Source organism: Lissotriton helveticus, chromosome 1_1 (assembly GCF_964261635.1).
Source record: "Lissotriton helveticus chromosome 1_1, aLisHel1.1, whole genome shotgun sequence".
NCBI classification, from domain to species: domain Eukaryota; kingdom Metazoa; phylum Chordata; class Amphibia; order Caudata; family Salamandridae; genus Lissotriton; species Lissotriton helveticus.
This window is the reverse complement of record NC_136057.1, coordinates 1,632,493,390-1,632,565,478: the sequence shown is the minus strand read 5'-3', so window position 1 is coordinate 1,632,565,478 and position 72,089 is coordinate 1,632,493,390. Positions and strand designations below refer to the sequence as shown.

General features: G+C 43.9%; 1 protein-coding gene across 2 annotated transcripts; it reads left to right on the top strand.

Moving 5' to 3' along the window:
• The first annotated feature begins 36,365 nt into the window (after nucleotides 1-36,365).
• NEUROD4 (neuronal differentiation 4) lies at nucleotides 36,366-66,758 on the top strand. Of its 2 annotated transcripts, none has more exons than XM_078688566.1 (2): nucleotides 36,366-36,624; nucleotides 62,567-66,758. In XM_078688566.1, exon 2 carries the CDS (start codon nucleotides 62,576-62,578, stop codon nucleotides 63,587-63,589), a length of 1,014 nt encoding a protein of 337 aa, XP_078544692.1. In that variant the 5' UTR covers nucleotides 36,366-36,624; nucleotides 62,567-62,575; the 3' UTR covers nucleotides 63,590-66,758. The 2 variants fall into 2 exon arrangements, with proteins under 2 accessions (XP_078544692.1, XP_078544696.1); XM_078688570.1 differs by lacking the exon at nucleotides 36,366-36,624 and adding an exon at nucleotides 60,223-60,310.
• Nucleotides 66,759-72,089: the final 5,331 nt, after the last annotated feature.

The following is a 72,089-nucleotide window of genomic DNA, read 5'->3' as shown; positions in this document are numbered from 1 at the left end:
ATAGTCCCTAATTTCTGAACAGTTCTTCCTGAGCCTCTTTCATGTGTCTCGGGTGAAAACTGTTGTATAGGAGAAGACAGTTCTTAGCAGTAGGTTTGAATTGTGTTGTTGTCTTGAATCCCCTTCTGCAGCATAGATATTTAGGTCTAAGAAAACCAGTTCTGATCTGCTCATGGTGTGAGTGTATGGGTCCTGTCGATTTAGCCACTCAATGAAGTCATTGGCTTCTCATTCCTTGCAGTTCCAAATTAGGAGGACATCATGGAGAAGTGTGGCTCAATGGTTAGAGCGGCAGACCTTAATGCAGAGGTCTAGCCCGGGACCAGGGTTCAATTCCCCGCCTCGGCGGGTCTTGGGCTCAAAATTCCACGAACCTGATAATTCTCGCCTCGGTGCCTATTCCAATCATGGAGTCCCACTCTGCAACTCTGGGCAATAGCTTGCTTAGTCTCCACAACGGCCCCCACAACGCTAAGGATGCCTGGCCTCCACCTTGGGGGTGCCCAGGAGTGGACACCTCACAGGGAAAGCCAGGATGGGTTCCACAGCGGTATTCGTACAAGCGCCTTGAGACCCTTGCGGGTGAGTAGTGCGCTATACAAGTATCAATTTACATTTACATTTTTACCTTTTCCATTCAATAATTTTTTGGCTGTGTGGGTTGTTGTCGGACAAGATTTTGAGTTCTTCCGAGTGGTGAACATATAGTCCCGCCACACTTAGCCTCAGAGCAGCACCTCACAATTTTTGAACTCCTCTTCAGCACTCTTTCTGACCAACCGTCATTACCTACTCCTCCCCCAACACCCTCTGAGTCCCAAAACCCCTCCGGACTCCCCACAGCCACCCCAACTCCTAACCCTCTCCCTCTCCCTAACGACAATCCCTATACAACAACTCCTACTCTGTCACCCTCACTTGAACTCTCCCCTGTCGCAATCCTATCCCCCCTCCCCTCACCAGGCCCCTCCCACACCCCCTCCCAACCCTCCTCCACCTCCCAGAGACAAACTCCACACCCCCATGACACTTCTACCCGTAATGACACATGCCTCTCCTTAACTCCTATACTACCCACCTCCCTGGAAACAGGCCCCCTACTCCTCTAATACACTCCTCCAAACCCCCATGTCCCCTAATGACCGTCCACCTCCTACTCCCTATCACCTCCCTAGTACCCCTCCTCCCGCGCTAAACCGTCCCATAACGACCATAACCCCTTATTTCCCTGCCCTTTCCTTCACAAACTACACTTCCACTAATTATGCTGTCACCACATCCCCTCTCACCCCTCACATTCTCACCCCACCTCTCCCTCTTTCCCCCCTCCCCACCAGACCATCACACATCACACCCATCCCTCCCCCCCAACACTGGCCCATACACCCCCCCTCCCCTGGCCTTCCCTACTCCACCTTCAAACACGGAATCACACACATTATCCCCCCTGACGAGCCGCCCACTCCAAGCTACCAACCTTCTCTCCCTAGCCACTCCGTCCCTAACTCCTCCTCCACCCCAGCCACTTCCACTTCCCCCCTCTCCAACCTCAGCCAGATACTGTGTAACTTAGACTACAATATCTCTACCCTGGCTACTGAATGTACCCTACTCAGAAAAGATTTAAATCGGTTCAAATCCTACAAAGCCATTGCCCGCCCCTCTTGGCCCTTTGCCCCTCCAATACGACTTCATAACATCTACCCCTTCCCTTTGCGAAGAACTATCAGACCTCTAACTAAATCGCTACTTTCCAACTCCAAAAATCTCTTCCTAGGAGATCTTAACCTGCACTGGAATGAACCTGATGACCCTGCAATCAACCTTCTTAATAACCTTCTTGAGATTAGCGAGCTCAAGCAACTTTGCCCTTCCCCTACCCACGCCAAAGGAGCTATTCTAGACGCCATCATCTCTAACCCTGATATGAAATCCTTATCCAACATCATCCCTATCGACTGATCAGACCACCATCTTATTCTGTTCAGGATCTTCCCTCCAGCCCCACCTGCCCCTATAAAAAAACAATAAAACTATAATTTTGACCAGAAATCTTAAGCAAACCCCCCCCCCCCCCCGGCGCACTGGAACATAAACTCCAATCCCAACTCAGTCTCACCCCCCCTCTTCAAATTCAAATGAACTTACTGAGCACTTTAACAAAACTGCCTCTGAGGTTTTAGACCAACTTGCCCCTCTGAAAAGTAAAATGCTAAAAAATGCCCCCTCTAAATCATGGTTCACCCTAGACCTTAACAAAGAAAGACGCTCTCTGAGACTGGCTGAAAGAATTTGGAGAAAACACCCTTCCCCATCCCATCTTGCTCTCCTCAGAATTGCAAGATCCTCTTACAAAAACACATCTTTTTAGAAAAAGCATCATTCTTTCGTCTACAACTCTCTGGTGCCAAAAACAGACCTAGGGAACTGTTCAACATTATTAGAAATCAAACCTCACCTGCACCTCTTGACCTGGTGGCCTCCACTAACTAATGTGAAGAAATTGCCAACTTTTTCTGTGAAAAAATTACAAAAATTGACCGTGCCTTCCTCGATACCCAACCCTCGCTCAGCCCACAACACCCCCTGGATACTACACCCTATCCACCTCTCCCTTTGAAAACACCACTGACTCCCTCACTCCTCCTCCCATCGCACACCCCTCCTGAACCCCTCCCCACTATCCTACCGCTTAAAAATAATGCCTCATGGCATAATTTCCACTCCGTTTCAGAACGGGAAGTCTTTAACATCCTAGCCAAACTCAAACCATCCTCCCACACTAAAGATCCTCTCACCTCCGCACTCGTCCAAGATCTCAAACACATCATTGTCCCCTTCTGGACCAACATCATTAACGCCTCCCTCTTAACAGGGAGTGTTCCCATCTCCCTTCAATTCAGAAAAATCACTTCCATCCCCAAAAATGCCAAGGCTGACCCCAACGAACCTAACAACCTCCGCCCTATCTCCAACCTCTCCCTCCTCTCCAAAGCCCTCGAAAAATGCACCCTTCTCCAACTGGACACTCACATTGACACATTCAACCTTCTAGACCCCCTTCAATCTGGCTTCTGCAAAGGTTGCAGCACTGAAACTGCACTGCTAAACATAGTCGAGACCTACCAACTCATCCTCCTTGACCTCATCGCTGCATTTGATGCAGTTTACCACCCAACCTTACTCAATACACTCAAAGATCGCTTCGGTCTGAATGGCACTGTCCTTAACTGGTTCACCTCCTACTTCCAACATAGAAGGCAACAAGTTAAAATTCAAAACTGCCTCTCTCTACTCTTTTCTACCTCTTTATGGAGCCCCTTACCCTTATACTTAAACAAGCAAAAATCAACTATCACCTGTACGCTGATGACACCCAGCTGTACTATAAAATAAAATCCCATGCCGATATCCTGCACATTAACTCTGCACTAACCAAGATCCAAACCTGGTTCCACAACATCCATCTTAAACTCAACCCTAACTAAACTGAGATCATCCTCTTCTCTCCCAAAAACAACCCTCTCCCCATTCAAACATGGATCGCTGACCTTAACGCCCTAAACTGCTCTCTCCCCCTTGCAGAATCTGTCAAATCACTCGGCATCACCATCACCAATAATCTCACACTTAACTCCCATGTAAAGAACTCAGCAAAAAGTGCACTTTTCACACTCCGGCATCTAAAAAAAATCACACCTTTTTATTCCAGCTGAAGACTTCAAATTAATTATCCAATCTCTGGTCCTATCCAAAATCGACTACGGAAATGCCCTTCTCTTTGGTACTCCCAAAATCCACCTTGCCCGCATTAATTCCATCCTCAACCTCGCAGCTAGACTAACAACTAACTGTAAACGTTTTGACCACATCTCCCCTGCCCTCAAGATCCTCAAATGGCTCCCCATTGAAGGCAGATATTCCTATAAAATTGGCTGTATTACACACAAAACCCTCTATCAGAAGACCCCAACCTACCTCACGACTAAACTCAAAAAAACTGGTTGTCCCTGAACGTTGAGAAGCACCACCCCTCTTCTTCTCATACCCCCCCCTTCTAAAAAAAACATCCTCGAAATCCCGCTCCTTCTCTGGCAAGGCCCCAACCATCTGGAACACCCTCCCCAAAGATATTTGATGCAACCCCTCCTATGCCAGCTTCAAAGGAAACCTTAAAATTCACTTTCTCACTACATTTTTGGGAAATTAAATCCCTGATCTCCTTTCTGACTATTTTTCCCCATCCTCCATTAGGTGACTCCGCCTACCCCTCGCACTCTCTCACCCCCCTTCTGACACCCTCCACACCTCCTCCCCCTCACTATACCCACCGACACCCTACTATGTCCACTGAACCCTCCTTGGCATACTGTAAAATTACTAATTATAACAACATACTGGTTCTTTCAATTGGTTTTCTGTTTATCTTATATGCACCCTTCTCCCTATGTACTCTTAATGGTTCCTTGTATTTTTGTCTGACCGCCTGTATAATTTGTTTTGTTTATTGCTATTGAGGTTTTCTTGCTTATAACCATTGCTGATGTAAAGCGCTCTGATACCCTTGGGTGGAGCTAGCTCTATATAAAACCTTCAAAAATAAAGGTGCTGCCCATGCTGGTCCTGTGCTGTTGTTGGAACAGTAGTTCCTTAAATCGAAATCAATTTTCCGTCTAAGCCCACTTGCTGCATCCAAGGACTTAGGGCCAGATGTAGGTAGGGTTTTACCGGTCGGTAACGGCCGAATTCGGCCGTTACCGACCGGTAAAAGGATTTTGACATGTAGGGGGCAGAATCGGTAAATTTACCGTTCGGTAAATTTACCGATCGGTAATTTTACCGAATCTGTAAATATACCGGTCGGTAAATTTACCGACCGGTATTTTTACAGATTCGGTAAAATTGATATGTAGGTGGGACTCTTATGAGTCCCACAAGGCCTAAGAAATCGGTATTTTACCATCAAATTCAATTTGATGGTGAAATACCGATTCAGGTGTGCATGCACATGTGTGCATGCACACCTGTGCCATATGACAGGCAGACCTGCCCTTAGGGCAGGTATGCCTGCCATATGGCCCCCGACCCTTTTTTGGGGGTGCTAGAGGGTGTCAAAGTGACACCCCCTGCACCCTTGTCAAAATCGGTATTTACCGATTCGGTAAATACCGACCGCTAATGCCCCATTCATTCCTATGGGCTTCAAAGCCCATAGGAATGAATGGAGCATTACCGGTCGGTATTTACCGATTCGGTAAATACCGACCGCTAATGCCCCATTCATTCCTATGGGCTTCAAAGCCCATAGGAATGAATGGAGCATTACCGGTCGGTATTTACCGATTCGGTAAACACCGATTTTTACCGAATCGGTAAAATACACATCTGGATGGACCTACATGTCCACCCTTCATATTTACCTATTCTTAATTACCGAATCGGTAAAATTCGGTAATTAAGAATCGGTAAATATTTTTTACCTACATCTGGGCCTAGGTGTTTTGGTGTATGGTAGGTCCATTCTGCTTCATTGAGGACCTCTTCTATGATGTCAAGGGTTTATTTGTGGGGTAAGCTTGTGTACAGGCACTCCACATCTAAGCCAATAAGGACATTGCATGTTGGGTTAAACTGTAAGTCTTGAAGGAGGCCACGTACTCCCTTTGTGTCCTTCAAGTAGGTGCTGTTTTTTTGTATCAGAGGGTGCAAGAAAGTGTCTTCAAATGTTAAAAGTGGCTCCAAAATTGATCTGATCCCAGAAACGATTGCGCATCTTGGGGGGTTTTCCAGTGATTTACTGATTTTTGGGATTGTGTAAAAATAGGGTATGACTCGGTGTGTATTCACTATGAATACTCCTTCCTTCTAGGTAATCCAGTCATGTGCTAACGCTTCTTCCACCATAGTAGTAATTCCAATCTGTAAGCATTCTGTAGGGTCTTCCTTGATCCGCTTGTAGTTACTTTCATCTGCGAGGAGTCTCAGGCATTCCTTTTAGTATGCCTCTGTGGTTTGTAGGACAATTCCACCGCCGTTATCTGCCGGTTTTATTGTGATATTCGTGTTGTTGGCCAATTCTCTGATCATTTCTTGTTCCATCCTAGTGGTGGAATGTTTTTATAGTTCTAGGATCCAAATCGCTTACTTCCTTCAGAACTGTCTGCTCAAAAGCAAGGAGTTGTACCTTTAGGGTAACTGATGGGGGTGTGAAGATTGATTTCTGATGTAAACAAGTATCACCTCTGTGGTTTTCTATTGCTGTTTTGTTTTCAAAGAATATTATCAGCTTGATCTTTCGTATAAACTCATTTAGCTCGCAGCTAAGTAGAAACTTGTCAAAATTCAGTGTAGGTACAAAGCCTAATCCTTTTTTCAAAGCCGTCAGTTGTGTTGTTGACAGGGTAGTTCCTGACTAGTTGACAACTAAACTGGATGGTTGCTGGTTGTCGGGTTGTTCGGTAGGACCATACTACTCGTGTTCATCCTTGTTGACTCCAGCGGGTGTGACCATTGTACCTGTGGTCCTCTCTCCATTCTTCCCCTTTGTGTCCCTTTTCCTCTTCCTAAAAAAGGAACTGATGATCCAGATTATTCCGGTTGTGGGGCTGACAACCAGTAGGTATATGGTTGTGGTTGGTAATGTGGGGGGCCATAATAGAAAGAAGGAGCAGGGAACGGTGGTGGTTGGTATGGTTGCCATCCATAACCCTGTCCTCTATTCCCCATCCTTCCGCCAAGATTAAGGCGGCTCCCTGTGTTATTTCTACGGCCCACTCTATTGTCAGAGTTAATGGAGCCTGTGTCAGATCCTTCGGTGTCGGTGTTATACCCTGGATTTCTTCCTGACAAATGGTAGTCATCTCTGGTGTACAGATACACCTTGTCATGGTTAAAGTTTTTGGATTTTTCCTTACATTTCTGAAACTTCGTATCTTTCAGGGTTACCTCTAATTCTGTCATTGTTTAGTTGAGTTCTTCGAGTCTTTTCTTCAGCTCTGTTACTGTTTGGAAAGTTTTCAGACAAACCTCTAGTGTGTGTATTTTGTCTTTCATCTCTTGGGATATACTTGCTGCAGTTTTTATAATGAGCACTAACCAATCAATGCCAAGAGATTAGTGACCAGTCCTTTTAAAAAGATGTATCCGGTTGGAAGATGAATGGCTCATTGCATACTATAAATCCTCTTGGGGCTGCGTTCACCCTCAAATATTCAGTCATCATGACCCCATGGATCAGATTCTTGATCTGATTTCTCTTAAGCTCAGTCAGTACGTCCCAACACTGGGCTGCCTCACTACTGTCCCTATTCAGTGTTTCTGCGAAAGGGGTCATGGAGGATAATATTCTCTCCACTTCCTCCTCCATGAACGTAAGGCCAGTTATCTCCACCAAGGTGGTGGTGGAGTAGTGTGTGGTGTCAAGTAACACAAGCTACATTCCTTAAAAGACAAATGGGCTCAGGCCTTGGAGTGATATACAACTGATAAAGAATGTGAATCAGCACTAGAACACCCCACCCATGTCCACAAAAACACTAGGTTCCGATTGCAGCAATTCCATTTTCTCCACAGAACCTACTTTGTTCACAGGAGGCTGGGCCTAATTTACAACCATACAAGTGTCCATTGCCACAGATGGGGTGAGGATGTTACAGGCTTTCACCAAATGGTATGATCCTGCCAACAGGTGGCAATTTACTGGTTAATGGTAATATCCTATCCAGAGAGCGATACAGGCCCATCTAATCTATCAGGCCCCAGGAGTTAACTGCTGGGGCAGGTCCTGCCTGTAAAGTCTGGGCCTCATTTTTTTTGTCAAATCTGTTTATTAGCATTTTTTATAATTTTCAAAGTACATTACAAAGATTAATCAGTATAACACGGCAGTCCAGGCACTCCGGTTCATCATTCAGACACCATATATCAAGACAGGATATAAGCACGGAGGCACACTGACAGTGTCTCATAAGTAAAGGGTATGTGCTCAGAGCTGACTGGTGCGTGGAGGGCCTAGCCCGGTAGCCTCCAGGTTAGTGCATGACTATCCTTTGATTCAGTCTTCACAGTAACATGCTTGTAGGGTGGATCCCCCCATTATGGACCTTCATATAGAAATGACATTTATCTAACAATTGTAGAAACTTACACAACAGCGGCAAAAACACAGGCACATGTTTATGCTGATCCTCCTCGCCCCCCCTCCCTGCCCGCCCCCCAGCACGCACACCCCCCGTCTGTAAGCGGGCATGCATCGCAAGCCTGCATGCCCAGACGCTGGCGGACTGCATGACAGATTGCCTGGACAGAAGAACAGTCCGCGGTACGCTCCAACCCCCAAGAGAATCCACCTAAGTCGCTGCAGCATCCGAATCGCCAGCCCCCCTGGCAGTTGTAAGGCATTGAGCATGCGTTCCCACTGTTCTGCCATAGGTTCTTTTCGGAGCCCTGTCGTTTCCTCCCTCCGTAAGGCTATCCATTCCACCCGGGCCCACGCCTGAAGGGAAGAGACCCACGCCTGCGCCGCAGGTGGCTCACGCGCCTTCCACCACCTCGTGAGGAGGCGCTTCGCCACCACCAACCCCAAATCTAAAAAACGGGAAGATGCCTTATCTTTGGGCGTTCTCTTGAAGTGATGTAAGATGTCCTCAGGCCAGTTGAAGGGAATGGTGCGACCCGTACATACCCCAAGCATCCCACTTATTGCATTCCAGTAAGCACCCAGTCCTGGGCAGCTCCATAGGAGATGAAGAAGTCCCGCGTCCAGTTCATCGCACCTGGGGCAGGCCGCATGAGAACGGTGGAAGTACCGATTGATGAGTTTAGGTGTGAGGTAGGCTCTATGAACGAAGAAGAGTTGTAGCTGGCGAAAGCGCATATTTCGGGGGATGCGTACCGGGCTTTTAAGGATTCTCTCCCACTCCTTATCAGCCAGCGCCCGTCCCATGTCTTGCTCCCATTTGGCTCTGAGGGGGGCCAAACCGGTCACTGTGTGGACCCTTAGTGACGCGGCAAACCAACGGACCTGATGTCTATCCCTCCCCATAACGTGAAGGTACTGCATGGTTAAATACTGTTCAGGCTCTGTCGCCATGTGTCCCCATGTAACCGTCATCTTTGCTACGAGTGAGCGATGCAGTAGGAACCCCCCAGGAGGTAATCCGTCCTCAGATCCCAGCGTCTCATAGGCGACTAGCACTCTAAAGTCTGGGCCTCATGCTGGTCAAAATATGTATAGCCACAAGCTGGAAATTTCAGAGAAGCCCCTGCATTCATCAATGGTTGGGGCTAGTGAAACACTGGGCTGACACTGAGTAGGAGTCCCTTCATAGAGACAATAACAAAGGGTTGGGTAAAAGTTGGAGCAAGCACAGAAGTGGGTGGAATATCTGATCGTTTTCTGGAAATCCAGAGTCTCCAATAATGCACCACTCTGGCGATAACAATGTAAGGTCCCTGATGTGAGGATCCTAGATGAACAGATGCAACTCATATTCTCCATCACCTGGCACTTCCAGTGGGGCACACAATGAACAGGGGTGCTGCACTGTACTGTATTATTCTGCACTGTATTGGACATGATTTCTTAATGGAACTATTCATAATGTCAACACACCCCTGAGCAGATATGGGGATCTTCGTACCCGTAGTCCTGTACTTGATCTTTCCACCTCTATGCCCAGACTCAGACTCAGAGTTAATGCCTCCATGGTCATGCCATATTGGGGAATGACCCTCTTCTGTTTTGGCTCGCTTATATAATAAATATTCATTTGATGAGAGATATATAGAACAAGTGAAGAATGCACATAGTATAAGTAGTTGCACTGCACAGCAACAGAAATTGCATTTGTGGAAAACAAACGTGTTCTGTGTCGCTTATGATGTTGTTTGAGAGTAAATGACTAGTGAGAATTCAAAATAATTTTAGTAGCATTCCTAGTAAAGCAATTGCAGTAAGTTACATATACCACCACTCTTCCTTTGTGTACCTAAAATAAACATCTGCTAATATTGGTTTTAATGCTCAACCACATTTTTTAAAATAGGTTCGTCATCCCCTTCCTGATGAAGGTCTGCTCAGTAGTCTAGCTGGCTAAAACACTTTGATCGCAAGAACCAAGCACACACCAGAAAGATGCAAACAATAAATATTAGTACACTGGAACTGATTACGCTGGTTTTCTTAAATTGGCTTTCAAAGTAATATTCAAACCCAACGTTTCAAAAGGCAATTATTTAGGTATTCCATCCTACACAAATTGTTAGTGAGCCAAAGATGAATCCTTGTCAAATAAATTAAATTTTTCACAAATTGATGATCTTTTTGTAAAGACGTGAGTGTACAAAGTCACCTTAACATCCAAATGATTTCTGCACGAGGATAAAATTCTGAAACTAATCGGGCAACATTTGTCTATCATTGATGAACGTTGTACATAAACAATGTATAAAGATTAAATGCTGAAAAACAAATATTAGCAATAAGGACAAAACCCATATCTTTCTGAAACTGAGTAATAATTGCTTCCTCTCCGGGTACCTTACAAAATACACATTTCCTGTAATATTATGGTGACCTCTGTTCTAGATACGTCTAACCAGACTTAGTGCATTATACACAACCAAGGTCAACTGTGCAGCCTTGTGTGAGGCCCTCTGGTGTGGAAATTTACCCCCTACACCGTGAATATTTTTCATTTCCCTTTCATATTTCATATGTGTATTGTTGATATTATGTGAAGCATGTTGCCAAAAACTAGTTTGAGTGAGGGCCATATCTCAAGACTTTCCATCTTAAAACAGAATGACTGCAGAAGTTCTAGATGCTCCATGGCTAAGAGATGTTTGGACAGCTGCACTGCAATCTTGGCTGAGTGACGTGCTGTCCACGTGAATACAGGTGTAGATGCAGTATGGTTGGCATGGTCATTGTAAGACAAAGGGGCATATTTACAAGGAAGTGAGGGAGCGTGTCATTAGCCTCCTTGGCTTAATGTTGCGCGCTGCCATTTCTAAAACGCTGGGCTGCACGTATTTACGTGAATACGGTTCAGCCTTGCATTTCCCCCTATGCTGGTGCTAATTTAGCTGCTTAGCGCCAGCACAGGCACCCTTGCGCCATAGTGCAAGGGTGCCTGCATTTAGAGGAACGATTGTTGATGTGCAGGAAGTTATCTCTTCCTGCACATAAACAATCTGAACTGGCGTTTTGAAACCTCCATGTGTACTGCTTAATACAGCACACATAAAAATTGCAAAATGTCATTTTAAAACGATAGTTTGGCCACAGAAGGGACAACTTCCTGCACATAAACAATCAATGGTGTTTTGCTGGAAACAGCAAAAATGAGGAGAAATTAAACATTACTCCTCGTTGCGCCAGGGTAAGACCAGGTTTTCCCTGATCTTAATTTTGTCGCTGCCCCAAATTTACAACACCCTTGTAAATATGGGGCAGCGTCAAATTCAATGGGTGTTACGGTGGAAAGCCCACCACAACACTCTCTGCCTGCCCCTTTCATGCTAAGTATAGTAAGAAAGGGTGCGTTAATCACGAGGCGGCGTTAAGCCATGTTAAGTTGCTTAACACTGTCTTGTCCATGAGGCGAACCACAACGCCGAGAAGAGAAAAGTGATGTTGTGTTGGCGATAGGGGCTTGTAAATATACCCCAAAGTTTTAAAGGAGAACATTTACAAGGACCACCCAAGTGAGCTTAATTCACTGCTTACTTTACACAAAGACCAAATGTAGTCTGCAGTTTCCCTTTGTTTTCCTGCTGAGCACTAGAGTCCCCAAGAATAGATTTGGTTATACATAGCATCCATACCAGGTGACGGTCAGTGGAGAACAAGCACCGTTTTTTATTTTGCCTTGGTGGACTACACTATTTGAGGAGAACTTTCGAAAAAAAAAAATGTTGCTTATTCCTCAATGAATGAGTACAATGGCCATTCGCCAAATAACAATCACAGAGAATCTTGATTTTATTAAACACAACAGAGGCTAACATTATGCTTTAACTTATTATTGCTGCTCCAACATGCAGCCCTTTAAAGACATCATAAAGCACTTAAAATGTTCATGAAAAAACATGAATATCCAGCGCATGCAGACATCCTGCTCTTTAGTCTGCAACAAAACAGGTAACAAGCTACTTTATCATCTTCTGGTGTATTTTATGAAGCATTGTCTAAAAGAATTGTGAAAATCTCACAATAAACCTAAGGAAATATTCAAGAGATGAATGCAAAGGACCTTAACTCCTAACTGTAAACCTTTGAGCTATAGGCCAAATGCTAACGAGAGATCAATTTTCTTTAAACATTTAATCCAAATCATTAACGATACTCACCGTACCTTGATACTTACCATCCTAGTACCTCTCTTTAAGGGTGAGGAGGGTGTGATAAAGTTATCCTCTGTTGTCTTTCATGAAATCAAGATTATTTCTGCATGCCAATTGGAGTACGCCATTTCATTACAAGACCATAGGCTACCATTATGCATGTTTAAGGAAATCCAAAGCTACACAACTAACATGCTCTACTGGTCTCAAATAAAACTTTGCAAAAGTATTTGCTTGTGACATATCTACTTTCTTAAGGATTTCAGGTAGCGAACCACATGCCCAAAAAACCTTACTAGCCATCACACTTTTTGAAGAATGGGCACCAAACCTGGAAAGATCCACACCATCTTCATTCATAACCATACATACCCATCTGACCAATGTGTTTGTAGATACTGGATTCTAAGGTTTTATGTAGGATAAAAGCAGCTGATCAACACCGTGTGCCCTGATTTCCAGGACCTTGCTCTCATATATTCTCATACAATTTACCATGCATACTTTTTCACAATCATGGAATAAAGGATAAACGACTGAGTCTGACATTGTTTTAGTTCTTTTCAATTTGATATAGTGCACCCCTTCTGGTTATTAGAACCTGTTCGTCAACTGTAGTGCTTTGATGTCTGAGACTCTCCTAAAGGAAATCAAACATAACAAGCTTGCTTAATCCATGGCTATTTGTTTAAGAGAATGGTAAATATTGGCTAGCCAAGAAACAAACAGCTTGAAAATCAAACTGACACAATCCCAGAGGCACTCAATCTCACACCTTTCATCACTCTTCTTATTAAAGCATTACTCCCAATTGCCAAATTTGTTATCAGTGCATGACCTGAGGAAATGGCAAGTCTATGGAAATTAATCATCTGATATGAAAGCCCTGAGTTAAAAACATCCACTAGATAATTGGCTACTTGGGGTACAGGGCCTTCCATAGGATCCACATTTCTTTCCATGCACCAACTACACCTTTTCTACCAAACACCTTTTTCTAGTTCCCGGGGCCCATGACTCATTCAGTAAACCCTTAGCTTTTCATAAAAGGCCTGAATATCTGCTTGTACCCCTGAATACTTCAATACAAGAAGGTACATTTTCCCCTCTAAAACCAAAGGATGATCTTCTCCCTCTGAACCCATGGAACACGCAAGTATACAGCAACCAGTTGTGGAATGGCTCCTACAAGTTCCATCACCCCTGGGAACCAAACTTGAAACCTCCAAAAGGGAGTCGCTAGGATAATGTTGTAGGTCTCCGTTGTGATTTATGTACCTTTATAGTTGTCACGCCGCATTTCGTGACTGTCTCATGTGCTATTGTTATAGGACACATGGAATTCCAGCTTGGCATTCAATGTGAGCTCAGGATGATGGGCAGAGGACGGTTGATGGATTAAGCACGCGGGGGAACCTTTGGTTGTGATGAGAGAATAAACAATCATTTTATGTCATGTTCAGAGCTTGTATCTTTGTTACTACTGTCTCCAACCTCACTTTCCACAATAAATAAAGAAAGAAAGGTGGAAAGGTGGAACCCCTCATCCTGCCCCAGGGCTTCAGAAAGTGTCCACATGTGCTGCCTCTGAGTCCAGCCTCCAACTGAAATACCTCGGTAATTGGTAGGTCAACCTGCTTTCAAATAACCTGAATCAAACCCCATAAATCTTGTATCAGGGCAAAATCCTCTGGGTCTAACTTCCAATCTGTGGAGTCCCAGAGATGCCTGAAATTTAAATCCGCTCTTGCATTCTGAAGGCCTGAAATATACTCCACTCTTAAAACAATCTTGTGTTCGAATAGGACACTTTACTCCGCACGCATTTACAACGCGTGCCATTACCCCGCGTTTTTTACTCCGCAAAATCTTTTACGACGTAGGGCTTTACAATGCAATCCATTACAACGTACTGTCCATTACAACACAATTTAATATTCTAACTCCACTGGGGCGTTGTAATGGGGAATGCGTTGTAATGGTCTGTGGCATAAACCCCTGCATTGTAAATGTTTTTGCGGAGTAAAAAATGTGGGGTAATGACATCAGTTGTAACGTATGTGGAGTAAAGGATGTTTCCCCTTGTGTTCCAACAAAAATACCAAAATTGGCTCACTAAATCTGCCAAAGCTTTTGACCTTGCACCTCTCAAGTGGTTTACATAAGAAACTGCTGTGAAATTGTCTAATCGAATCATTGTGACAGAATTTTTCAATAATTCCCTGAAACTCATTAAAGCATTCAGACCAACCAACCTTTCTAAACAGTTTATGTGAAGTGACTGTTTCTCCTTTAACCATGTTCCACCTGTCTATAAATCATTCAGCTGAACTCCCTAGCCCCAATTGCTGGCATCTGATTCCATGACCACGTTGGAAACATTCCTGAAGCTGTCCTTGCCATTCCAAGGTTCAAGATTCTTAAACCACTACTACAGACCCTCTTGTGCGTCTCTTGATAGGGGAAGAGAATCCCCGTACCATAGGCCTTTCCTTATTCCCCAAGCTTCCAGTCTCTAGTGGTCCATGTAATGTATTGGACCAGAAGAAATGGCCTGACTGGAGGACAACAAAAGTTTCAGAACTGTTGCCAGGTCCCGTAGGAAAATTGACTCTTAGGACAAAACTGTTCCCACTTCCTTCTTTATCTTTGTTGCTTTCTTCTGTGGGAGAATCAACTGAGTTAAAATAGTATCTACCTGGAAAACCAAACATTTTATGTTTTGAGTGGGAACCATGACAGACTTCTCTGTACTCACTATGAAACCCAGGCTCTCTAGAAGCTCTATTGTCTATGCCTCATGATCCAGAAGTTCTAACGTGTCCTGAGATATAAGCAGGATATTGTGCATGTAAATATTTAGGTGAACTCCTCTCTGTCTGAGGAAAGTTATGACAGGAAGAAGCACCTTAGTAAAATACCATGGAGCTGAGGACACCCCAAAGGGAAGGCCGAGGAACTTATAAAGAACATCCCTCCGTTGTGGAGCACAGATACTTCTGGCTGTCCCCATCCATGGGTATCGTGAAGTAAGTGTCCTTGAGGTCTAACTTCACCAACCAATCCCTGACCTCTAAGATCCCATAAAATATGGATATCCTCCATCTTGAAGTGTCTGAAGTATAGAAATCTGTTCAACTCTCTTAAATTTATGACAGGATGCCAACATTTGTCTTTCCTGTTTGATAGAAAACTGTGCTCTCAAAGCCCTGATGATTCCTGATCTTGGACACAAATTAGCGCCCCCATTGTCCAACATCTGGCCAATCTCCTGATCTATCAGAGGCATCTTCTCTACATCCAACACCAACTGTCTGGTTCTTTTCACTTGGACTGGTAACTCTCAAAAATCTAACCTGAAGCTACCAACAGTTTCTAAAACCCAGGTGTCTTTTGTGATTGTCTACCAATTGTGAATACAAAAATTCAACCTTCCCCCTATCTTTACCAGGGAAGAAGCTATACTGCTCACCATGAGATCCTGAACTTGAAGTCTTAGACATTCCACCACAGCTTCTTCAACCTCTCCCCCTCTGGTGATAGAAGTTTGAATTGGGACAGTAATCCCTGCAGAGTTTCCAAAGCTTCTCTGCTCCTGCGGGTAAGAGTGGGACCTGAAACAACTGCTGCTGTCAGTCCCCTCCTGTCAGCCTATCCAAAAATAGCCTACGTACCAAAGATCCTGTGCATGCTACTTTGAGCCTTAATGAAGGCTGTAAAGGTAAGAAACATATTTCCCACAGACGTAACAAAATTCTCCCCAAAAGGAGTCATTTTTGTTGCCATTGCGTTCCGGTTGTTTCCTTCTTGAAGTTGTAAGGTCCCAATTCCCCCACGAAACAACCAGCCCAACAAGGTAGTGAACACTTGATGAACCGACTGATCCTCAAGGGAAAGGGGAAGTGGAGAGAGAAACAAACAAACACTGGATCTTCGTCTCAGGAGAACCAAATGGTTTCTCTTGGTGAAGTATTCTGGACCTTCCTTGATCAATATATCAGCGAAGCGAATCTTGACCTTAAAACCCATATGCAATCAGTATATTAATGACTTATCAATTGCAAATAACATTTGTTTGTTATTTCTCATTTCTCTATAACATACCTAATGTCTGAAGGTCCATGCAAACACTTCTACAGTTTTTCTGGTGATTCGAAAGGACTTTACCTCAAAAGGACTTTACCACCTTAAATAACACAAAACACTTTCAGTTTCTGTAAACACCCTCAAGTGCTGAACTGGTTAATAAGTGTTAGTAAAGAAATAGTTGAACATCCATGCTAACATTGTACCTTCTCAAACTGTATGTAGGGTCTTCAATAACGGGGTTCTGTAAAGACAATGAAAAGAAGAAAAAGCAACAATACTCCAAAATGTACTGGAATTGAGGCAAATTCTACTTTGGCCTAATACCCCACTCACAATTGTCAGTTCCTCTTAACTTAAATACCTTCAGCGTTTGAACTGTAATTATAAACCTAACAGTGATGTAATGATCACCAAAACATTGTGTACTGAAGTTATTTCCATGCTGCAACTATACCTACCAACACGATGTTTTAGTTGCAGTATTGTCTTCAGTAAAAATTATTGTCCAAAAAATATCAAGGTCTCTGCGCGTTAATGCCTCAAATGTTCAAAGTCTCTTCAGATTGCTGGTTAAATGTATTTACAACAAAGTTCAAGAAGTCTTACCAGTCTTTTATCGCTTCGTTTTAGCGTCCTGTTCCCAACAGGAACCTCCCGAAGAAGAAACACAGGAAGGAAGCTCCGAATCTCCCAGTATCGAGATCGAGAACCGATGTCCGAAGTCTACTGGAAACAGGTAAGAGGGAGCGGGAGAAGGGAGGAGGGAGCGGAGAAGAGAGGAAGGAAAATGCGAGGCTTGCCGGTCTCTGTGTAGTTGGAGGAAGCGGGTCTCGCTGGTGAAGGTCGCAAGCCGGCTGTCAGCTGGTTTCAGTAGTCGGGTCCGAAGCACTCGTGGTGATGCGTATCAATGGGAAGCGAAGCGCCGTCTCATTCCAAGGCACACCTTTTATACCGGCACTACAGCGTGTCTTGGAGAATTTGCATGCGCCTCACTTGGGATTTTGTCAAGCTGTTAGGCGGTTTACTCACGTGAGGCTGGTAGCAGAATTTCAAGAAGGCAACAAGCAATGCTACCCACCAGTATTCTCAAAGAATACAACAAGTATTGCTAACCACGAATATTCTTAGTCTTGAAACAACCTCTGTATTTACAAGTGTCATGATTAAAAACAAATACTGATGTCCAGGGATATATTATAACATCTTAAGGAGGGATCACACTCAGGTGATTGCGGCAAATGAACCCTTAACAGTTCCTCCCCCCAAAGGCTGTCTCACATGGCGAGGTTTTTCCGGGTAAAGAGCATGAAATGACTTCACTAATCTTGGAGCGTGCACATTACCTTCTGGTTCCCAAGGTCTTTTAGATGGATCATACCCTTTCCAATCAAGTAAGTAAAAAAGACGACCACCAATACCCTTTGCATCTAGAACCTTTTTGACTTCGTATTCAAGGTGATCTCCAACCACAATTGGTGGAAGAGGATTATCAGGTTGTGTGACCAGGTCATAGGGTTTAAGGAGGGAGACATGGAACACTGGGTGGATAGAATAATTTTTGGGAAGAACCAATTTGACAGAGGCTGGGTTCAAAATGTTTTCAAAAGGGAATGGTCCTATGTATCTTGGTTTTAGCTTTTTAGGACCTTTAATTTGAATGTTTCTTGTTGACAACCAGACCAAATCCCCCTCCTTATATGGTGGGGTTGGTAACCTATGCCTGTCTGCTGAGTCTTTCATTTTCAATTTGTTTTTGGCTAAGTTCTTTTTCACTTGTTCCTGGAACATTTGTCATTTAGACAACCTTTCAGTAACTGCTGGCATAATTTGCCCGTTTTCAGGAAATGTTACTGGGCTAGAACGTGGATGCTGACAAGTTAAGAAATAGAAGGGTGAAAAACACAGGGCTGCATGTGTGGTATTATTGTATGAAAACTCAGCCCAGGGTAGTACTTCATCCCAAATAGTGGACATGGTAGAAACCAGGCATCGTAAACCTTGTTCAAGATATTGGTTCACCTTTTTTGTTTGACCATCGATCTGGGGGTGAAAAGCAGATAAGGCTAGTTCTATCCATAATTGTTTTCTGAGCTGATTCCAAAACTTCTAAATGAATTGAGGGCCTCTGTCCGAAATGATTTTGCTTGGGAGGCCATGAAGCTTAACAATATTAACCAAAAATATATCACTGAACTCTGTTACTGATGGTAATTTAAACAACGGGATGAAACGTCCCATTTTTGATCGTAGGTCTACTACTATCAGAATTGTAGTGAACCCCTTAGACTTGGGTAAGTCAGTAATATAATCTAGACTTATTGTCTTCCAGGGACAAGGAGGAATAGTCATTGGTTGTAAAAGACCCATTGGTGCAGTGTGTAGGGCTTTTTGTCGTGCACATAACGGACACCTCTTAACGTATTATTGTACATCAGTCATTATGTTATCCCACCAAAAATGTCTTTGACAAAGTTCTAGAGTTTTGTTAATCCCTGGATGGGCTGCTGTGTCCAGGTCATGATTCCAATTCAACACTTGTAAACACAATTCTTTTTCAGGAACAAATATTTTATCCTTATGGAGGAAAAAAAAACCACGGATTGAAGTGGAGAAGTGTGGCTCAATGGTTAGAGCAGGCAGACCTTGATGCAGAGCTCTAGCCAGGGACCAGGGTTCGATTCCTGCCTCGGCGGGTCTCCAGCTCATTAATTCCCCTGACTGGATATTCTCGCCTCAGTGCCTGTTCTGATCATGGGTCCCACGCTGCAACTCTGGGCAATAGCTTGCTTAGTCTCCACAACAGCCCCAAAAGTACTGGGATGCCTGGCTGCACCTGGGGGGTGCCCAGGAGTGGACATTTCCCAGGAAAGCCAGGAAGGGATCCTAGGCGGTATACGGACAGCGCTGGGACACCTCCGGTGGAGGTAGCTGTGCGCTTTACAAATTCCGACATATACATTTACAATTGTGTTTCTGAGATAGCCATTGTTGTTGGTTGTTGATCCAGGGTTTTAACTTTACTTTGAATCTGACTTAGGAAGACATCCGGATGGGTTACTGCTACTATTCTTTCTGCAGAAATGATACTTTGTGTTTTGTCAACTTGGTCATTATGCTTTTCACATACCAAACGTGAAAGAGTATCAGATAAAAGCTGTTTAGATCCTGGGCGATATGTGATCAAACAATCACATTCGCTAAAAAACTGCAACCAGCGCATCTGTCTGGGAGTAAAGGCCTTCACAGTGGAATAGAACTGTACATTTTTATGACTGGAAAAGATGGTGATGTGTGCTTAGCTCCCAGGAGATCATGTCTCCATTCCTGAAAAACTGCTTTTATTGCCAACAATTCACGTTCAGCAATGGTATAGTTTTGTTTGGCAGCTAAAAGTTTACGTGAATAAAAGGCAATCGGATGTAAGCGGCCAGTACTAGAATCCTTTTGCATTAGCACGCCTCCCAAGGCTGTTTGTGAGGCATCCTCCTCAACAAAAAACGACCTGTCTGGGTCAGGATGAATTCAAATGGGTGCCGAGGTGAAAGCCTTTTTTTAGACTTGAAAAGGCTTGTTCAGCCTCCAAAGTCCATTGGAATCTTTTTCCCTTCTTCAGTAACTGTGTGATTGGTGTTACTATTTCGGAAAATTTTGAGATAAACTGTCTGCAAAAATTAGCAAATCCCAGTATACTTTGTGTGTCTTTACTGATGTCGGAGCAGGCCAATTCAAAATGGCTTCCACCTTTTTTGGGTCCATTATAATCCCCTCTGGAGACAGCCAATAGCCTAAGAATTCTACCTTAGGGGTATTGAAAACACATTTTTCTAATTTCACAAACAAGGAGTTGTCTCTTAGTCTTTGCAAGACTGATCGGACATGTTGTACATGGTCTTCTGGATTCTTTGAATAGATTAAATTGTCGTCTATGTACACAATTACACAGACGTTCAGAAGGTGTGCAATACTTAATTTATGAAGTATTGAAACGCAGCCGGGGCGTTACATAAACCAAAAGGCATGACTGTATATTCAAAAAACCCAAACTTGGTGCGAAAAGCTGTTTTCCACTCATCACCTTCCCTAACACGGATAAGGTGATAAGCGCCTCGCAAATCGAATTTGGTGTAGATACTGGAGCCCTTTACTTGGTTAAGCAACACTGGAATCAACGGTAGAGGATACCTATTCTTTATAGTTGCCTTATTAACTGTTCGATAATCGATGCACCCTCTCAAATTGCCTGACATCTTTGCCACGAAGAAGAGCAGTGATGAGACTGGCGATGTTGAGTGTCGGATGAATCCAATCTCCAACAGCTCACCTGAGTATGATCTCAAATACTGATTTTTTGGCTCGGTTAGCGCGTAAATCCTACTACAAGGTAGCACTGCTCCAGGGACTAAATCAATTCTACAATCGTAAACCCTGTAGGGTGGTAATTTGGTAGCCTTAACAGGGTCAAATACATCTGAGAAGTCCTGATATTCACTAGGGATGTTAAAAGTTCCTTGATTCAATGTGGCGCAAAAGAGAGGCATGACCGGGTCCTTAGTTTCTTGATAACAATGAAGCCTACAGTGAGAAGAGTCATGGGTAACAGTACGTTTGACCCAATCAATTTTGGGGTTATGGAGTGCAAGCCAAGGTATTCCACGAATCACCCCAAAAGTTGGTGTATCAATGAGATCTAATACGGTGTTTTCAGTATGGCCGTTATCTGTGACTAGAGTCAATGGTGTAGTGTGAAACCTAATCAGACCAGAAGACAAGGCTGACCCATCCACCGCCCGCTCTGGCTCAGGTTCTTTCTTAGGCACTTGAGTTAATTGTAACTTTCGGCCTAATTCTAAATCAAAAAAGTTGCCAGTGGCACCAGAATCAATTAGAAAGTGTATACTATGTCTCTGTTGTGTGGACAAAATCAAAATCACTCTCACAGTGAAATGTCTGGGAAAACGATGTGTTGCATTAGTCGCATATTGAGAGATATTTGGAGCAATACATCCTGGAGAAATGATCTCCTCTTTGTCCGAGGAAATTAGTTTTCTTACACCTGAGGTACATCTCCCACTATTGTTAACGTCTTTCTTTTAGAAGGTTTTGCAGGACACTCTCTAGCGAAATGACCGGATTTCTCAAAATAAAGACATAGGTTCCCCTTACGTCTTCGTTCTTTTTCCTCGAGTGATAGAGGACCTTTCACTCCTCCTATTTGCATAGGTTCTACAACAACTCTTTTATCCTCAGTCTCCTTTCTGTCAGTTTTAAAATGCAAATTTCTAATATCACCTCTAGGTCTTTCGCTCTTCCGTTCCCCCAGTCTATGATCCAACTTGACTACTAAGTCTTCGAATTCAGCAAAATCATCTGACAAATTGACGATATGGGCCAAAGAGTCCTTTAAGTCATCTCTAAGCCCTCTGTAAAACAAGGATACCATTTTTTCTTCAGGCCAATGAGTTTCGGCCAATAACCTGTTAAAGTTTGTGACATAGGATATCAGGTCTTTTGATCCTTGGCGCAGGTTTAGGAGTTCATTATCTGATGCTTGTATGAATGTGTGTTTAGCGAAGAGATTGGACATGCCTGTTTTAAAATTATGCAAATTATGTAGAATAGGATCATTACTATCCACTAGGGGCATGGACCAGTTAGCTGCCACCCCTCCTCAGTAGGAAATATTAAAGGCCACTTTAGAGGTGTCAGTCGTAAATATCTGAGGTTTGCACATAAAGTGCAACTGACACTGGCTCATGAATGCTGTGTATCTATTGTAATCCCCTGTAAATCTCTCCGGATTTGCTAAAGGAATAGGACTAGGGGTAACTGTTGTGACTTGTACTGGTTGGTCGGAAGGTTGGCCGGACGTATTCCGATAATGAAATGCTGTGGTACCAAATTTGGAAGGAATTAAAATGGGTCTTTCTTCCTCTGTGGATTCTCTCCAATTGGTAAACCCTGTCCTAGTCTTATCTAATTCCTGACAAAGGGATTGATTTTCTAAAAGTAAATCCAGCATTTCTTGATTGAGTTTGTGCACGGGTTGAGTCAACTGAGTGATATACATTTTGGTAACTAAATGAGTACAAAATCAAGAGGAAACAAGGGAGTGTTGCTTCGCTTTATGTTGCGAAATCATTCACTGCGTTTCGGTTGTTTCCTTCTTGAAGTTGTAAGGTCCCAATTCCCCCACGAACCAACCAGCCCAACAAGGTAGTGAACACTTGATGAACCGACTGATCCACAAGGGTATGGGGAAGTGCAGAGAGAAACAAATAAACACTGGATCTTTGTCTCAGGAGATCAAAATGGTTTCTCTTGGTGAAGTGTTCTGGACCTTCTTTGATCAATATATCAGCAAAGCGAATCTTGACCTATTATAACAACAATACCCAGATGCAATCATTATATTAATGGCTTATCAGTTGCAAATAACATTCATTTGTTATTCCTCATTTCTCTATAACATACCTAATGTCTGAAGGTCCATGCAAACACTTCTACAGTTTTTCTGGTGTTTCGAAAGGATTTTACCTCAAAAGGACTTTACCACCTTAAATAACACAAAACACTTTCAGTTTCTGTAAACACCCTCAAGTGCTGAACTGGTTAATAAGTGTTAGTAAAGAAATAGTTGAACATCCACACTAACATTCGTACCTTCTCAAACTGTATGTAGGGTCTTCAATAATGGGGTTCTGTAAAGACAATGAAAAGAAGAAAAAACAACAATACTCCAAAATGTTCTGGAATTGAGGCAAACTCCACTTTGGCCTAATACCCCACTCACAATTGTCAGTTCCTCTTAGCTTAAATACCTTCAGCGTTTGAACTGTAAATATAAACCCAACACTGTTGTATTGATCACCAAAACATTGTGTACTGAAGTTATGTCCATGCTGCAACTATAATTACCTACACGATGTTTTAGTTGCAGTATTGTCTTCAGTAAAAATTATTGTCCAAAAAATATCAAGGTCTCTGCGCGTTAATGCCTCAAATGTTCAAAAGTCTCTTCAGATTGCTGGTTAAATGTATTTACAACAAAGTTCAAGAAGTCTTACCAGTCTTTTATCGCTTTGTTTTAGCGTCCGGTTACTTGGTAACAAGGATTGTTTTTCTTTCTTTCTGTTTTAAAGAAAGTCGTCCTGTTCGAAACCGGAACCTCCCAAAAGAAGAAATACAGGAAGGAAGCTCCGATTCTCCCAGTATCGAGATCGAGAACCGATATCTGAGGTCTACTGGAAGCAGGTAAGAGGGAGCGGTAGAAGGGAGGAGGGAGCGGTGAAGGGAGGAAGGAAAATGCGATCTCTGTGTAGTTGGAAAAAGCGGGTCTCGCTGGTGAAGGTCACAAGCCGGCTGTCAGCTGGTTTCAGTAGTTAGGTTCGAAACGCTTGTGGTGATGCGTATCTAAGGGAAGCGAAGCGCCGTCTCTTTCCAAGGCGCCCCATTCATACCAGCAGTAAAGCATGTTTTGGAGAATTTGCATGCCCCTCACTTGGGATTTTGTCAAGCTGTTAGGCGGTTTACTCACGTGAGGCAGGTAGCAGAATTTCAAGAAGGCAACAAGCAATGCTACCCACCAGTTTTCTCAAAGAAGACAACAAGTATTGCTAACCACGAATATTCTTAGTCTTGAAACAACCTCTGTATTTACAAGTGTCATGATTAAAAACAAATACTGATGTCCAGAGGAATATTATAACATCTTAAGGAGGGATCACACTCAGGTGATTGTGGCAAATGAGCCCTTAACAGTTCCTCCCCCCAAAGGCCGTCTCACTGGGCGAGGTTTTTCCGGGTGAAGAGCATGAAATGACTTCACTAATCTTGGAGCGTGCACATTACCTTCTGGTTCCCAAGATCTTTCAGATGGATCATACCCTTTCCAATCAAGTAAGTAGTAAAGACGACCACCAATACGCTTTGCATATAGAACCTTTTTGACTTCGTAACTCAAGGTGATCTCCAACCACAATTGGTGGAGGAGGATTATCAGATTGTGTGGCCGGGTCATAGGGTTTTAGGAAGGAGACATGAAACACTGGGTGGATAGAATAATCTTTGGAAAGAACTAATTTGACAGAGACTGGGTTCAAAATATTTTCAATAGTGAATGGTCCTATGTATCTTGGTTTTGGCTTTTTGGGACCTTCAATTTGAATGTTTCTTGTTGACAACCAGACCAAACCCCCCTACTATATGATGGGGTTGGTAACCTATGCCTGACTGCTGAGTCTTTCATTTTCAATTCATTTTTGGCTAAGTTCTTTTTCACTTGTTCCTGGAACATTTGTAATTTAGACAACCTTTTAGTAACTGCTGGAATAATTTGCCAGTTTTCAGGAAATGTTACTGGGATAGAATGTGGATGCGGACCAGTTAAGAAATAGAAGGGTGAAAAACCCAGGGCTGCATGTGTAGTATTATTGTATGAAAACACAGCCCAGGGTAGTAATTAATCCCAACTAGTGGACATGATAGAAACCAGGCATCGTAAATCTTGTGCAAGATATTGGTTCACCTTTTCTGTTTGACCATCGGTCTGGGGGTGAAAAGCAGATGATAAGGATAGTTCTATCCCTAATTGTTTACTGAACTGATTCCAAAACTTCTAAATGAATTGAGGGCCTCTGTCCGAAATGATTTTGCTTGGGAGGCCGTGAAGCTTAACAATATTAACCAAAAATATATCACTGAACTCTGTTGCTGATGGTAATTTAGACAACGGGATGAAATGTCCTATTTTTGATAGTGGGTCTACTCCTACCAGAATTGTAGTCAACCCCTTAGACTTGGGTAAGTCAGTAATAAAATTTAGACTTATTGTGTGCCAGGGACAAGGAGGAATAGTCATTGGTTGTAAAAGACCCATTGGTGCAGTGTGTAGGGCTTTTTGTCGTGCACATAAAGGACACCTCTTAACGTATTGTTGTACATCAGTCATTATGTTATCCCACCAAAAATGTCTTTGACAAAGTTCTAGAGTTTTATTAATACCTGGATGGGCTGCTGTGTCCAGGTCATGATTCCAATTCAACACTTGTAAACGCAATTCTTTTACAGGAACAAATATTTTATCCTTATGGAGGAAAAAACCCCCACGGATTGAATTGTGTTTCTGAGATAGCCACTGTTGTTGATCCAGGGTTTTAACTTTACTTTGAATCTGACTTAAGAAGACATCCGGATGGTTTACTGCTTCTATTCTTTCTGCAGGAATGCTACTTTGTGTTTTGTCATCTTGGTCATTATGCTTTTCACATACCAAACGTGAAAGAGTATAAGATAAAAGCTGTTTAGATCATGGGCGATATGTGATCAAAAAATCAAATTCGATAAAAAACTGCAACCAGCGCATCTGTCTGGGAGTGAAGGCCTTCACAGTGGGATAGAACTGTAAATTTTTATGACTGGAAAAGATGATGATGGTGTGCTTAGCTCCCAGGAGATCATGTCTCCATTCCTGAAAAACTGGTTTCAGAAAAAGGACAACGGTGGAGGATTCCCGACAGAACAGCACCTGGTCAAATATTCGCACAGTATTAGTTTAGACCCACACTATAATATATGGGACAATATGTGTGCACACTTCAAAAACACCCACCGTTACAATGTTGGTTCAAGACATGAACTATGTTATACTTTAAACAAGGTCAAGGTGCACCACTTTAGAAATTGTAGAAACTGATAACTTTGATGAGGTTAACAGCAATAATCACATTGGTTTGTTACTTGTGTTCTTTAAGAGTTCTTTATTGAGTTCAGTTGAGAGTAAAAAATACACACAGGAGCTACAGCCGACGCGTTTCGTCCTCTTGGGACTTCTTCAGGGCACAATAAAGAATGAGATAATGTCCTTGTATCCTCTCCCGCAGTAATTAGGATTCGTGGAACTGTCTGTGACGTTTAACTGTGCTCAAATAGGCATCCTGTTCAACAAAATACGTTTCTGTGGAGGAATCCGATCTGTCCGCGCCGTTCTTGATCTTAGGCGAGAGGTATCTATTTGTAGTCTCGTTCTGCAAAAGCTCTTTTATAGGGGTATTTCAATATTGTACATATGATTCTCATCAAAATATGGATGATAGTCCAAGTAGGGCTGGAACCAAGGTAAAAGGCGTGGGGTGTAGGTTCTGTCTGACTATCTATAATTGTTAACTTGTTGTAGAGGGAAGTGTTTATTAGTCCTCCTGCTTGGACACTCTTGATAAAGTGAGCTAAACCATCCCCTGGTTCCTAGAGCAGCATGCAATATAACGTCCTCCTCCGTCAGGTAGCAGCAGATCATGTCTCCATTCCTGAAAAACTGCTTTTATTGCCAACAATTCACGTTCGGCTATGGCATAGTTTTGTTCGGCAGCTAAAACCTTACGTGAATAAAAGGCAATCGGATGTAAGCGTCCTGTACTAGAATCCTTTTGCATTAGCACGCCTCCCAAGGCTGTTTGTGAGGCATCCGCCTCAACAAAAAATGGTCTGTCTGGGTCAGGATGGATTAAAATGGGTGCCAAGGTGAAAGCGTTTTTTAGACTTGAAAAGGCTTGTTCAGCCTCCAAAGTTCATTGGAATATTTTTCCCTTCTTCAGTAACTGTGTGATTGGTGTTACTATTTCGGAAAATGTTGAGATAAACCGTCTGTTAAAAATTAGCAAATCCCAGTATACTCTGTGTGTCTTTTACTGATGTCGGAGCAGGCCAATTCAAAATGGCTTCCACCTTTTTTGGGTCCATTATAATCCCCTCTGGAGACAGCCAATAGCCTAAGAATTCTTCCTTAGGGGTATTGAAAACACATTTTTCTAATTTCACAAACAAGGTGTTGTCTCTTAGTCTTTGCAAGACTGATCGGACATGTTGTACATGGTCTTCTGGATTCTTTGAATAGATTAAAATGTCGTCTATGTACACAATTACACAGATGTCCAGAAGGTCATGCAATACTTCATTTATGAAGTGTTGAAATGCAGCCGGGGCGTTACATAGACCAAAAGGCATGACTGTATATTCAAATAACCCAAACTTGGTGCGAAAAGCTTTTTTCCACTCATCACCTTCCCTAACACGGATAAGGTGATAAGCGCCTCGCAAATCCAATTTGCTGTAGATACTGGAGCCTTTTACTTGGTTAAGCTACACTAGAATCAACGGTAGAGGATACCTATCCTTTATATTTGCCTTATTAACTGTACGATAATCGATGCACGCTCTGAAATCGCCTGACTTCTTTGCCACGAAGAAGAGCGGCGACAAGACTGGCGATGTTGAGTGTCGGATGAATCCAATCTCCAACAGCTCATCCAAGTATGATCTCAAATACTGGTTTTGTGGCTCAGTTAGCGCGTAAATCCTACTTCAAGGTAGCACTGCTCCAGGGACTAAATCAATTCTACAATCATAAACCCTGTGAGGTGGTAATTTGGTAGCCTTAACAGGGTCAAACACATCTGAGAAGTCCTCATATTCACTTGGGATGTTAAAAGTTCCTTGATTCAATGCGGCACAAAAGAGAGGCATGACCGGGTCCTTAGTTTCTTGATAACAATGAAGCCTACAGTGAGAAGAGTCAAGGGTAACAGTACGTTTGACCCAATCAATTTTGGGGTTATGGACTTCAAGCCAAGGGATTCCAAGAATCACCCCAAAAGTTGGTGTATCAATGAGATTGAATACAGTGTTTTCAGTATGGCCGTTATCTGCGACTATATTCAAAGGTGTAGTGTGAAACCTAATCAGACCAGAAGACAAGGCTGACCCATCCACCACCCGCACTGGCTCACCTTCTTTCTTAGGCACTTGAGTTAATTGTAACTTTCGTGCTAATTCTAAATCAAAAAAGTTGCCAGTGGCACTAGAATCAATTAGAACGGGTATACTATGTCTCTGTTGTGTGGACAAAATAAAAATCACTCTCATGGTGAAATGTCTGGGAATGCACTTTGTTACATTAGTTGCATATTGAGAGATCTTTTGAACAATACATCCCGGAGAAACGATCTCCTCTTTCTCCGAGGAAATTAGTTTTCTGACACCTGAGGTACATCTCCCACTATTGCTAATGTCTTTCTTTTAACAGGTTTTGCAGAACACTCTCTAGCGAAATGACTGGATTTCCCACAGTAAAGACATAGGTTCCCCTTACGTCTTCGTTCTTTTGCCTCGAGTGATTGAGGACCTTTCACTCTTCCTATTTGCATAGGTTCTACAACAGCACTTTTATCCTCAGTCTCCTTTCTGTCAGTTTTAAAATGTAAATTTCTAATATCACCTCTAGGTCTTTCGCTCAACCATTTCCCAAGTCTATGATCCAACTTGACTACTAAATCTTGGAATTCAGCAAAATCATCTGGCAAATTGCGATATGGGCCATAGAGTCCTTTAAGTCATCTCTAAGCCCTCTGTAAAACAGGGATACCCTTTTTTCTTCAGGCTAATGAGTTTCGGCCAATAACCTGTTAAAGTTGTTGACATAGGATATCAGGTATTTTGATCCTTGGCGCAGGTTTAGGAGTTCATTATTTGATGCTTGTATGAATGTGTGTTTAGCGAAGAGATTGGACATGGCTGTTTTAAAATTATGCAAATTATGTAGAATATGATCATTACTATCCACTAGGGGCATGGCCCAGTTAGCTGCCACACCTCCTAAGTAGGAAATAATAAAGGCCACTTTAGAGGTGTCAGTCGTAAATATCTGAGGGTTGCACATAAAGTGCAACTGACACTGGCTCATGAATGCTGTGTATCTATTGCAATCCCCTGTAAGTCTCTCCGGATTTGCTAAAGGAATAGGACTAGGGGTAACTACTGTGACTTGTACTGGTTAGTCGGTAGGTTGCCCGGACGTATTCGGAGATTGAAAAACTGTAGTACCAAATTTGGAAGGAGTTACAATGGGTCTTCCTTCCTCTGTGGATTCTCTCCGATTGGTAAACCCTGTCCTAGTGTTATCTAATTCCTGACGAAGGGATTCATTTTCTAAACGTAAATCCTGCATTTCTTGATTGAGTTTGTGTACAAGTTGAGTCAACTGAGTGACATCTATTTTGGTAACTAAATGAGTACAAAATCAAGAGGAATCAAGGGAGTGTTGCTTCGCTTTCTGTTGCGAAATCAGTCACTGCGTTCAGGTTGTTTCTTTCTTGAAGTTGTAAGGTCCCAATTCCCCCACGGACCAACCAGCCCAACAACGTAGTGAACACTTGATGAACCGACTGGGAAAGGGGAAGTAGAGAGAGAAACAAACAAACACTGGATCTTCGTCTCAAGAGATCCAAATGGTTTCTCTTGGTGAAGTTTTCTGGACCTTCTTTGATCAATATATCAACTAAGCGAATCTTGACCTATTATAACAACAACACCCAGATACACTCAGTATAGTAAAGACGTATCAGTTGCAAATTACATTCATTTGTTATTCCTCATTTCTCTATAACATACCTAATGTCTGAAGGTCCATGCAAACACTTCTCCAGTTTTTCTGGTGATTCGAAAGAACTTTACCTCAAAAGGACTTTACCACCTTAAATAACACAAAACACTTTCAGTTTCTGTAAACACCCTCAAGTGCTAAACCGGTTAATAAGTGTTGATAAAGAAATAGTTTAACATCCACACTAACATTCTTACCTTCTCAAACTGTATTTAAGGTCTTCAATAATGGGGTTCTGTAAAGACAATGAAAAGAAGAAAAAACAACAATACTCCAATAGGTTTTGGAATTTAGGCATATTCTACTTTGGCCTAAAACCCCACTCACAATTGTCAGTTCCTCTTATCTTAAATTCCTTCAGCGTTTGAACTGTAATTATAAACCCAACACTGTTGTAATGATCACCAAAACATTGTGTACTGAAGTTATGTCCATGCTGCAACTATAATTACCAACACAATGTTTTAGTTGCAGTATTGTCTTCAGTAAAAATGATTGTCCCAAAAATATCAAGGTCTCTGCGCGTTAATGCCTCAAATGTTCAAAAGTCTCTTCAGATTGCTGGTTAAATGTATTTACAACAAAGTTCTAGTAACAAGGATTGTCTTTCTTTCTTTCTGTTTTACAGGAAGTCGTCCTGTTTGCAACCGGAACCTCCCGAAGAAGAAACACAGGAAGGAAGCTCCGATTCTCCCAGTATCAAGATCGAGAACCGATGTCCGAAGTCTACTGGAAACAGGTAAGAGGGAGCGGGAGAAGGGAGGAGGGAGCGGAGAAGGGAGGAAGGAAAATGCAATGCTTGTCGGTCTCTGTGTAGTTGGAGGAAGCGGGTCTCGCTGGTGAAGGTCACAAGCCGGCTGTCAGCTGGTTTCAGTAGTCGGGTCCAAAACGCTCGTGGTGATGCGTATCAATGGGAAGCGAAGCGCCATCTCATTCCATGGCGCGTCTTTTATATCAGCAGTACAGCGTGTCTTGGAGAATTTTCATGCGCCTCACGTGGGATTTTGACAAGCCGTTAGGCGGTTTACTCACGTGAGGCAGGTAGGAGAATTTCAAGAAGGCACCAAGCAATGCTAACCACCAGTATTCTCAAAGAAGACAACAAGCATCGCTAACCATGAATATTCTTAGTCTTGAAACAACCTCTGTATTTACAAGTGTCATGATTAAAAATAAATACTGATGTCCAGGGGAACATTATAACATCTTATGGAGGGATCACACTCGGGTGATTGCGGCAAATGAACCCTTAACAATTTGAGTTCCCTATGTCTTTTCTAGAAGACAGGTCAGCCAACTTAGGATTCATCTTTATCAATACTGCCTTTCGTCTCTGTAATCAGGCTGGCATTGGCTTTGCCTAACAAAAAAATGACACGTTGTGACCAACCCATCTAAAGGTTACGGTTCACCTTACCATTCTTGCGCCTGGCATCTTCTGCCATATAGATGATACGAGTGAGAGGGCCCAGAATATTGAGAACCTTGACCTGGCCCTGTTGTAAACATTTCTCAATACCCTTGTTAGTAGGGGCGATCTCAGGGGGGACAGAGAGCGTTCTCCAGACCACTCCGGGACCCACCTCTCCCAGGAGCACTGCCAAGCACAGGCGTGAAACCCTCGCAGGAGGGGACTTCACCTTCGAGATCGTACGCTCAGAACTTCTACTGCGTTATGAATGGACACCACACAATTGAGTACTGATAACGAGTTCTTTATCAAGCAGCAGTTATTACGTTCGTTGCAGGTTTAACGGTCATTTATTTACATTCGGTTAAAAAGGTTCGTAAGTCCTTGATCATAGGGGGGGTGAAAAGCGGGATAGTCACAGTACAGGGGACCAGCACCAGCATATCCGGCGCACAGCTCTCAATCCTCGAGCCGGGGGATACGGGTCTGCTGTCGATGTTGATGGCACTGGGTGTTCCACTCACCCTCCTCGAGCCACGTTGCTTCGGTAGTGCTGTCGGTCCATGCGGTGCCTGCCGCTTTGTTCATGCAAATGCACTGCTTTCATTTTTTACATTGCGGCGGGTGCTGCTTCAAGCAGCACCCACCGCAATGTAAAAAATACAGGATGTGGCGGTCACATCCTAATTCCCATAGAGGGACCACCGCTGCCCATGCGGACGGTCCCTCTTACACAGGGGTGGCGGACGGACGCAAGTCCGTCCGCCATCATAATAGGGCCCTTTATTTGGATTATATTAAAAACATTTGAATTCATTTATTACAAAACATTTTGTTAAAACATATCCTAAAAGAATAATTCTCCAATACACACAATAATCACTGTAGTTGTTCCAACTCAAATTACAAATAATCAATACAGAGTGATATTCACACATTAAAAATTCATAATATCATGACATCAGATATAAAATGACAGAAGAAAGTCCTTTGTCGACGCGTTTCGGTGCTTTGAGCTGTTCTAACACCTTCTTCAGGACAGACTTTTACTTAAAAACAATAGTTCTTCATTTTGGATTGTATTATCATGGATCTTGTATCTTTAAGATTCCACACCCTTTGAGGATTAAACGACAGTCGATCCTTTTCGTGGTTAATGGTAGTATATGTAATTCTCAATTTCTTTAAAACGGGGAGAATGATATCTCCTGTGTCAAGTTCAATTCTTGCAATTTTAAATCTGCGCTGGATCACTTGTAGTTATTTGCTTGGATTTAGCCTTAAAATCATGTATGAAGTCCCTGTTTGATACTTGAAGACGGATTTTCTTCTCGTCTTTGGGGTTTCATCACTTTGTACCCTTGTCAGAGAATGCAGGGATATTTCTTCTTACAAGGTTGCCTCGTAACTGTGAAAACGGAGCGATCGACACGTCCTCTCTCCCGCCTCACCTTTTTCCTACAAAGGCAACCTAAGAGAGGAAGGAATCTTATTGTACAAGAACGACAGTAAAACTTTACAATCTGATTCCAGCTTTAATGAAGGGTGAATAATCGGATGGTGTCAGAAACTTACACCATAGGTTTATCCTTTTAAGGTTTTAAGGTTTCGTGCCAACCTAATACCCCTGATGCTGGGTTTTCCTGCTAAAAGGTATTCCTTTAACGACCTGTGGCCATGCCCATGTGATAACCTATCCTCACAATCGGACCTTCACCTCTTTTCCTTCTGTCACTTTTATAAAGAACAGAGAATTAAATACATTTTACCTCTTTTAAGGAGGCACAATTTTAACCAATGTCGCATTGCCTTGTTTTTTCATAAGAAGCTTCACGATCTCCATGTTTGCTTTTGTGGAGCATCGTTTCTTTAGGTCTGCAAGCAAAGGAGGCATTTTCTATACCAATCGATTGTATAAATCTAATAGTATGTCCTCAAATCAGTGGCCAATATCGTAAGAAATTACACACCTGAACTCGGCATGTTTCCAGGTATGGATTTGTACTAATATATATATAAAAAAATTAAATGACTTGTATTTGATCCAAAGGTTGGCTTTTTTTTCTAATTGATTATTTAATAATTAATCTACTAAATGTGTTGGCGTTGCTTCTTACCTGATGTCCCTACTGCGTTTTTTGCACAAAGTATTTGAGTTTAACCTGCGAATCATTGCACTTTAGAATACCGTCAACTTGAAGCTGTACAGACCTGAGCTATGTAACACCCGCTTTTATTCACTGGTTTTAAACTAATTTTATTGTATTAAGAAAGAAGATTTATTGTTTTAATTTATGTTTTTATGATCTATGCCTTCAATTTAGATCGAATAAAGTTTATTGATTGATTGATTGATATCAGCTTCCTTTCATCTAATGCCCAGAGATTTTGGAATCCTCTGCTGCTTTTAAGGAACATTGTCTAAAATCATTAGTGAATGTTGTGTACAGCATTAGCAATGAGATGATGTACACTCGTTTTCGGATACAAAACTTGGGTGACAGGTGAGTATTTCATGGTAGCGACCTCAGGATAGCTTATTGACACTTCACTAGCGGGCTAGAATTCGAGTATTTGAGTTTAACCTGCGAATCATTGCACTTTAGAATACCGTCAACTTGAAGCTGTACAGACCTGAGCTATGTAACACCCGCTTTTATTCACTGGTTTTAAACTAATTTTATTGTATTAAGAAAGAAGATTTATTGTTTTAATTTATGTTTTTATGATCTATGCCTTCAATTTAGATCGAATAAAGTTTATTGATTGATTGATTGATATCAGCTTCCTTTCATCTAATGCCCAGAGATTTTGGAATCCTCTGCTGCTTTTAAGGAACATTGTCTAAAATCATTAGTGAATGTTGTGTACAGCATTAGCAATGAGATGATGTACACTCGTTTTCGGATACAAAACTTGGGTGACAGGTGAGTATTTCATGGTAGCGACCTCAGGATAGCTTATTGACACTTCACTAGCGGGCTAGAATTTAAGTTAGTGCATTTCCTCAACTGGGCGTGATTGGTTCTGGTTCCCTGTAGTGATAAAAAAGCTTGTGTTTTCTTTCTTGCACACGCTGTGCACGTTACAAATTGAATTCTGCATGAAAATTTAAATGAAAATGTTCTGCGTCATTCAAATATGACACGAGTGCAAGTGGCAGCGCCACTGAGTGGAGTGGACGCATATGGGACAAGGGAAAATACAAATTGGTTCTTTAAACTCAAAAGACTCGTAGTTATAATGCTGCTGTTGATTAAGTTTATTAGGCTGGTTTTAAAATATGCTCGGCTGTATCGGCGCCTTACTAAATAGAGTGCTTAAGGTAAGTTCTGCGGGGTTAATAATGATGCCTTTGATGAGAAAAGCATTTTTCAACCAATTCGGTTATTCTCTTCTTTCTATTGCAACCCTCAATTAAAATCATGAAAACAAAAACAAAAAACTGGTAGACTGTTGCAAAAATCCAAAAACATCGAATGCAGTAAGCGCTATATAAAATGGATTCCGCACTATTATTACCGTTGCTTTAAACAAAGCAGCTGCGCGTGCGAGTAAAATCGGCGCAAAAGCCAGACTACAATGACGCACGGACGACAAACGTATCTGACTGAAGCTCCGCCTTAACTGACGTGAAAGGGAAGAAGCGACTCTCGGGCTGCACTTTGTGTTGAACTTTGCGTCCTCTTTTTCTCGTGTTGCTACGTCTCTCAGGTTCTGGCCCTCAGACTATGAGGCTCTCCCCTCCCCCCACGCTTTGCACTTGACAGCATGGCACAGATGTCGCTTCCACCGCAGACGAGCCCGGCCTCACTCACGGGCATCTCCGTGCCATCTGTGCACGGATTTCGTTTCAGAGAAGACGCGGGACAATTGGATAGTGACCCCCAGCACAGAGTTGGAAGATTCTCGCATGATGTTCTCGGGTTTTCCCTTCCCTGCTCCCAGTTCCTTCAGAGCTTTCCCGTCAGTGTTTTTCAGAGATGCATTTAGTGAGGCAGCCTTCCTCCGAGAGGAGGGATGTCCGATGCATGCCAGATAGCAGGACAGAGGAGTGGGTTTAGTACTTGCGGTGCCAATGTTTGCAGAAAATGCACTTCAGGAGGGCCGACTCAACCATTTGTCATTACAGAGTTGATAGCATGAGAGCGGCCGTGTTCCGACTGTTAAAAATAACAATTTCACCAGTTCATGTGGGCTTGGTGTGCTGTTATCACCGAGATTTCCCTGTCTCAGGAACTTGAGGTGCAGTCATTTTTGTTTCAAAGAATGCCGCAACTTGCTTCAAAGCCTCGCCAGGGGTAGTAAGCGCTCTATAAAGGCAATTACGGTGCAATAGAATATACAATGGTCAAGGGGTGCTTGGGCGACACCCGGCATACTTATCTCAAGTGGAAAGGTGTCTCAACGACTCAGTGAAGCCGCTGCAAAAAATCCGTCTGCAAGCTTAACTCCAAGGATGCCAGCCGGCCCAGCATTTTGTTCTAAAACCAGATTGTAAACAACCCAGATTCCCTGCTTGTACAGCACAAACGCGATCTGGAATATTACAAATTAAAAAAAATGAATAAAGTAATAAACTAAGTATCAAAATAGCTCATAATAAGATACTTTTAAAGCGTCAAGAAGTTTACGACAGTGGCATCAAGCGCTGCATAAATAATGGCTAGCGTTCTTATTGCTGCCACTTAGGAGAACAAATGAATGACAAATCACGGTCTAATACATTTCTAATGATTTTCACAGATGGCCCTGCGAGGGGTCCGGTGTCAGACGAGTCTGAAAGGGCAGCTAGCCCTCCCCATCCCTTGCGGGGGTTTTCTGGCTACCACCAGTTGCTACCCACCAACCTGAGGGGGGCGGAGCATCCCTGCGCGCAGTGGACCAGAAGTGACTGGAGAGGGAGGCACCCGCACAAAAGCGTCCTGGAGCTGACGGTGCTGCACAGACGGACACGCAGCTGTCCAGCGAGTGTGTGCTGTCTGCTAAGAGCTGGAGGAAGAAGCTGTCCGGGGACCTGGGTGCTGAACGAGGCCGGAACCTCCGGACCAGGAAGTGAACGGTTCTGAGACCGGGACACTGACAGGCGCTGAGCTGTCCACAGAGGAAGGGTGCTGAAAGCAGAAGGGAGCTGACCGCCGCCCGGAGGTGCTGAAAGTGGTGCTGGGCGACGTCCGCACAGCCATCGCTGGATACCTGAGCACACAGAGGGGCCTTTCATCGAGGAGCTGTGCCCCCCTCCGAAAGCTGTACAGACAGCTGGAATGCCAGCCTACTCAGCGCGAGCTTAGGGTATCTGAGGGAACCCAAAAGGCGCTCAGCGAAGCCGAGGGTTAGTCTTCAGGTAACACTTCTTTTGGTGTCATGATTTTGTATTGAGATGCAGGGAGCGGCTTGTTTTTTTAGTTCTCTGAACCTTTTTGTTATTTTGTTACCTCTGCAACTAAAAAGGAATATCTAAACCTCGTGTAACAAATTATATTTGAGCGAATGACGAAATTGTTTCGAAATCTGGATGTTGCACTCCAACTCCAAAGATGCCTCTGTTCCCGTGTCTTGTTTCCTCATTTATCGAGGAGGAGCAAGCGTAAAACGGGTGCACGGCAGCGTGTGCTATGATTTATGCAATTTTAATGTGTATAATAGAGAGAAAGAGCAAACGTAAACATGCTACAAAAAAGTTGGTGTGACTTTTTTCTCTAATGCGCCGTTTATCGTAGACGTGCTTTTCAGTCTGAAATATATTTTTAAAATCACAAAATGTACTTTCGTCTAACTTTTTTGATGGAATGACTTCACTGCGCTATTCATCGATGTATTTGGTCTGTGTATATCATTCGGACTTTATACGCATGTTCTGTGTTGCAATGTTCAGAACAGATGAAAGTGGCAAGGTAGTGACAAAATGTGACACAGGTTGGGGAGATTTCATAGAACAAAGAGGCAAAAAGTCAGGCAGGAAAGAACATCTTAAGGTAAAGGAACAGGCAAAGAAAGATTAACGAGTAAAAGTAAAGAATGAACGAAACGAAAAGGAAAAGAAACAAAAAATAGAAAAAAACGAAGAAAATCAGCAAACTGGATGCAAATGGTTGCAATGTGGAAAGCAACAGAACAAACGATAAATAGAGGTAGAGAAGAGAAGATTGAACGAAAAATGAAAGAAAGACAACGACAAAGGGAATACAGAGACTCTGGGTCACAAGGAAAGGTAAAAAATAGAGAAGCAAGAAGAAAGAAAATCAAATACAGAAATAAGATGAAGTGAAGCCGAATTCAGAAGTGACCAATGAAATACAGAAAAAAGAAGTTAGCTTGAGAAAAAGTCGAGGGAGAAAAATAGAAGTGGTTAAACTATGACTACAAAAAAGAGAAAACGAGACTGAAAGAAAGGGTGAAACAAAATCCTCACCGAAGGGTGAACTTAAAAAGAAATCTGGGTGAAAGAAAAAAAGCGAGAAAGCTAAAGTAGAAAAAACAGAAGACACACCCGTCATTGGAAGGCACTGTTTGCCCTAACAGTGGTTCACAGGTAAGCACAGCGGAGGAGGTGTCAGGCCTAGGTGGGCTGGGAGCACACATATTACTTGTCGGATCTTCGTGCCCGGTGGCTGTCAACGACATTCTCAAAGGGGGGCTAGAGCAATCTCCGTTGAAGGAAAGGGGTCAACCGTGGCGCACAGGAACACTTGATAGCTCAGAGTTTCCTAAAAGACACGGCCACCAACCTCTCCCCATTGCCGGGTAGCTCGCAGCAACATTGTCTCCCACCTAGAGGCGGGAAGCCACAAACCTCAAGCCAGATGCAGGGCTCTGGCTCGAGCTCCTGTTGGAACCCTGAGCCCACAATGCACCGAGCTCCCATGCCCCTTCCTCCTGCCACACTCGCTCGACCCTCGTGCTCAGAGTTAAAAAGTAAAAGCAAAGCATTACTATTTGAGGTAAGAAAGAGAGGCCTTCCTGTGTGTTGGCTTGCCCACCGCTTGGACACTCAGTGAGTGCCCACCAATCCACTCCCTCCCTGATCAGAATTCACTCACTTGAAAACATTGCCCCTGTGTTATCTCTGAGTAATTCACCAACTCCGTGCCCCAGCCCCACCTCGTCAACTCTCCCACATAGTGTCAGTCTTCCCCACCCAGCCTTCTCAGCAACCTGCCAACAGCGAGCCGTCCTCAGCACCTAGACAGCTCCCTCACCTAAGGAGCCATATCTACTTCAGTCATACGTGGCCCCGCCTATGAACAGCGGCCTCCGAATGCTCTCACGGTCAGAGGTGAAATCACTAAGAACGGACTACTGCCCTGGATTACTCCCTCACTGAGGCCCCGCAGCATGTACTCAGTCCCCCACAGAGGAACTCCACTTCTCAGTAAGTCACAGAGGAACCTTCCACTCTTGCTAAGTTACACACAGAGGAATGCCACCCATAAGTAACTCAGAAAGGGGCTACACTACACTTACGAGTATTACCCACCTATTAGTAATGTACAATCTTACCACCCCCCGCGCTTCCAAGATCCCACCAGCAGGACATGCTCGATGACCCCCTCACACAGGGGGAGCCCCACCGAACAGTCACTCACGGAAATAGCCTATCGCTGAGTGAATAACCCAAAGAAGGATCCCACCCAGAGTGATACCCTCAGAGAGGAACCCCCACTCAGGGGCGTAGTTTCCGTTAGTGCGGCAGGTGCAATGGCACCGGAGCCCAGAGAGTGTAAGGGGTCCGCTGAACCCTGGCTATTACTGAATTAGACTGAGGACTCTTGCTTTCCTTGTACCAGGGCCCATGAAGCACTGGTTACGCCGCTGGTCCCACTGGTGAGTACCTGGCGCCCGAAGAGACGTCACTCCTGTCAGTCACTCACAGAGGGCCCCGCGGCGTGGCTCTCACTCCCGGGCGTGGACGGTCTCTGTTCACAGATGTGTTTGTCTTTGTGCGCGCGAGGCACAGATGGGCTATTGTGTGACAAGAAAAGCACGGCGGCCGGGCTGCCGCGGGGACTGCGCAGAGCACAAGGCCGGGGTCACTGGGCGGCATCAATAACATGGATTGAGAGACATATTTCCGATGGCTAAGGTGCCAGGCACGTGGCCTCGGGGACACCCCTGTCTAAATACCGAGATGGCGGTCACGCGGCCGCCGGGATGGCTCTTCCGTCTAACATGCGAGTCGAGATGTGGCTCTGTGCATCGGAGAAACGTGACCTGAGGGACAGCACTGCTGTCTAAAATGCGCCTCTAATTCGTCTGAAGTCTGAGACCCGTGTAACCTAATGGAATGGACCTGCTGCTTAAAGTATATGATTGTGAAATCGGAGAACCCGAGAGATATCTCTGCTGTCTACACCATACAGCGTGTGATTCTTGAGACAAATGCTGTAATCAGCTTTTGTGTAACAAGGTTCGAGCATGTGTGCACTTTACCTCAGCTGTCTACGGCGTGAGCCGGTAAGATCTATGTAACACGAGGGATAGCTCAGCGGTCTGGGACGTGAGCACGGGAGTTTTGTGTTGCACGAGGCCTAGCTTTGTCCGCCAGGGGATAAGCTGTGAAACCGACGAGACTCGATCGATGGCGGAGCTAAGGTGCGAGTCTGTGAGACCTGTAAAGCCGAGAACTACCTCCGGTGTTCAATGGGCGTGCCTTCAAGACAGGTCTTGCCAAGAATGGCCCAACCGGGCAGAGCAGACTCACCGTCCATACACTGCCCGAAAATCTCTCTGAAGAATCTCACAAAATGTATTACTCTGCCTGTTGGAGAGATCCCAAAGCACTTCCATATACAGGATCAGCTTCCTGTCAAAGCAATGCTTGGGAGCCGCCCCTTCTCATTCCTGGCCTCTCACCACTGGAACCAGCCACCCTTGTCCATCCGTGCCTGTTCTGATCTCACTCTTTAAAAAAAAAAAAAAAACTCTTGAAAGCTTGGTTATTCACCCTTTAATCTTACTACCCTATAGTGTAATATCCCCTGCTGGAGAACCCCTCTCGGATGATGTGTGCACCTAATAAATAATTATAAATACAAATAAATGCCATCCTTGGAGAGAAGGGCGAGATCACTCAAGCAGGTGGGCAATATGAACCCACTCTCCAAAGGTCATCAGAACCCTGCTCGATATCGACTCTGTGTCACCACCTAGAGGTCAACACACGATCAGATGCAGGAAGCCCCCCTCGGCCAGAGCAGGCCTCGTCTTGAAGAATGTTCGGGCTCCGCCATGAAGAACCGATGCTGGCATGGCAGATGGCCCCAGAGGCTCATTAGTGATATTAGGGACGGATCATTATTCTGCTGAGCCACAAGCTGGTCTTCATAACCGAGCGCGCAGCAAAAATAACGCCAGATGCTCCGGCTCTTCCATCCAGCAGACTGCGTGGGATGCGAACAAGCACTCTCGCCAGGGTCCACCCTGGGCCGAAAAACAAACATTGGAAAAACCAGGAGTTCAGTCCTGTACACACTGGAGGAAGACACATCGCACGATTTATGTGAAAACAAATAACTTATTGTCAAGACACCCATTAACTCAACCCCATTAGCAAGAAGCTGTCCCCCCAAATTTTTTTTTAGGTTTGGCGCTCCCACATACTTTTGCAGATCACTATCGAGCCTCCCCTTCCCCATACACCACTATTCATGCTTATGTTTTTTTTTTTTTTTACTTTATTGATTTCCTACTGATCAGTTTGAGGTTTCAGATTTTCAATTAAGGCAGACACGTGCTAGCATTTTTTAGAGTTATGCTACTTTTCACATTCTGATTTCAGAATGGGATGGATCTGTATATAAAGAAAGTGGACGATTTCCAGGCAGGTTGGTGCTTTTGAAAGGCTGGGGTTATTGAGGTACAGACAGTGATCCACATGTCAATCCCTCCTGATCACTCTGGCTTAGCCTCATGTGACGTGGCTGGCTGTGACCCACATTACCTCTCTTAAAGAGGCATTCTCCTACAGGCACACTCCCACAATTCCCAGAGGACACTTCACCTCTGGTAAAACTTGTGACATGAGGGCTGAGCCTAATTTTTAAACTCCACCAACTATCACAGAAGAGCACAAAAACTATCATGTATGTTTTCATGCCTGAAGAGCTATATAACTGAAACAACTACACTATAAGTCAACATTTTAGTTTATTTCCTGATGTACCCCCTGTAAGTTAAACAGTCAAAGGAGAAAAAAACACAGGGGTATATTATCAAGGGGGTTTATCTCCGCTTTTTTGGCTTTAAAAGCCAAGAAAGCGGAGATAAAATGATCTCCCTATTACCAAGCTGTCGCTAACACCAATTAGTGACAGCTAATAGGAGATAGCGACCATCTTGCGCCCCGCTTTGCATGTCAGTGATATTTATCACTAATGACATGCAAAGTGGGCGTGCCAAGATGTTAGCGACTGGAAACAGTCGCTAACATCGCTATCTCCTATTACCAACTTTTGGAGATAAGCTAACACCTGCCCTGAGCAGTTCTTCACCATGTTATCCAATGGGAGGTGGATAACATGGCAAAGAGCATTTGCTCGATAATGCATGAATATCGCTGACTTTTCAGCGATATTCATGCATTGCGGCCGTTTTTTATCGCATTTGCGATAAACCTTGCTAATAGCAAGGTTTATCTGCGATAAAAATCGCCGATGTGCGGCGATAATTTTTGTCTCTAAACAAGTTAGAGACAAATATTATCGCTAGTTGTTGGTAATATGCCCCACAGTGTTAAGACAGATCCGCATTGGCGACTCGACACCTGTTCCGACAGACTGACTGCGACTTACCCTGGTTAAATGTGATAATTATCAGTCAGTCATAATATTTTATTCGGTTTTCAAGACCATGAAAGTACAGCAAACAACACGAAATTACAGATGTACAAAACATAAATACATTAGAATGTACAACCACGATTTAAAAGTGAGCAATTGGAAAAACATACAGTTAATATTGTGTTAAAACAGATATAATGACGCATGTAAGTCATTTCATGCGATAAAAAGGTAGGCGCAGAAGTCACAATACCTAAAAAACACCCTAGTGGCTCTCATGAAACAGATGCCGGTGCTAGGAGTAGACATCAGAAAGGAAACAACATGTCCTAGAGAACACATAATGCCAAAGATTGTGGGCATTAAAGTTAAATATAGATGGTGGTGTGTGCAAAATTACTATTGATAACATCCGACACTGAGGTGTTTGGGCTTCATTGGGTGAACAAATGATCAACTGTTCTGAATGTTCCCCCTAAAATGGGGCATAACATGCCGGTTTTGCTTCTGACCACACCAAAACCTACAAATTGCAGATTTTTCCAAGCATTTTTCACCTGTGAAATTCTGGCAGGTCTGTCTTGTCAGACAGAATTCAACACGAAGTTGTGGGGAGAAGACTTTATTGCATGCTGTAATTACTGAGTGCGATAAACATTTCACCACCTATAACTGCATACCCTATGCAAGCAAGGGCTTACGCATGGATCGCCACGTTCAGGGCCTTCACAACCTGTCCCTCGATGTAATGAGCAACTCTGACATGTAGAATTCTGGCTGCCAGGCTTCCTATAGGTGGTGTTGAAGTATCATCATATTTTTGCCCTCTTCCTCTCACCCCCAGCTTCAAGCATCCAATGGTGGACACGCAGGTGCGTGTGTTCGCAATGTGTATGTAGAGTGTCTGCGTGCACTGGGGGCTAACACATCACATGTGTGTGAAATGACCTTCTATGCACACGTTGCCTTGATGTTGTTGAATCCGTGACATGGCCTATGTAATATTAATGCAGAGAATTCACATTGCGTCTTTTTGTCAGGCGTGATGCCAACCATTCAATAGGAACCTCGTGACACCGAGATTAGAAACACAACTTATTTGTTGCACAGGCGTAGTGCCATACAGAAACCAGAGACACAGCTGTCGTCTTCTTTCTGGCACTCAGGGAGTGGAGGCACACATGTCCTTCTATTTTCAGGCACGCTATGCAGATATTGAGAGTCTACAGAAGCAACTAGCCCATCAATTCCAAGCATGTGTGTGGGTGGCATAGAAACACAGCCAGTCTGGAGCTACCAGCTTTAAAGATATTGAGAATCTACAGTAACAACTAACCCATCCATTCCAAGCATGTGGGTGGCATAGAAACAAAGGCAGTCAGGACCTACGAGCTTTGGTAACTTGCAGTTATTGAGAATCTACAGTAGCAACTAACCGATCAATTCCATGCATATGGGTAGCCTAACCCCAGCTATTCTGGATCTACCAGGAATGGCAACTTGTAGATATTTCGGGGTCTCTGTTTCATCTAGAAGGGGCTCTAAATGAACATCATATTTCCACCTCCCTTGGTAATAGAAACTCACATGTTTGTCATCTGTGTGCAGGCTCAGAAAGGTGCCAAGATCCAAACATACAGTTCTGTGTGCTTTGGACTGCCTGACTTCAGACTTGGTTTCCAGACCCCTCTCCCTCCCAGGGCCCCCGGCATCCTACTCATGAGTACATTATTTATCTATGTGAAGGGCAGGGGTAGCGACCCTGTCTGAAAGGAAGTAATTCCGAGCACAGACCCACATTTCCCCTCAAGACAACCACTGATCTTGGGCTTGTCTTCCTCTCTCGTACCCGACCCGTGAGAACGGGTTCCTTACCGTGCAATCTGTTCAGTGCTGCGAGCTCTGATGGCAGATGGCGCGCGCTGTGAACCCGCCATAACAAAGTGACGTCAGAGGACAGGCTTATTTACAAGCCCCTTGCGCCGCCGGTGCGACACTTTTAATATGGGAAAAAGTGACGTACCGGGGGCGCAAGCCAAGGGGCTTATAAATAGGCTCCATGGTGTGTAACCTGCCTGAAATGTCCTGTAAGTACTGAGGACAGACCATGCTGTTTTTGTCGAACTTGTTTGCAAAGCAGCGTCTGAAGAGCAGCAGGGGTTGTGTGAGCTTAGCCTGCCTGTCAAGTGCTGCCATGTCTGACAGGGAGTGCGAGGTCTCCGGACAGACGGCGCTCTCTGTCTGTGCGCTCAGGTTGTAAGGTCTGAAAGTGGGGTTTGTGTTTACGCCGCCTGAACAGCGAGAGGACTCTGGTGATAGAAAGTGCTGCATACACCTGTGCATGGCGTCTATGCTCGCCGAGGGTAGATGTGATGTATGGTGGAAGCCTTCAAGCGGAGATGAGGAACGCTGCAAAGACGAGTCACTCACTCCTATGTCCCGCCTCACGCGGCAGGACTTCCGGGAAAGCTGAATTTACCCCCGCACGCTGTTTTTACCTGTTGTTCTTCAGGGCGAGGGGCACCTCTGATCGGCAGTGAATAAAACACCTATCCTGGTGACTGGCAGCCAGTGCCATGATTCTGTGCAGCCCGATGTGCTGCCCGTGCTGTTTTTGTACCTTACAGTGACGTCTATGCCCAGATGTGGGTCCCATGCTCACTGTGCCAAGCTACACACCACAGAGGAGCTCCAAATAAGCCAACCCCGGCCTGTGGTTGCTTGTGTGCCCCTTCTGATCGAACCATGCCTGGCAGATCGGGCCGGACTGTAGCTCCTCGAAGGAGGATGGAGCTTGATTTGAATATGGCCCGTGTCTCTGCGGTGGCATGACTGGCACAAGAGCGATGGACAGCAACGAGTCCCAGAGTGATCGCCAATGGCCTAGATTGATTCTAATATCCCCCCTTGCTCAGCAGGGCGTCCAGCCGCTAGCCAAACGAAGATAAACTTTATCTTGGGTTAATAGGACTACCTGCAAAGTGAAGCCTTCAGTGGCCCGTGTGACGCACGCACGTTAAGGTCTGACAGGTGTTTCGTACAATATGTCACCCGTTTTTAAAGCGCCACGAGTTATCAAGGTAGAAGGCGATGGATATTGTCAAGTGCTGTGACGTCTGATTTTGCAGTGTAGGCACTTTTCCTGTGTAGCTCTGCAGAGTCGGAGGAAAGGAGGCCCCTCTTGAATGACGTCCTACCTGGCTGCTGTGTTGGGAGGCCGAGGGGGTACCTGCTGTTAATGTGTAACCCGCCTGCAGGGCAGTGTGTGCTCAGACGACAGAAGCTGCTGAGCCTGTGTTTGCTGTGAGGCCTGAGGGTGAAATGTGCTGTGTAAGCTGCAGCCTCTCGTTAGTGCTGCGAGTCCTGAAGACTGAAGGCACTGGTAGAATATGACGGGTCTGCGAGGCGCTGTCAAGCTGGATTGAAAGGGCAGCGTTATGTGTCAGGGCAGTGAGGTCTGCGGACAGATAGGGAGAAATATGGGACCTATCTTTAAAGCGTTAGGAAGTCGGAGAATAGCATGCGCTTTTTGCTGTTTTACCCATCTAATAAAGGGTGATGACCATGGATCCTGTCTGCAGAGGGTTCTCGGGCCTGGATCCATATCATGCTTCAGAATGTGCATCAAGGTGTACAAAGGGGCAAGTCCTGCGGATACAAGGGGCCTCATTTATGAGAAGAGACGCATCGCTGCGTGAAAGCAGCGATGCGTCACTTCTCAGTGCGCCCTCCTTGCGACATGATTGATGCGCTATATTTACTGTATGACGCATCATGTCGCAAGGAGTTACAGATACGTCAGTATTTCTGACGTATCTGTAGGGCGCAAAAGTGACGCATTGCTGGAGTGTGTCACAAAAGTGACGCAACTCCAGCAATGTGTACTTTCACATGGGCAAGTCCCATGTGAATGTGCCTGCATCAGTCTTACGCCTGCTGTAAGGCAGGCATAAGATATTGACGCATTTGCGTCCTAGAAGTGGCGCAGTGAAATATGATATATTTCATTGCGTCACTTCTACGACCCTTTCTTGCGTCAATACGCCCCCCTTGCATACATTATACCTGGCGCAGGTATAATGTGGCGCAGGGGTTTACAAAGTGACGCATCTACCTAGATGCGTCACTTTGTAAATATGGCGCAACAAGGCGCATTTTTTAAGCCACTGGTGCGTCACAAAAAGTGACGCACCAGTGACGTAAAAGTGACGCACAGCCTCATAAATGAAGCCCCAGGGACTGTATGATCTCCTCGCCCCTAGATGAAAACCCGATGCTTGTTCTGTGACCTTCTTGTTGCTGAATATCTACCCTTGCCGTCTATGAACATGCATGCGGATTAAAGGTCACACATGACTCTTACATCATCTGTTTTTGTGCAGGCAGCAAGAGCAAAGCTCCTTGCTCAACACCCGGGGAACAAGATATCCAGGAGGGTCCGGATTAGCATATGCATTGCTTCATCAATTAGCATGGGGTGTCTCAGAGCTGATTAGAATGTCAGGGATTTGTGAAGACAGATCAGGAAGGGAGCCATTATTTCCGTAGACGTCAGTGGGGGAATAGCCTATAGCAGCGGTTCTCAAGCTTTTGACTTCTGGGGACCCCCAATTAATCATTACTGGAACAAAATTATTATTGTAATCTGGAAACCCCCACTGAGTCGTGACTGCTAGCCAAGGCCCCCAGCCTAACCATTGTTGATGATTTGAACTGCAAAACAAAGCACAAAAAAGACATTAAAGAACTTTCAAATATACAAATGACGGCACATTTTATTTAATGCGGAAACACATATAAGCATATTTAAAAAAAAATTAAAAATTAAAATAATTGTTGGAGCATTTCTAAATTAATTTGCGGCCACTTATTATTCAAACTGTATTCTGTTTAATGCACTTGCTCTGCTCCCCCAAATCAATCCGAAGATACCACTTAAATGTTTAGTCTCCAATATCAAATTACTTCCGATTTACACCATATTTAAAAATGTTAAATTTAACATTTAGATTCTTTATTTATATATACTGTATTAATTTGTTAATAATATTACATTTTCTATGTAGTCGGGGACCCACTGAGGAGGCTTCATGGACCCCCAGGGGTCCCCGGACCACAGGTTGGGAACCACTGGCCTCTAGTAGTTACTATTGAGCGTCAGTGTTATCCAAGTCGAAGCTGGATGTGGGGCAGCCGGACAGCACCTAACAGCACACTGGGGCATTAATACTAGTAGGACAATGCACTCAATAGTGTGCGTACCATGATGCTGAGCTTCTGGCAAGTCCAATTTTGCACAGATTTTGCACTTACACCACCAGGAATAAAACTCAAGGTCAGAGATTATTTTGATGTCAGTGTACACTAACGCCACCATTTAGCGGACATAGGGACATATTATCAAGCAGGGTGATAGGCAATTATCGCCGCTTTAGCGGCCGTTTTTGGCCGCTAAGCGGCGATAATTCTATCGCCCTATTAGCAAGCTGTCGCTAAATGATGTTAGCAACAACTTTTAGGCGATAGCGAGCGGTTTGGGGCCTGCTTTGCATGTCAGCGATGTTTATCGCTAATGACATGCAAAGTGGGCATACCCAACCAGTTAGCAACTGAAAGCAGTCGCTAACATCGCTATCACCTATTAGCAAGGCAGGCGTAGCGATGGAAATATTCGCGCTAGGCGCGAATATCTCCAAATACTAACACCTGCCCAGACCAGTTCTTAGCCATGTTATCCAATGGGAGGTGTATAACATGGCTAAGAGCATTTCGGCGCTAATGCGTGAATATCGCTGTACTCTCAGCGATATTCACGCATTTTGCCGCTATCGCTGGATATTTTAGCACAATGGAGAAAAACGTTGCTAATAGCATGTTTTCTCCGCTAACATATCCAGCGATAGGCAGCGATAAAAAAATCGTCGCTAAGCCTATTTAGCGATAATTATAGATACTTGTTGGTAATATGCCCCTCAATTTCCCAGCTCTCCATGAAAGAACTCTGGAAAAATAGGAAAGATTTTATGGACTTGGAACAGCCCTTGGTTTCACAGTAAGGCTAGCAATGTTGCCTCTCAAAAATAAATGAATACCAAAAGGTGCTGAGATGCCCTAAAATGCCATATTGTCTGCTACGCAAGTATTACCTAACAAAATGCTTCTCCATCAGCTCAGATCGGTATAAAAGGCAGTGCAGCACAGCAGTTCATTCACACCTAGCCCGCTTTATTTGTTGCAGTTCCTGCATTTCAAGAGCCGGAGATCATTTTCAGCGAGTTAATAAAAGGCAAAACCCCAACTTCCACACTCAAAAGCACATTGAGGCTCAACTGCCGTCACCATAAGCGCATTTCTCCAATCGAAGGATAGCAGCTGACCAGGTGGGAGACCTGGAGTGGTGATCAATGCAAAATAATGACAACTTTATCCATCCTTTAGAAAATACTACAACTGCTACCCTCAAGATGGTTCAGAGAATAATTCAGGATCCTCATTATTCATATAACTTCCACTGCTAAAGGACTATCTGATGAAGACCACATCACAGTCTATGGTTTGACCAGGCGACACTCGATGTCACATAAATTCCAGATTTCTTAACAAATATGGTCTGAAAACCCCTACTGATGGTCATCGAATAGGTCACTAATTACATGTCATTTATTGACAATAAGATTTTGGTCTAGAAAACAAAAAGTAAGGAAGCAATTTTCTTTAGTGAAAGGATAAACTTCTCTATCGAGGTAAATTTAACAATTCAAAATTACAATATCACTAAAAAGCCATCATGAACACCCCTGTGCAGCCTATTTGGCTGACAAGCCCACTGCTTCTGGGAGCTCTTGGCACAGTCTCAACCAGGACACCCTAAGGCTCGTGACAAATAAGTTGCAAACATTAAAAACAAGGAAACAGGTCTTCTCCATCGGTGCTCCAAGGACCTGGCCTGGCAACCTCGTATCCTCCACGATTTCCCCCAACTCTGCTCTAATTTTGGAACTAGCTGAAGACACACCTCTTTAAAGAACACTACAGCATGATATAGTAATAGTCCATCTCAACTGGCAGATCCTGGCTATCCTCCAATCACTCGTTTGCTCTGCCTCTGCCCATTATGCTGTAAACCACTCCACTAGCACTGATATAATATCACAACCACATACATAGATACTTTAGATTTTCTTTGGAATATCTGGAAAGTTATAGCACCCTCCTCGACCAATAAGGTTTTCAATGCTCGCACAACCAGAAAAACATGCTACCGTGAGAAACCAATGAAGGAAATGTCAGCGTTACAAAAATCCAAGGGATTTCAAAGTTGTATTTCACCAAACTCTCAAATAGTTTCATAAAGATCCCCAACCTTAGAAGTGGGCAATATCAGAAAAACCGCAGGTGAAAAATAAAAGTTGTGTAGGGTTTCTGGAAGAAAAGCCTGCAGAAATAAAGTTTTGCAGGGGGATTTTTGCACAAAAGAGTATTTGTAGGAAATTTAGCCTTAGAAGTTAAGTTTGGGGAAGGCCGAATACTTTGCCAGTAAATTGATACTTTTACATACCCCAATGTACAATGTAGTCCCTATAAACTGACGAGATGGAATAAGGGGAACAGTAACGCAAGTCTGGGCAACCTCTCACCTTAAATATATTTAAGGCTTTTGGTGGGATTGTATCCTTTCTTAAATTTCCCTTTATGGAAATTAATAAATTCTGTAGGGGTGGGCAGAACTTGCTGAATTTCACTCTGCCGAATTCCGCAAAATTATATGAAAACTCCGGAAGATTTCACAGAGTTCTGCCAATGGGAAGAAAATATGATGCAATTTAGCGCTAGTAGCATGAGCAGCGCTGAAAATCAGCACAAATGGAACCAGGCATTCCACAAGAGCGCAGGCCATTCGAGTTGATTTTGCTGCCACTGGAGTAAAAATGTATTTGAGTAGCAGCCTCTGGCCATGACTGCCTGCGCTAGAAAATCGGGCTAGGGGACGCCAAATCTCTCTTGCAAGTTCACATTTTCTGCAGCATCCCAAGATAAAAATACTGCCATGCAGCGATTGGCAGAATTTGGGCAGAACTCCGTGTTAAAGAGTAACTCAGAGTGACTAAAATTCTGCCAATTCCGCGGGCAGAATAAAACATTCTGCCCCCCCCCTAAAAATCTATACCTATTTAACAATGTATCAGCAAATCTCTGAGACCCCGGAAAGTTCAAGAGAGCAAAACACATTGGCTAGAATGCTTGTAGGGTCAGCAGGATCTCACATAGACCAACAGCTCTTCTGTCTATGAATAGAGCATCCCGAATTTAAATATAGCCTGGTGAAAGAATGACAAATAATTAATAGAGTTGCTAGTATAAATCTGAGGTCGTTATAGCAAAATGAGAATAATTGCAGTTGATGAAAGAAATTCAAATCTCAAGAAGAGAGACTCCAGTTTGACAGTTATAGCTCCACAGAAAAAAAACAAAATCAGTTTTCAGTGTACAAAGAAGGATGTGGACTGCATCCACAAAGTCACAAATTCTCACCTTGTCAACATTCAGCGACTATAGAAGGAAATTGTGATACACAACTTCATTACAACAATCAACGGATTGACTTTGTAGCATATGGATTTAAAACTCAGATTATGGTAATCTGTACCAGATCCACCCCTCAATAGGCCTCTGCAAGGGGGTCTCTAAATCTGAAAACCAAATGACAGTGTTTTCTGGAAAAATCTGTTTGCACAGTAGCCTTACAGACGTAAGTGGTAGGACCATATATGAGGGAGAGCGGTGTAATATTTTCTCAGTTCTCTTCATCTTGTTTATAGAACAGTTGTAGAGATATGATATAAATTAACAGTAATTTTAGTGTCAATTTACAAAAGGCGCACAATGTGGTGAACAGAACATGTTTCAAAAGACTAGGGAGCCTAGGTACAGAACCATTTTGCAATTGCATTTTTGCAGTCGTAAACTTTAGCAATTTTTAATATACATATACCAAATGTATGTATTTATTTATTTGACATTTATATGGCGCAGCAAGTCATCGCCAGGGGAATCTCTTGGTGCATGGCAGCACACTAGCAAACCCCTGCCCACACCGACACCTTAGAACAAGTAGGTTTTTAAACATTTCTTAGATTCAGTAAGTCATTACTGAATCGCAATTTGGCTTAGCGACTCAGAATTTGGAAGGGGGGGTGTTTAGGGCATCGCTTCTAAATACCGGATTGTCATTGTGTGCAGTTTAAGACATGTCCCATTAGATTCTGAAGATGTTTAATGTGGATAACTGAATTCAGGAGGATCGATCTAGGACTACAAGATGGGAATGTATGCAAATTAGTAAGGGGAAGCTGGTGGTGACCTCATGAGAGGTGTCTTCAACACTTGCATATGTACTATGAAAGGGAGTGTATGAAATGGGGATATATCCATTCTACCTGTAACACTGCAAGGCCTGTGCAGTTCGAAATAGATCCTTTAGTCAGGCACGTACTCAAATTCAGCTTGCAATTCAACAACTGGTAAGTATCTGTCAATAGAATACCAGCTGCCTGGCGCCATGTTGCCAGTTAACCATAAAAGAAAGAGGAAGGAGACTCATGGTTGCAAGTAATAGACAAAGACATAAAAACTATTCAAAATTGTGTACGGTCCATACAGTATAGAGCGATTGCTGTGGTTGTTGCAGCAGTCGGTCTCCGGGAACTGAGAGAGATTGCTGTGGAAGCCACACCAATTAATCTTTGCTAAGATGGAGATCTAGGCCAAGGAACCAGTGAGGGTGTTTCCTGCTACAATCATGACAAAGAAAGCTGTCAAAAGGTGGGTAAGAAGGTTTTCCAAATAAAGTAGCTCTTCTGTCTTCGGTCATGGTGGAGACACAATGAGGGGAAGCCATGTCAGAGCAGTGTCCATCTATGCTAGGCTGCTTGTGAACACTGTAGTGCAGTTTAGAATGGGACCGTTTCTGGTTCTAGCACACAGGAATGCCCACAACATTTAGGAGCATTGGATGCCCCCTGTAGAATACTTATTAAACGTCAACCTCGTGTATGCAACACCTCAACCCTACAAAAAGGCTCAAGCACCACAAATCCTTATCTCATATGACAGGAATTTGGAATTTAAAACATTTGTAGAGCGCAGCGTTCACCATACGGTTTCTTGGCGCTATAGTGGTAGGTCCAGCAGCTGAGGGCGGAGTGAACCGGGCGCAAAGAAAAATGGGCAGGTTACAAGGGAAAAGCCTGTCGACCAGCTTGTTCCCCCACTCTGTCTAAGAGTTCAATGGTCATAACATGCTCGAGTCTGGGATCTCGGAAAGCTGCCAATGAGTGTCAACAGTATCAGAAACTCACCCCTTGCCTTTCTTAGGGAGTCCTTTTGAGATGCATGAGGTGGACCGGTTCTCTGATTCAAGATGCTGTACACGGTCGTCAATGCCCAGTGAAGGTTGCTCCGGTTCTAGTTTCACATCACTGTCTAAATCTTGTTGCTCCTCGGGAAACACGGAAAAAGCCTCTATGCGTAAGTTATTTTGGCAATCGAAAACATTATTCGTTTTATTCCAGATTTGGCCTTCTTTAAATAGAACAGTCGAAGAGGATTCGCTTCCTGCTAAACCCGACATGTAAGTTGCCAGAAGTTGGTAGAAGATTTGAAAGGGAAGAAAGAGTTATCGGCAGAGTGGTACCCCAAGTAGAATATTGTTGACAATCCACAAGCAAACAGCAATTCAAAAGAAGAAATCTTGCTACCCATATAGCTCTTGTTGTTATAGCAACTGTTACACAAATCGGTGCAGTGCCATATTACCATTGTGTGCCTGACACACATTTAACCACGGGTTGGAGGAACATTTCAACATGAAACCTATATGTGATGAAACCACTTGAAAAACATCAGGACAAAAGATATATCCCTGCCTGGAACCAGCCTAGCTGAGTTGTATGGAGTTCACCTTCAACTCTTTATTAAGGTCACGAGAAGACCAGGTCAGTGAAACTTATGGGAAAAATTATTTCTCTCACACCAAGGGTGACAGAACTATCAGACGACCCTATGTCATGAAAGGAATACGACAATATGTGTGTATTATTTTCACCCACTGACCTATTTATCTACATGGAGTGGGCTACAATGTACGTCTCACCTGTGCAAGGACTACAATACTTTTTTATCCGAAGGCATACACGGAATAAACATACTATGAATAGAGGGACACTTTTCACCCCATACAACTGCACTGGCTAAAATCTTTATATTTTATTTTTGGGGACTTGCATTTATTTTTCCTCAACAATCTGTGTACCAGGGCAAGAAATCGAAATATACAAAAGAGGAAAAGAAGGAGAAAGATGAAAAAACAGTGGCAAAAGGAAAAAACAGAGGAGAAGTACCTGCAAAAGTGAGATGAAGAGGCAGGAGGTTTCTGGTGGGGAATTAAAGAGGTATGGAGTTGAATCAAGACTTTGCATACTTAGTATTGCGCACTCGATCCCTGATATCACTGGCCACAGGCTTCAAGCTTCTGAACAAAACGTTGGCACTTCCACCTCATACCTTTCTGTATTATCATACACTTCTCATCTCTCTTTCTATCTTGTAGGTTGTTTTTCATCCATGCTCTCTCCATTTGTCACTCTTCAACTATCGCGCTTTCCCTCCTTTCTCCGTTCTCTGCTTTTCTTTTGCTCTGGGCCAAATTCTGATGATGAGATGTGCCATCTGCAAGTACCAGCATCTTGATCGTTGTCCCAAAAAGATGGTGCCTATACTTGCCCAATATCTCTTATGCGTGGCACTAAGAGGGGACATTCCCTTTTAAAGATCATGACTGCTCTAGGGATGGAACAAGTTGTAGAGCAGGGGTACTTGACAGATATGCGATAAGAACAGTATAGTGTGGGGGCCAAGATACAAAAAGAGAACATATTTTATGCCCTTTTATGCAGATGATCTTCGACTGAGCATCTGAAATCCAAAGGATATTTGCCTGCAGATATTTTACTTCTGCCTTGCAAAAGAATAATATATAGGATGGAATCATTCTAACAACTAATGCTACGTGCTAGTGTTTCGATACCACTACAATCAGTAAAGGTCTGCTTCAGGTCATTTTTACGAATAATTTAGTATGAAACTGTTGAAATATAACCCCTTTTACAATCGATGACTCCTCTGAGCAATAATAAATAAACTGATTCTGTGTTAGCTGCAGGGGTAATAAATATAGGTTAGTAGCAAATGACTTTTTAAAGATCAAAATGCTAATTATGAGATCATAATGGCAGCTCCTTCAGCAAATCTGCTGACACAGAGCAGATGATAAAAATGTTTACTAGCGAAAAAGTGATTTTTTTCTAATTTAGCAATATTGGATCGAATAAGACAGTAACATAAAATGAAAGCATTTAAATATGGCATTAACCTATAAATAGTAGACGTAGAATTTTGCTGCTTTTTTACAAGTACCAAAACTTTATTGGCTGCATTGCCATAACTAAAATGGTTACACTGCAAAACACCTTATGAATAAAATACAAAAATACAATACACACTAAATATGATAGTGCTAAGGAACAAGCACGATTGCTCTTTGGTTGCCCCGGACCATGCAAAGCTCTGTACATGAAAAGGACAGGGGTCCCCACAAAAAAGTTTTGCTCCTGCTGAACTCACCCTTCTCCAAAAATTCCCCAGTTTAGAAATAGCGGAATGTGCAGATCTCCACTCGATTAAATACATCACAAAGTAGTCCTGCTCCAGTGTGCTGATCCACCCGTTGACCATAACTAAGCAACCGTTTACCTCTAGTCAGTCCTTGATAAACTAATGCAGGTCAAGACCAATTTTGCAAGGTCTGTGTAGAATTCGGCATTTCAGGAGTATTGTTCTGCAGATATGAATGTATGGTGAATTCCGGACAGTTAGATAGCCTGGAACACTGTGGCAAAGGTGCGTCAACGAGTGGTGAAGCAAAAAGTCTTCTTACTACAGTATTGTCAGCGAGGCCTGAGTGGACAATGCTGCAGAATGTAATAGTCTCTCTCTCATGCCTTATTATAGCCTCATAGCCAGGGGGCTATACCGGCTATTAAAGGCCCGCTCCTCGGCTCGGGCCTTTAACAAAGGAGCAGGACTTTAATAGCTGGTATAGTCCAGCTATGAAGGGCTATAAGGCTATTAGAACATTCTGCCACTAGAGGGCAGAATGCTTTAACAAATAAAACAAAGGCCTCTCTGGATCCCGAGGGGGTTTACATCCCCTGGGGCTCAGAGAGGTCTTTGTAAAACAACGTTGAAATATTGCTTTGTTTAAATCCCCTCAGGCTCCGAGAGGCCTTTGTAAAACAACATCTTGCTTTGTGGGCTTTTACCGGCCGTAGAAGCTCAGAGCACTCCATTGTATTCAATGGAGTGCTCCACATTCCAATGTTCTAATATAAGTTATATTCAACAATCATTGGGATATGACTCATCTGAACCCAGTTTGCCATTTCGACCCTTAATAAAAGCAGTTACAACTTCCCAACCCCTTAGTTCTTTCACCACCCTGAGAAATGCAGGAACTGCAACCTTTGACAGACGTGCATGTCTGCATCATGCGCATAACCTCAGCAAGATATCTTTTTGGGATCACTGGCTACTCATCAATAACTGCCATAGATGTACTTATGCACTGAGCTACCCCATAGTTCACTCCTGTGACCGAAGGTTTCGATATCAATATCAAGCACATTAACCAAACGTGTTGTGCCACCGCGACAAGGATGCAATCTGCAAATTACACACCATTCTGGAGAAGTGTTACATTACCAGCAAAGAATGAACGCTGAATTAGTCAAAGAAAAACTGGACTGGAATGTAGGAAAATTTGGAGAATTCATCCAACCAATTTAGTATTGGATGCCTGCTGGATCCAGAGCAGAGATCGGTGTGCGTTTCTCACAGCGGTGCCAGCCTTGCCCATTACGATGGTGGCCTGGTAGATACTGAGCACGCCGTTATGTAGCCGCTTCTATGCTTTTAGAAGATTAAACCAATTTTATTCTAACACTTTCAAAGTGAATGTCAACCAAAGAAGAGACACTATTTCGAGGAATTTGAAAAAAAAGATTTAGCAAAGCTAAATGATGACTAAAGCTCCGAATCCCACTACAGGATAACTTTAGGAAGTTGTTGAATACCTGTCAATGTGTGACAACAAAACATAATGAACCCCAACATCTACTTATAAAGCATGCAGTCACCCTCGGGTACCCAGACACTGATCACCAGATATATATGAATAACCAACTCAGTGGCACTCAGTTTATCAAGCTCGAGAGGTCCCTCAGCATCTGAAACTGTGACCATGGGGCAAACATAGATCCCAGCAGGTGGAGTACTGAGACATGTGCTGCAGTACTCAAAAGTCCTGGGAGAAACAAGAAGGATGGGCATTGACGGAACCACACGTCCTTTACCGAATACATACACTCCACAGCTGGAAACCAATGCCCTCTTATTATTCCTGTCCGTCTTACAGCAGTCAGTGGAAGTGTGAGGGCTCAAAATGAAAGGCGTTTTGTAAATGAGTACTTCTTGGTAATACTATTTCATCTAGATATGGCAAGAACTCTTCTCACAGCGACATTGAACCTCCAACCTTACCTGCACCCTACACCAGGTCACACATTTCCTAGTATGTGTCCTAGTATCCCTGCCTCTAGCCCGTTACTCCTGCCACTTTGCCTCCTTACCCGTTTTCTTGCCTCCACTGTCCCACTTTTATTGCTGTGTTTTTTGTTCAAAATGTCACATGTTTGTAGGAAAAGCTGACTTGGAAATTCACCACAATGGAGTTTTGGTAGCCTGGGGTGGTAAGGCTAGAGTTCGCCATTTTTGGTTTTTTTTTCACTGGAATGCGGTTGATGCCCAAACAGACCCTTTAACCCCTTGCATGCTGATGACGGCCCCCGTCCGTCATGCACCGCGGTGCTCGTGTGCTGATGACGGCTGGGGGCCATCATGAACCCGCCCACTTGCAATTTTGCCGCACAGGCGCAGAATCGCGACCGCATACAAGGGGTTAAAAACTATCATGTCACCAACTGACCCTTCTAAAGACCCCAAAACACTTCAGGTAACCCCTCAATACACCCTTTCTGTAGTAATTTCGCTCACTACTGTTTCCTCCTTCCTTTTCCCATACCAGTTTCCTCATTGGGGCACACTCTGGAGAGACACAGAAGCTGCCTCTCTAGACTGCAGGATGGAAGAACCAGAGAAGACAGTTCAAAAGCAACTTCTCTTGAAGTATGCATGAAAGCTTCAACGCTAGGGGCATAATCCCACTTCCTGTCCAACACTAAGGTCTGGGCAGTCCAGAACATGCTGCAGAAAGGCTCCCTCTCTTGGACTGCAGCACAGCAAGCAGTCACTCCCAGGCAGCAAACCAGCAGGAACAGCGCAGGCAGTAGAGCAGTTTCCGTCCTATCTACACCCCGGAAACATTAGAGCAGGCAGTCCAGCAGCTTCCTCTCTGAGAATGAAATCTGGCACCTGTAAACAAGGTGCCACTGCAGTTTCCTCTATCGAACTGCAGTCGGGGAAGTCCTGAGCAGGTAGCCTTGCTTGCTGCTCTCTCGGACTCTATTCTCAGAGGGTCTACGCAGCCCCTCAAAGCAGCTGCTTTTATGGACTGCACTCTGGCTTTTCCACGTCAGAGCCTTCACTGAAGTGACAAGCTGACAGTTCCAGGGAAGGCAGACCACAGCTTCCTGTGACAGCATGCGACTCGCTGGACTGCAACACAGGGAGAAGCTGGCAGATTCCGCGCAGGCAGTACAGCAGCAGGGCCTTTTGGGAACATAAGCCTGTTACATTAATGACAAGCTGACTCTGGGCTGCATACGGTCAGGCCCACTACAGCATCATCACAGGCTGTCCTGCCAAGCACTACGCATCAGGAGTTGGACTAACGCATTTCAGTGTGGTGCTCTGTATCACTGTGCTGAAATGCATTGTCACGCATTATAGGCAAAGCGCCTCGGCTTTCACTCAAGCCGCTAGCGCAGCGTACAACTGTTAAATTAAACTGGCGCAGCAGCTGGCAGCACGCTGTGGAATATGCACGCTGTTTCCTCAGGCTGGCTGATCTACTAGCAGCCGCTGCTGGCAGGCTGCTACTGCATTGCATGAGAACCCAGAATAAGGGGTTTGATTTCCGCCGTGGCACAGCTTTCAGAGGGACATCATGCCTTTTTAGCTAGTAAAGTGAGACCTCCATTGCTCCTCAGGCATGTGCGCGTACGGCCTCCCCTAACAGCCATACTAACTGCTGGCTATAATGCTATGAGATTACTGTGGGGTGCGGCCTCAGTCTGATGCAAAATGGTGCCTGTCTGTGTGCAAGTCCGCGTCAGACCGAGGCAGCTGAGATAGATCTGTGTGTAACTGTTCATGTTGGGGCTTCACACATCCTTCCTGACGTCCTGACACTCTCCTGATTGGGAGTAGGATGATGTGGGCAAAAGCTGGCAATGTTAGGTGAGCCTCTGCCGCAAGCTTGTATTTCATTAAAGCACCTGGGAATATTTGGGTTAAGTATTTGTTGTTGTTCTAAATATCTCTTTCACCTCCACGTCCAATATCAGGGCTCTATACTATGAACGCAGCCAGGGCAGACAAGCCATCCAAATCGTTAATTAACAGACATGCACACACTCTCTTTACTTAACTAAACTGTGTGATCTTGAGCAGATATTATCGCCCTTTTCTACCCCTGTGCATAGATCTCCATATCTACCAGAACGGGAAATCCTTGTGAAGACTAAGAGGTCAAGATGTGTACCATTAATAACAGCCTTCACGCTGGGTTTATGTTCCACAGAAGGGCCACATAGAAGCGATGTCCTCTTCGAAGCGCTACGCTGATTAAGTTGCGTCTGCTCTTATAACCAAAAACACTGTCCAGACGCCAATCGCCGTAAAACAAAGGCTTGCTTGCTGTTGACAAGACATTTCATGTGCTCAAACCGTGTTCCCAGCTGCCATGTGTTATAGTTATAGAACACTCCTAAAAGCTGCTGCCAAAATACACTTCCAACCCATAGGTTAGGAAAAATGATTTCTGTTTCCCCGCGTCAGGTTAGGGTATGTGTTTTTTAATGATGCATGCCCTGGGGAGTTAGTTAGTAAGAAGGTGGTTCTACATGCCAGCGCTGCACCCTGTTTATTGCAGTGCAGCTTCTATGCCCTTTATGTCATGGCACGAGTCCTAAAAAACGAAGTGGTGGGACGCTGTCACCGGACGTGACATCACGACAGGAAGTGACGTCACAAAAGGTGCCTTGCACCATCGGGATCATTGCCTCCCCTCGCTCACCCCTCAGATGCGATTGCATCTGAGAAGCCAACGCGTGAGCAGTGTGCTGTGAGCTCCGATCTCGTCCAAGAGAGGCCAGATTGAAGTCCAACTGTTTGGCAGGGAGGACGGCGTCCACCCGGTTAAATAAGTGGGGGGACGCCGTCCACCAGCGTGGTACCCTGACTCGAGCCCTGCTGTATGTGCTCTTTAACGGGTGGAGAGGCTTGGAAATGGCCCGCTGTCCTCTGTGGAAGGGAGGAACACACACAGCACACACGACCATCCACTGTAGAATGAGATGCCATGCAATGCCATGCCATGACTCAGTGCCCTTCCATTTCTGGTGCTTTGCGCCAGTTTTTAAGACCTTAGAGCTTCTGGTTGCTCAAATGGGTGTAATTTCTGGTATTTGTGTTTCCTTCACTTCATCGCTTGATTTTGCTCGTGAGAAAGTGTCACTCGTAGTTCTTGAAATGTCAGTCATAATTACACTAAAATTCTGAAAATGTCACAGACAGCAATCTGAAACCTTAGGAGCTCTGCAGAGGGTGAACTGCTGAAGGGCCGGAGCAGGCAGAGCAGCGACTCCCTCTCCGGAATGCCTGGCTGCTCCAGAACAGGCAGCAGAGCAGCTGTCCTCAGTGTAACACACTCGAATACACCGACAGCAGCTCCTTCGCTGAGGTGACGAGCCGGCAGGCCCAGAGAGGGCGGGGCTGCAGGCGCCTCAGCGGGTCACGTGGCAGGAAGCGGAGGCGACTGACGTAAGGGCTGAAGCTTACACGTTAAGCCGCGCGGACTGCGTAAGCGTCGACGATGGGATTTGCTGTCCTGATTAACACGAGGCCCAGATTGGGTTGTGTTTGTGTGAGCGCAAATGCTTTAATAATTCAAAAGAGGTAACCAAGGTTCAACGAAAGGATAACGCTCAGGTTACCGAAGATGAGGGTGAAAAAAACAAACCAGGAGCTTAAAAATTGGAACACTACCTTTCTCTCGCATCCTGCGGCTAGGCCTACTGGCCTCTGCTGATCCGCAGAGACACGCTGTGATTTGATCATTAGGGCTCCTTCCTAAAGCAGCTGGGGGCACATGGTGTGTAAAGTATAATGAACAGGTCTAGGATGTCATTGCACTATACGATAAGACTACGGAAAAAAAGATGTCAGGACAGCAGGCACTGATCATAAATAAATTGACTCATAATTATGACTGCAGTGTACCTCAAAAAATTTGGAAATGGGGAATCTGTTCGCTTCAGTGGTGGGATCCACCATGTATTGTCCAGCTCTCCTTGTTGCGCCAACCATAAAAGTGTGTAGGACATGGGTTTCACACCAAGTGATGACACATTAACTTTTACAGTGTTGTGCAAAGGTCAAACATCACCATAAAGAGGCCACTGGGCATCAAGGCCATCAAAAATGTCCCATCAACAAAACATGTTCTTGAGAAAGGTGTCTGTTCTGTGAATTTTGTGTTCACGTTGTGGTGAATACTAGCACAAAAGAAGAAATGACTGGCAAGAGTACCACGTGCAGACCATGCCAAGGTATTCCTGAATCCAGCACATGACGACATAATTCACGAACACAAGGACACATGTCACTGCATCTAGGCCTAGGGTGCCCGAAGTAGGTCCAGGAAGGCCAGATCCATGCCAGAATTTGAGGTTTAAGTGAACTATGTAAATGAACTCTATTTAGAGTCCCACTATAAATGTTTATGGGTTGTGGCTGTCCTAAATATCTAGCGTGGATCGGAGCCTTCCCAGCATACTGTGCAAATGGACCTGTGCCGCCATAGATCTTGAAAGCAGCCTTGTTGATGGCTTGTGCAGAATGGACACCTATTCTTGCTCAGGTCGAAAGCAAGATAAAGGTTAGTAGGCATGACCTCTGACACAAGGAAGAGGCACATCGGTCTTTCCTACTAGTGTTTCCTTCCAGGCAAGTGTTGTTTTCTGTATCCTGCTTGGTATTATTGAGACATTAGTCACTCTTTGCCAAGGAAAGGAGTACATTTCCCTTTTAATAAGAACCGGTCAGTAACCAATCAGGCACTTACACCATAGATAAGAAGAAACTTAAGTGGGAGGAGACCCAGCATAGTTACTGACCATTTAAGCAGTGCTAGAGTAAACCGAGCCAGATATCTAAGGCAACCAAAATATCTGATTTTAGGACAATACTACCGCTATCATATATGCTCTCAAAAGCTGACAAATCTACATTACAAAGTCCTATTAAAGTGTAAGTATTCATAAAATCAAAAATTCGACAGATTGAAAGGCATACATGAAGATCTGTAATATTAAAATGTACCTCGTGTAGCATTAACAATAAAAGGAAAGCACAGTATGGATTCAGCCACTACTAATGCTTTTTTCACACAGAAGTGAAACTGACTACAATTTTCTCTCACCAGTCGCTTCTTTCAAAGAACAAGCCAATCCTCTGATCAATAAATGGATCTTTGTATCCTGTCCAATTACTAAATGTGGTATTTAGAAAAATCAGAATTATAATCCTGTGGTTGTTTCAAGGAACAAGAAAAAGAAGCCGAACTCTTTGGAGCCAAAGATATAGAACGTTCTGAAAGGTCCTTAAAATAATAGGAAGCACTGTATGAAGCATGCAAGTAGCAACAACATGAGATTACCGCACTGAGGGATAGACCTCACACTAGAGCACCATTTGCCACTAGATGTCATGCAGCCGCCTTGTCTAAAAATGCCAAAGAATGTGGAGGTGATGCGGCAATGTTTCCTGTACATTCATTTTAGAGATAAAAATGCCTGCGAATTTCCCAGACTTTCAGGGTAACCCATGAAACCAAAAGTGAATAGGACTGTGGAAACGAGAATCAGTTAAGTCGAATCTGCCCACTTCGTTACTTGTGAAACTCAAACCCTCATGAGCTCTTTAGATTACTATGCTGGTTTGTAGAAATACATGGGATGGGCAGAATTCACTGTGTCCACATGATTCCCACTTAAAAAAGGAGTGTGGTCCAGGGTTATGTGCAATATCGACTCTTGCCCTTGAACATTTCTGGAAAAAATGGACCAAGATAAACAGTTGCATACCATGTCTTGTGCAAAGCTCTTTAAGTGGATAACTTACTAAAACATGTTTCTCATTCTTTTCTCCTAGGTTTCCACTATGACCAAGACCTTTGCAAAATCCAAAGAAATGGACGAGTTAGTTAATGTTCAGGCATGGATGGATGATACAATGAGCTCCCAGGATGACATGGCAGAGTCGGACCACCAACATTCTTCCTATGACATGCTAAGCTCCATAAACACCGAAGACCATGGCAGCATGGACGAGGAAGAGGAAGAAGAGGAAGAGGGTGATGGTGATGGTGAAAAACCGAAGAGAAGAGGACCAAAGAAGAAGAAAATGACAAAGGCAAGGATAGAGAGGTTCAAAGTGCGTCGTGTGAAGGCCAACGCCAGAGAGCGTTCACGCATGCATGGACTCAATGATGCTTTGGAGAGTCTTCGACGAGTGATGCCTTGTTATTCCAAGACTCAGAAGCTCTCAAAGATTGAAACATTGAGGCTTGCCAGGAACTACATCTGGGCCTTGTCAGAGGTACTAGAAAGCGGACAAACGGCAGAAGAGAAAGGCTTTATTGAGATGCTATGTAAAGGACTGTCACAGCCCACCAGCAATTTAGTAGCTGGCTGCATGCAATTAGGATCTCAAACAATGTTTTTTGAAAAACCAGAAGAGAAGACGCACATGTGTGAAGCAGTCATTCCAGGCCATCCGGGACATCCTTTTAGCTATCAGACTCCTGGACTTCCAAGTCCTCCATACGGAAGCATGGAATCCCATCTCCTGCATTTGAAGCCCCCCACATTTAAAAGCTTAGTGGACCCTTCCTTTGTCACTCACCCTTCAGACTGCACCACCCCACCTTATGATGGCCCTCTAACCCCTCCACTGAGCATCACTGGTAACTTCTCCTTGAAGCAAGAGACTTCTCCAGACTTAGACAAATCCTATGCCTTCATGGCCCATTATCCAGCAGTCGGCATGGGTGGAGTTCATGGACACGGGCCCCACTTTCAGACCTCAGTGCCTCGGTATGAGATCCCTCTAGACATGACCTATGAAACCTATCCACATCATGTAGTTGGGACCCATGCTATATATAATGAGTAGCGGGGCTTCCCTCCTGTCCTCTCCAGAACTCAAAGAAACGTCAACGAGCATACTATGAGAAAGCTTTGTTTGTCAATATAACACTAACTGAAAAAACACTGAAAGAGTAAATGAAGCATATGTAGCAATGAGTTCCTTAATAACCTAGAAGGAAAGCCCATTGCGTCCATCAAGGACTGCCAGAAGCACACATTAAAGACTTTATGCACTGCTGCTGGGGCTTCATCACACCACCTGTTGGAGCTGCCATCTTGAAGCTTTCATCTCCTTAGTATGAGTGAGGAACCCAAACCTTCAGAATCTGATCGGTCTTCCCTTGTCCTGGTTTCCTAGAAGACCCTTCTGTGGGTTTTCGATCCTCAATGGCCTATAGACCCGAAAGCTGCAACTGCAACATCCAAGCAGAAGATTACAAATACTGATTGTCCCAAGTCTATTGAAAGGCAAAAAGACTCAGATATGAATGCCTTGAACTTTCTAGGACTGATTGATATTGTCACAAAAATCTAACACCATCTTTAGTGCTCATATGTTTTGAGCAAAAAATGTTGCATGGTGGATACATAATTTTGTTATGTAGTTATCATCAAATTAACTGTTTCTCACATTCAAACCTTTGAACCAGGGGTAAATACACTCATGCACCCACCCTTGATGTGTGGAACGAAGGGTGCAAAGCCATCGGGGGAGGACAAGCTCAAGATCACTGGCTCCTGTGGTTGGATGGCTCTCTAACAAAGAGGGAGCGCCTCAAATCAACAATAAAACTATGTTCATGCAGAAAACTCAGAGTGCAAAAGCACAAGTACACACACACACACACATACACTGGTTAGTTTCTCACTCGTTATCCACGGTAGACACATATCTTGTGAGCGGAGAGCTGTGTCACACTGTTTAAAAATGAAAGACAAGCCTCATTCTAGTGTCCCCACCCCTTACAGTGAGTGCTACATACCGGATCTCAGCCGCCAAAGGCTGAGCCTTTCTGAAATGTTGTGCTACACTAAAACAAAACAACGCAACACAACCTATAGAGTATGCTAACATTTTTGCTACAATTGTCAATCTACATTAAAAATATATCCAAGCCCAAGAGGTCACTCTACCTACATGTGCAAACAATTTGCCTTGCTTGCATATTGCTGCTGACCTCCTGAAAAGTATTCATGTAAAATAAAGACTCCGGAAAGAAAAGATATGAAGGAAATCTAGCTATCTGTGCAAGGGCAGAATTTATTAACCTAGGCACTTCTGCTCGCGAACCACAACTAACCACTGCCGACATAGACCCTCTCATCCGTGATATCTGCACAGCCAGACTCAGTACTTTACTAGATCGCATACACTATGTGTCAATATTGTATACTGTCACTAGCAATTGTTGACTCATCGATAGCCCACCACATCTGAGATTGAGATAAGCACTTGTTCTTAACTACTGAGACACTTCAATTCACATACATATGTACTACGCATCAGCCACTTGATTTAGTCAAATCAAAACATTCTATATATATTAAATTACTTCCCCCAGTTTTAGCCTCTTTTACAAGACACTTTATTTTCGTACAAATATTCGATTGTGTTCAGTTTGTTAGCCCCTAATTATACAGAGACTAGTCATTTTTGAAGTTGCTGATTTACAAGAACTATATTCTACTCAATTCTCCATGAATTCTCCCACATTTTAAATAAGGGCAGGTTTCTTAGATTACTACTGCACACTCCATCATACTGTAAGATGCTTCCAAAACAGTCATTTTTAGCTTTCACTTGGCTATGTGTTTTGGTCACCATTCGTCTATAGCCTGCATTTCTCATTCAAAATAGTCTCATTCATATTTATAAATATATAGTCTAATTTATATAACACACTTTCACCACTTTAAAAATATTAGCTTTTAATATCCATCTACTGCCCTTTCACACGAGTAACATCCACTTGTTTTAACTGCAGTTCAAGAGAAACATGTATTTAAGTTTCAAATTCGTGTTTGCTTTATCATATTATCATGGGACACATATTGAGCAGTAGGTAAGCCGCTCATCCCCCAAAAAGTGCTGTAGTGGCTATTCGGTGCTCCCTCCCAACATGTGCTGTGCAGATTTAATAGCCTGAAACATGTTGCACTCCCATGAACTGATGAAGTCCATAGAAAATGGCGAGACAGCAGGCCCCATTCACCTTAGCCATGTCAACATCCATATATTGCGTAGACCGGGTAGAGATATAAATTATCACTGCTACCTTGAGTATGTCCAATAACATAAACCAACAGGTCTGGATGTGTTCTTTACAATTACAAAAATTAAATCACACAGGACCAGATCATTCACCCACAGAAAAGTGTGAAAAAATAGAGAGAGTACCTCACGATAGAACAACCCGAGGGGGTTCCCGGTTAATAATTCCCGGAATACCCGCTTCTTATCATTGGCGACTCTCTCTATTGTGAAAAGACAAACGTGCACTCAACAGAAGAGTAGTGCGGACGTGAGAATAGTGAAGAAGAAACACAAATAGTGACCAACATTGAAGAGTGTACAAATACATGTAACAGAACCCCAAACAAACCACACCAAAAAACAAATCAATTAAATAGTGGTGCTTTGCTTGCTGATACCGTTTTATTCTGATGCAGCAAAGTACTACTGATTAAAATTGGTTACTTATATACAGTTTATATCCTCAAGCCGACATGTTTCATCGCTCCTTCTTATGGCGATTTCATCAGGGCATATGAGGGGTTTACTATTCTCAAACTTTTCACGTTATACTGGACCTGTGTGAAAAACAGAGACATGCTCAGGGCGTGATTCAAATGCCTCACCAAAGAGGCACTACTGATGCAGCGTATATGGACACACAGTTTGAGGCTACTTTACCTGGAGTGCGCTATGTCAGCACATACCAGCGTCACTCCTCAGGACTCCGTGCCAAGTGTTCACGTGTCCGTAATCGTGACCTAAGCAAATCACAGTCACCTGTTTAAGTTCAAAACAACAGTATTTTCAGAATCCCCACGGGTATACAAATGCAGTCATTCCCTTACACACACCCGGAATTGATGTCCTTTCATACAGTCGCCAGCACCCTCCACCTTCAATGCTGTTTGAGAATAGTAAACCCCTCATATGCCCTGATGAAATCGCCATAAGAAGGAGCGATGAAACATGTCGGCTTGAGGATATAAACTGTGTTGGTGAATGATCTGGTCCTGTGTGCCTGTGTGATTTAATTTTTGTAATTGTAAAGAACACATCCAGACCTGTTGGTTTATGTTATTGGACATACTCAAGGTAGCAGTGATAATTATATCTCTACCCGGTCTACGCAATATATGGATGTTGACATGGGTGAGGCATTATCTGTTTGAAGATTATTTGAGTGGGGGGCTGCCTCGCCCATCCCTATCCCCCTCTACCCCTTCAGCTTGTGCCCATTCACCTTAGATCTGCCTTTAGCAAGAAGATGCTCCTTGTGGCTTGCACACCTTCCACAAACAGCAAATAAAATATGGCAGATTATTGTAAGAGTTTAAGGATGAGTTACCAGATCCCTCAGACCCATTGGTGTAGAATGGACACATCCAATTAAATGCACACGGGGCAGGGCGTAAAAAAAAAAACACTTGATATCATATACACTTAATTCACCAATACAATAAAATAAAAAATGAGGCGTTGTCACACATGTCAAAGGTTAGACTTACAAACAATCTAAAAATATAGTTTGAAAAACGCAGGTGGAAATTGTCTAAATAAACGAAGCATGGTAAGACTGCACATTCCTTAAGACGAATCCCAACCAAATATTACTGTAAAACAAGAAGACCAAGTCCTGGAATTGCACACCCACTATCAACTCAGAACCAGAATTATCACTGGTCACTCCAAACAGTCATTCCCTCACATCATCACTTACAAACAGGACTGAGTTGTGCTTTTTCGAAGAAGGATACAATATGTCTGAGTACTGTTCACCTGTTGGAACTATCATATGTCCTTGCACGTGTCCTTCAAAACAGCATCTTCAACCCTCAACTTTAATTTATTTTCTAATTTTTTTATTTATTGTTTCTATTTACTTATTTGCGTAAAATGCATAACGAGCTGAAGCCTTGCTTCTTCCAGGCTCTGTTGTTGCCTAGTTTTGTCACAGTACTGTGCTGTAATTTGATTCTATCATTGTATTTATTAGCCTTTTAATTTATTTAAGTTATTTTGGAAGTTGCTATTGTTTTCTAGAGGGCGCAGAATGATGTCAGAAGAGGCAAATGTGCTCCCTTGGTGTCTGCCCCGCAGCAACAGATAAGCAGCTGAGTCCAGCAGATCTTTTTCACCCAGGATGTCTCCCCTCTTCGGCCCCTATGAGGCCCCCAGACCATGTCTATGCCCGAGTCTGTTCTTGTAAAGATAAAAAAAAAAAACAGCAATAACCCTAAAGACTATGCAAGTACACTTTGCTTAATGTTTTCCTTAAAAGAAAAGAAAATGAAAAAGCACAGAAGCCACAGATATTTTTAAGATGCGCTTATTACGGCCTAGGGATTGGTCGGTGGGTATTTTGCTGTATTTGTTGAATGATTCCGAGTACAGTTTATAAACACAAATCCCTGCTTTGTACAGTCCAACAACTGCTCGGCTTTCATTTTATTTTCTACTGGAAGCAAATGTTTTATTCTTTTGTAAAGAAACGGACAGCAGCTTTTTTTCTCAAATAAAGTTGTGGATCTTGCCCAGCTGTGTATTTTCTGAATTTATTGCATTGCTTGTCTTTAAAATCTTTTGCCCGTATGACGACTGGTCGGGTATTTGGACCAGAATTTATCGGACCTGAAAGAATTCAACAGGTCCGATACATCAGTACCAAGGACGAATTTGTCCACGACCTTGGGGATTAAAATGCAGCTTTTTGTCCTGGACGCACCCAGTCTGCATGCCTCTGTAGTTCTCGGGCCTTTTTAAGCATATACATTTCCAGTGGCGGCTGGTGACATTTGAAAGTGGTGAGGCGTAAACATTCTGTACGAGTGCTCAGTAGCAAGTGTAGCAGGTGAGCCCGACCACCATAAGAGGCTTTCGGGGGTCTTCTACCCCCATTAAAATTTATTTTTTAAAAAGGAGTGGGCAAATGGTGCATTTTGAAGTTAATTTGAGGAAGCAAGACAATTTATAAAGAAATGGGAAAGTGCAGTTATGACAACAATAAAGAGATTTCACATGATAATGACATAGGTGGGTAGCTGCTTACGTAATGAGCATGGATTGTAATTTATGTTTAAGGACCTCTTTTCCCTTCATGTCACATCCTCACCTTTAATTCAGCATAACTCAATGAGCAGAAGGTTATACTTAATTTAAGAAGATTCTTGTTTATCAAGAAATGAATTTGCCTTTTAAAGATGCAAAGATTCATTATATAGGGAGATATTGGGTGGATGACTGAATGTAAAGGAGCTGTAGACCTTGGAGATACTTTGGAGTAATCAAGAGGAAAGAAAAAGAATAAACAAAGGCACCAGACTAACAAATGAGCTAATATTTTCTTGCTGTGATAAGATCTTGTAAGTCTTATAATGTGTAAAACAGATTTCGACCAATATTTTCCATGAAAAACAGGAACTAAATGTGAGACGAATTGGTGGAATCTGCTCATGAGCGCTTTGGTTTTACTCGGATATGAAGGGGAAGTGGATGGATAGAGCAGAGGGGTTGCTCAATGAAGCATTCTACAGGATGAGATAAAAAAAAACAGTGAAAAACAGATACCCTTATAAATCAATACTTTACTGTAAATAAAGTCATATTTTGCATCCAAACCATTCGCATTAGCTGCAGCGCTCTAGTTCCTCTGCTTGCCTGTCAACAATTAGACTTTAGAGACTAGCTTTCTTCTTAAATTATTGTCTATTTAACTACGTTCTAGACTGTGAAGTAAGTGTACTTCAGTATGAATAGACCTCACAAATATTCCCTGGTAGAAACTCGCATTGTACAAAAACGAAGAGAAAAGTGACCTAAATGGGGCAGTGGCAAAAACACTGTGATGACATTAGTGGAGAAAAATCAATACCTAGAAGTCACTATTACGGGATGTCTTCACGGTACCATGATTGCAAAATTAGCTGTGGTATAGATGTCCGATACAGCAAGAGGCAGACACAGGTCGTGTGCTGCAGGGACAGACACTGGATATGCAGAGCGACATGGGAAGTGCCGTACAAGGCTGCCACGCTACAGAAAGACGCGTGATGTGCTCTGCAGAGACAGACAGATGGGGGAAAACACCACAAGACTCAGGCATAGGATGTGCACTGCCAAAAGAGAAAAAAACAGGCTGTGCACGAGGTGAAACAGAGGTTCGAGAGAGGAAAAAAACGCACTACGCACTGTTTTTGTCTTAGCGCTAACTCTATAACCTGTGATGAGATTCTGGGCAAATCACTTAACCTGGTGCCTAAAAATAGCTGAACTCTCTAATGTAGCCAGGACAGGGCTCACGTAATCGCAGCTTAAAGGGAACTGTGGTGACGGTCTAGTGTTTTACGGAACACGCAGACCGAACCGGAAGGGCGGCCATGACAGTGCGAGGCCGGAGTCCTTAGCGGCAGAGCGTCCCTCCGGCTCTCCGAATTAAAGAAGATAATTTCACTCCAACTAGCCTCTGTGTAATAATTTATATATAGCGTTTTGCACTGCTATAAATGGCGACGAGGGTGGGATGCCTAATTACACACAGGATCCTAGAAAAAAAAAAGATAATATAAATTAAAACTACGAACCACGTGCACAGAGAGGAGTGAAAGGTCACACCATCACAGGAGCGCGGCAGAGAGGAGACGCGGGAGCTGAGAGGAGACGCGGGAACGCCGCCGGCGAGCATACCGACACCTACAGCCAGAGAAAGGGGCGAAGCAGGTGGTGTGCCACAGGAAGCGTCGAGGAGAGCCGAGTGGCGGGAGAATCGATAACAAATACCGGCCACGGACGGCAGGTGAGGCAGTAAGGGGATTGAGGAAAACGAACTCTGCAAGCACAAGGGAGGCCCACTCACCAAGCTCAAGTACGAACTTACAGGTGGTCCAGACCACGTGCCCAACCTCCACAGCTTCAGGTGCGCGGAAAAAAAAATAATAAAAGGAAGAAGAGGCGCGCAAGGGGCCACACGAGGCCTAGGAGCAGCACTGTAACAAGGACCTCGCACAGGGCTAGGAAACCGCCACCAGGTACCCACCTAGAGAGGTAACCAGTAAACGAAGATCAAGGCCCCACGAATAGAGTAAGAAGCAAAGAGGGCGGCAAAGAGCAGAAAGGGAGGCAATCCTGGACTCCCAAGGTGTGTCAGGAAGTGAGGGAGACAGCTCAAGCCCCAGCAGAGCCGGGGAGGAGAGACCAGCCCCAGGTATCCTGTCAGGCAACAGCAGACAAGCCCTCGGGCCCCAGAGGGACAGAGTAAGAATGGCGCCACCCTCCACCTCGCTGAGCGCGCTAGTGCCGTTCTTGCCAAAGAGAGGTGATCCCACAATGCCGTGGGAGGATTGGAAAAGGCATTTCCAAAATTATATGTCAGCACTAGAGGAGGAAAGTGAGGCAGCATACTCCAGTGAAAGAAAGAAAAAGATTCTGCTGCATAATTTAGGGCCGGAAGGCATTCGAGTATACGACAACATGGTAAAGGCAACCAGACAGGCGACGGACACTGATGTGTTTCAGCACGCCATCGAGGACATAGACGCTCACTATTGACCAGTATTGCGTGTGGCCATAGACCGATGTAACTTCTTCCAGAGGAAGCCGGAGAGTGGCGAGACCATCGATGAATATGTATCGGCGCTCCAGAAAGGGATCAAATCATAATGCATACCTCAAACACCGCAGTGCAGGAGAAGCTGTGGGTCAATGGTGACGCGCCGCTCAAGGAAGTATGGGCATTGGTGAAGAAGGCCGAGTTGTCCAAGAGGTGCGCGGAAGCCGCCATAAAGGACACGAGCAGCAAACACACAGTATGGAGAGTGATGGTGAGCAATAAAGGAGAAAAACCCAAACAAATGGGACCGCCCAGAAGTCAGTTTATGAGGAAAAAACAGCAAAGTACAGGAACGGCACAGAAGGCGAACTGGGAAAAGGAAAACAAGTTGCTATCGATGTGGCAGCTCCTCGCATCTAGGAAACGACAGAATGTACCCAGCGTTCAAAGCTAAGTGTGCATACTGCGGGACATTTGGTCACTACGAAAGAATATGCAGACGGAAGCCCAAGGGGATAGCAGTAAAGTACGTTGATCAGGGCGATGTGGAGGATGAGGAAGAGCAAGGAGAAGACGAGGAAGGCGAAGAAATACTCTACATAGATGCGCAAGTACTGGACGTCAACTGCAAGGCGTCCAGCAAACCGGTGTTGAAGATGAACATCGGAGGAGTAACGATTGACATTGTGGCGGACTCAGGATCTCCCATCACGATCGTCCAGAGAAAGGTATGGGAAGAAGAATTCC

Excerpts from the sequence above, each read along its gene's own strand:
- NEUROD4 (XM_078688566.1), top strand. The coding sequence starts at position 62,576 with ATGACCAAGACCTTTGCAAAATCCAAAGAAATGGACGAGTTAGTTAAT.